This window comes from Nasonia vitripennis, assembly GCF_009193385.2.
Source record: "Nasonia vitripennis strain AsymCx chromosome 3 unlocalized genomic scaffold, Nvit_psr_1.1 chr3_random0010, whole genome shotgun sequence".
Taxonomy (NCBI): domain Eukaryota; kingdom Metazoa; phylum Arthropoda; class Insecta; order Hymenoptera; family Pteromalidae; genus Nasonia; species Nasonia vitripennis.
In genome coordinates, this window is record NW_022279630.1 from 779 (window position 1) to 72867 (window position 72089).

A 72089-nucleotide genomic window follows, 5' to 3' on the forward strand; every position below is an offset into this window, starting at 1 on the left:
AGCGATCTCGAGCTTTCGCGAAAAGTGCGTATTAAAAATTGATTATTTGGAGCTTGTAAATCAGTCAGCAGTGCTGCTTTTTCTTTGTTTATAAAAATCCAAGCCCAGTTTCTAGCGAAATGTCGATAGATCACTCGAGCAGCGATCTCTGAGCTTTCGCGAATGAGTGCGTATTAAAAATTGATTATTTGGAGCTTGTAAATCAGTCAGCAGTGCTGCTTTTTCTTTGTTTATAAAAATCCAAGCCCAGTTTCTAGCGAAATGTCGATAGATCACTCGAGCAGCGATCTCTGAGCTTTCGCGAATGAGTGCGTATTAAAAATTGATTATTTGGAGCTTGTAAATCAGTCAGCAGTGCTGCTTTTTCTTTGTTTATAAAAATCCAAGCCCAGTTTCAAGTGAAAGTCGATAGATCGCTTAAGCAGCGCGTTCGTAGCTTTCGCGGAAAAGTGCGTATTAAAAATTGATTATTTGGAGCTTGTAAATCAGTCAGCAGTGCTGCTTTTTCTTTGTTTATAAAAATCCAAGCCCAGTTTCAAGTGAAACGTCGATAGATCGCTTAAGCAGCGCGTTCGTAGCTTTCGCGGAAAAGTGCGTATTAAAAATTGATTATTTGGAGCTTGTAAATCAGTCAGCAGTGCTGCTTTTTCTTTGTTTATAAAAATCCAAGCCCAGTTTCTAGCGAAATGTCGATAGATCACTCGAGCAGCGATCTCTGAGCTTTCGCGAATGAGTGCGTATTAAAAATTGATTATTTGGAGCTTGTAAATCAGTCAGCAGTGCTGCTTTTTCTTTGTTTATAAAAATCCAAGCCCAGTTTCTAGCGAAATGTCGATAGATCACTCGAGCAGCGATCTCTGAGCTTTCGCGGAAAAGTGCGTATTAAAAATTGATTATTTGGAGCTTGTAAATCAGTCAGCAGTGCTGCTTTTTCTTTGTTTATAAAAATCCAAGCCCAGTTTCTAGCGAAATGTCGATAGATCACTCGAGCAGCGATCTCTGAGCTTTCGCGAATGAGTGCGTATTAAAAATTGATTATTTGGAGCTTGTAAATCAGTCAGCAGTGCTGCTTTTTCTTTGTTTATAAAAATCCAAGCCCAGTTTCTAGCGAAATGTCGATAGATCACTCGAGCAGCGATCTCTGAGCTTTCGCGAATGAGTGCGTATTAAAAATTGATTATTTGGAGCTTGTAAATCAGTCAGCAGTGCTGCTTTTTCTTTGTTTATAAAAATCCAAGCCCAGTTTCTAGCGAAATGTCGATAGATCGCTTAAGCAGCGCGTTCGTAGCTTTCGCGGAAAAGTGCGTATTAAAAATTGGTTATTTGGAGCTTGTAAATCAGTCAGAAGTGCTGCTTTTTCTTTCTTTATAAAAATCCAAGCCCAGTTTCAAGTGAAACGTCGATAGATCGCTTAAGCAGCGCGTTCGTAGCTTTCGCGGAAAAGTGCGTATTAAAAATTGATTATTTGGAGCTTGTAAATCAGTCAGCAGTGCTGCTTTTTCTTTGTTTATAAAAATCCAAGCACAGTTTCTAGCAAAATGTCGATAGATCACTCGAGCAGCGATCTCTGAGCTTTCGCGAATGAGTGCGTATTAAAAATGATTATTTGGAGCTTGTAAATCAGTCAGCAGTGCTGCTTTTTCTTTGTTTATAAAAATCCAAGCCCAGTTTCTAGCGAAATGTCGATAGATCGCTTAAGCAGCGCGTTCGTAGCTTTCGCGGAAAAGTGCGTATTAAAAATTGATTATTTGGAGCTTGTAAATCAGTCAGCAGTGCTGCTTTTTCTTTGTTTATAAAAATCCAAGCCCAGTTTCTAGCGAAATGTCGATAGATCACTCGAGCAGCGATCTCTGAGCTTTCGCGAATGAGTGCGTATTAAAAATTGATTATTTGGAGCTTGTAAATCAGTCAGCAGTGCTGCTTTTTCTTTGTTTATAAAAATCCAAGCCCAGTTTCTAGCGAAATGTCGATAGATCGCTTAAGCAGCGCGTTCGTAGCTTTCGCGGAAAAGTGCGTATTAAAAATTGATTATTTGGAGCTTGTAAATCAGTCAGCAGTGCTGCTTTTTCTTTGTTTATAAAAATCCAAGCCCAGTTTCTAGCGAAATGTCGATAGATCACTCGAGCAGCGATCTCTGAGCTTTCGCGGAAAAGTGCGTATTAAAAATTGATTATTTGGAGCTTGTAAATCAGTCAGCAGTGCTGCTTTTTCTTTGTTTATAAAAATCCAAGCCCAGTTTCTAGCGAAATGTCGATAGATCACTCGAGCAGCGATCTCTGAGCTTTCGCGAATGAGTGCGTATTAAAAATTGATTATTTGGAGCTTGTAAATCAGTCAGCAGTGCTGCTTTTTCTTTGTTTATAAAAATCCAAGCACAGTTTCTAGCGAAATGTCGATAGATCACTCGAGCAGCGATCTCTGAGCTTTCGCGAATGAGTGCGTATTAAAAATTGATTATTTGGAGCTTGTAAATCAGTCAGCAGTGCTGCTTTTTCTTTGTTTATAAAAATCCAAGCCCAGTTTCTAGCGAAATGTCGATAGATCGCTTAAGCAGCGCGTTCGTAGCTTTCGCGGAAAAGTGCGTATTAAAAATTGGTTATTTGGAGCTTGTAAATCAGTCAGAAGTGCTGCTTTTTCTTTCTTTATAAAAATCCAAGCCCAGTTTCAAGTGAAACGTCGATAGATCGCTTAAGCAGCGCGTTCGTAGCTTTCGCGGAAAAGTGCGTATTAAAAATTGATTATTTGGAGCTTGTAAATCAGTCAGCAGTGCTGCTTTTTCTTTGTTTATAAAAATCCAAGCACAGTTTCTAGCAAAATGTCGATAGATCACTCGAGCAGCGATCTCTGAGCTTTCGCGAATGAGTGCGTATTAAAAATTGATTATTTGGAGCTTGTAAATCAGTCAGCAGTGCTGCTTTTCCTTTGTTTATAAAAATCCTAGCCCAGTTTCTAGCGAAATGTCGATAGATCGCTTAAGCAGCGCGTTCGTAGCTTTCGCGGAAAAGTGCGTATTAAAAATTGGTTATTTGGAGCTTGTAAATCAGTCAGAAGTGCTGCTTTTTCTTTCTTTATAAAAATCCAAGCCCAGTTTCAAGTGAAACGTCGATAGATCGCTTAAGCAGCGCGTTCGTAGCTTTCGCGGAAAAGTGCGTATTAAAAATTGATTATTTGGAGCTTGTAAATCAGTCAGCAGTGCTGCTTTTTCTTTGTTTATAAAAATCCAAGCCCAGTTTCTAGCGAAATGTCGATAGATCACTCGAGCAGCAATCTCTGAGCTTTCCCGAATGAGTGCGTATTAAAAATTGATTATTTGGAGCTTGTAAATCAGTCAGCAGTGCTGCTTTTTCTTTGTTTATAAAAATCCAAGCACAGTTTCTAGCGAAATGTCGATAGATCACTCGAGCAGCGATCTTGGAGCTTTCGCGAATGAGTGCGTATTAAAAATTGATTATTTGGAGCTTGTAAATCAGTCAGCAGTGCTGCTTTTTCTTTGTTTATAAAAATCCAAGCCCAGTTTTTAGCGAAATGTCGATAGATCTCTTAAGCAGCGATCTCTGAGCTTTCGCGAATGAGTGCGTATTAAAAATTGATTTGAATCAGTCAGCAGCTGTGCTTTTCCTTCATTGATAAAAATTCGAGCCTAGTTTCTAGCGAAGCGTCCGTAGATCGCTGGAGTACCGCTCTAGGAGCTTTTGCGTGGCAGCTCGCTTAAAAGTATTTTTTTTTTAAAGCTCAAGAATCAACAGGAGCAGCGCTACCCCTGGCTAATTAAAGCTCAAGTCGTGTTTGTTGCAGAGCCGTTTCAATGAAAATCCGAGCCTAGTTTACAGCGAAACGTCGGTAGATCGCTGCAGCAGCGCTGTCGGAGCTTTCGCGAGGCAGTTCGTGGTAAAATTTTCTTTAAAGAGATTAAGAATCGGCAGGAGCACTGCTACCCTTCGCTCATTGAAGCCTGAGCACTGTTGCTCGCAAAACGTCGGTAAATCGCTGAAGCAGTCGTTTTGGAGCTTTCATGAAAAAGTTGTTTCGTGAAAAAACTGATTTTTCAGAGTTCGAAAAATCGGTTATAATCGACGGACTGTTTCTTACTAAAAAGGTAATCTACTTTATTGTTTTTTCCTATAATAATTACAGATTTTACAACTGATAGCGAGGTTTAGCAATATACACTACGCAGAATAAGCGAAACAACGAACAGTAGGCATTCATAGCCGGTAGTGGTATAAAAATCCATGAATAACTGAAATAAGACTTCCGCTGTGCTTTAGCGTCCACATAGTGCAAAATAATTAACAAGGGTTGGTACATAATTGGCAGCTTTCGGCAGTTACTGAAAATAAATTATCGCAAACTTATTATTTTAAATTGATAGTTTTTTAAAATTGAATTCTTATTTATTCTACTTGAATTAGCGATTTCTGTATTTCATGAGTTGCTGAAATTGTCCACCGTCTGCTTGTATGCACAGATGAAATCTTCTGCGCAGTTGCTCTCTTGCTCTTCTTAATTCGCCAGCACGAATCGCAGCGCATGCATTTCGCAAGCGTTGCTTCATATCATCAGATGTAGTAGCTGGCTGAAAGGTAATGTTAGGAAAAAAACAAGCTATTATGAAATCAAATAAGATTATAGCCAATAATTGTGAGAATATAGAGAATTTTTTAATTTCTTTACCTGTGTGTAGCAGATTCTCTTAATATTACCGAAAAAGTAATAATCCATGATGGTTAAATCAGGTGATCGTGGCGGAAATCTTACGTGTGGTGAATTTAAGCCAATCCACCTTTCAGGAAATCGTTCCTCTAAGTATTCAGTGACTACGGCAGCATTGTGCGCTGGGGCTCCATCCATTTGCCACCACATCTGATTTTGAGGAATCGGATTGTCATGTAAGCGACCATTAATGAGCCTCAATAGTCTGCGATATCTCCTTGCAGTCAAATTTTCATTATAAAATATCGGACCTATAATCCGATCTCCGACAATCCCGATCCATACGTTGAACTTCCACCTTAATAAATATGTGAAAAATTGTAAAATGGAAGTCTGATTGACGTTTGCCTTTAACGTGAACTTACTCACCTATGCTGCCTGTCATTTTCTATAAACCAATGCGGGTTTTGCTCGGACCACATCCTTGTAACTTGCTTATTAATTGGCCCGTTATTGGTGAATGTGGATTCATCGCTGAAGCAAACTCGTCTAAAGAAAAGTGGATTTCTCGCCAACTGTCGCAGACCCCATTCGCAGTATGCCTGGCGTCTTTCGTGGTCACGTTGGAAAACTTTTTGCACCTTCGTGGGCTTGTACGGGCGTCTGGTGACTCTTACAATTCTTCGTACAGATTCTTTCGATACATCTAAATATAAAAATTGAATTAAATATAAAAATAAATCCAAACAATACTGATTGCTCACTAACACTCGCTTAGAAGGAGCAGAAAGGGTAAAAAGTAAGCGCATATTATATAGAAAATGCGGATTACGTACTGAATTGTCGTGCTAAGGCCCTTAAACTTAAACGAGGATTGTCCGTTAGAGCCTGATTAATACGATCACTCAAGTTTTGATCACCCCGCACAGGCTGTACGCGTCGACGTTGCTCCACCTTGATCACGCCATGCTGACGCACTCTTTCAAGAAGTCTATCATAACCCAATTTTTTTTTACTAGGGCAATATTTTTTAGCTATTTCCTTAATAAGAATTATTAACCTACCTGTAGTACGAAGTTCGAGATGGTTGAGGCTGAACATGTGGATATTGTTCCAAGAACATCCGGCTAGCATTCAAAACGTTATTATTTCGCGCACAGAGGCACCGGAACATCGCCGTGTGAATCTGATCACGATTCATAATTAATCACGTTTTCAGCTCTCTTTCTTACACAAGTTACATCAATTAGTATTACTATTTACACTATTTACATAAATTTAAACAATTCACATTTGCGAAAATGATAGCACATTAACAAGATACGCGTTGCAAAAACGTCAAATCAGGGAGCACATGACTATATATTTATCTAGAAACCAAATAAACAAAAAGAAACAAAAAGTCCGACATATTCGAACGTCCATAGATCTTCAATAAAATTGTACATACTGTTCCTTTTTTATATTTTAGATTAATTAGCCCATTTCACGTGCTACTCTGCGGCGAAGACGTCAAATGTGCTAGTGTTCACGGCGAAGTTGTGAATATTGCTAATTGCCAAAGATAATTTTGGGAGCAAGTCTTTCTTGCTGACGTTGCCCGTCGAAAACGTGATTTTGGAACAATAGGACCGGTAATCCAGGAGCCTCGACCAAAGCGCTCACCGCCGTCTTTAGTAGCTCTTCTCGCAGCTCCCAGGAAAAATTTCCTCCAAGCTCTCAATCTCGAGTCAAACGTGAAGGGCAAGCTTGCAAGCTCTATGAGAAAGCTTACCTTGAAAGAGACTTCTTCAGAGAAGAGCGAAGGTGTTGCGAGTACCGCTAAGTTTCTGGCAGCGGCTGCAAGCTCTGGTTCATCTGCAGACAGGAAGAACTTGTCACTAAGCGATCCGACGTCCGTGTAGCACGAAAGTTGGCATATGCCCTGTTGGTGCAGCAGGTAAACAATCTTGCACTCAGTGGCAAAGGTGCTTTAGACTCCGACATGCTAATAGCGACACTTATGACAGATTTTCAAGCTCTGAAGAATCGATTTTTAACAAGAATTTTCTTGCGAAAGCTCCGAGACAACTGCTTCAGCGATCTACTGACATTTCACAAGATACTGTGCTCGAGCTTTCATAAACGAGGGGTAAGCGCCGCTTCAGCTAATTCGTGAGCTGCCTTGCGAAAGCATCAAGAGCGCTTCTCTAGCGATCTACCAACGATTCGCAAGAATCTGTGCTCGGGCTTTATTGAACAAGGCGTAGCACCGCTTTTGTCGATTTGCGAGCTCTAAAGGAACAATTTTTAAAAAAGATGCCTTGCAAAAGCTCCTAGAGCGGTGCTCCAGCGAACTGCGGACGCTTCGCTAGAAACTGGGCTCGGATGTTTATTCACGAGCTCTAAATAATCGATTTTTGATGCGCACACTCTCGCGAGTGCTCCGAGAGCGCTGCTCCAGCGATCTACTAACGTTTCGCTATAAACTGGGCTCGCATTTTTATTAACAAAGCAAAAGCACCGTACCTAACCGTTTTGCAGACTCTAAAAAATCAAGTTTTGATGCGCACATTTTCGCGAAAGCTCCGAGAGCGCTGGTCCAGCAATCTACGGACGCTTCGCTAGAAACCAGAGTCGGATGTTTAATAACAAAGGGAAAGGACCGCTCCTGACCGCTTTACAAACTCTGAGAAAACAATTTTTATTGCGCACACTTTCGCGAAAGCTCCGATAGCGCTGCTCCAGCAATCTACCGTCGCTTCGCTAGAAACTGGACTCGGTTGTTTGATAACAAAGAGAAAGCGCCGGTCCCGACCGCTTTACAAACTCTGAGAAAAAAATGTTGATTCGCACACTTTTGCGAAAGCTCCGAGAGCGTTGCTCCAGCGATCTACTAACGTTTCGCTATAAAGTGGGCTCGCATTATCAACAAAACAAAATCAACGCACCTAACCGCTTTACAGACTCTAAAAAATCAAGTTCTGATGCGCACACTTTCGTGAAAACATTTTATTTATAAATCATTGTGACGTTTTACTTCATGAAACAAAAAAGGGGATGCAAAACCGAATAATTGATATTCAGAAAATCACCATTGAAGCACCAAGAAGTAGAGAAGTGCCTCGTGCGCCGGTTTCCCTGCAAAAGTTTAATTTATTTTATTCAAAATCATACTTTATAATAATCAAATAGAATTATACAATCAAAAATATATCTTTGCCTCATAAATAGTATTTAGTTTTCTTGAATATTTTGTAAATCCGAATCTCGTCTAAAGTCAATTGGCTCGCACCTTTCTTAAGGTATTTAACCTTCGCGTTCACCGCGTCAAACTTCTCCCGGTAACGGTTGTAACTGTCGATTACTTGGTGAACTGAAAATTTAAAAAATATTATTGCAAAATGCATGAATTATTGCCCGCTGGAGCTTTGCATAAAAAGCGAGCCCTCTGACTCCGCATTAGCGGTCGTGCAAGGGTGTCGGAAAATGTGAACAAGCTAGGTTAGGAAAATAATTCAGAGAGCAAAAGAGAGCGAATTATTAGCATTATTGAGCGTATGTTTTCGTGTACGTAAAACAAACTTTAAATTATAAAAGGGCGCATCCGCGGCAAATAAATTTCATTCTACTTACAGGTGATAGTTTTTCCCAACGTCCTAGATAACTCCTCCGAGGTTTGGACGAACACATAAATTTTGTCGCCGGTATTCATGTGCCCTGCGGCCTGCTCGTCGGTAATCATCTGGTTAATTGTGTCGATCAGCAACAGCATTGGAATTTCTTGATTTTCACTTGCTGACTCCATTTTTATCTCCGTATCTCACTGCTTGCAATGTCGCGTTGAAAGTGGCGTTTTTTTCGATGCATATGAAAGTTTCATATGTTACCATGACGACACTTTTAGCAATCGACATACTCGAACGTTACTGTCAAATGTTATAAGCTACATTCCACTCTAGAAACAGAAGTGCAATTAATCTACTGTAAGCATATTTATTGAATTTAATAATGCTTACTTCGCTCAGTTACGCAACTTTGATTGCAGTATTTGTGTTCCTGCGCCGCAGTTCAACAGTGGAAAAAACATTAGAACGGCCGCGTTTAAGACCGATAGGCTGCGGTTTAAAATACGTATCCTATTTGTTTATAGGACAAGCCGGGAACAAAGATACAAGTAAGAGTTTCCTCCAAGTGCTGGATCTTAAGTCAATCGCAGCAGGGCAAACTTGCAAGCTCGTTAAGAAGGTTTACGCCAAAACGCAGAGTCTCTGAAAAAAGCGGCAGCGCCGCGAATATCGCCAAGTTCTGGGCCAAGACTGCAAGCTTCGGTTTACCCAAAGATAGAAAAAACTTCTCAATAAGCGACCGGACACCCGTGCAACACGACAGTTGGCTCGAGAGTAATTGTCCGACCTCTCGCCAGGGCTATCAAGACACGTGCCGACGGTCCTATCAGACGCAGCGTTTGCTCAGCAGATTTTCTAGGCATGTTGGCCGTCGCGCAGTGGAAAGAAAAGTATCTTTAGGATGAGAAGCGACTTACGACACATGCCCTGCCAATGCAGCAGCTAGACAATCTCCACTCAGCGGAAAAGGTGCTTCAGACGTCAGAAATACTAGTAGCCGGCGAGTTCTTCTGCTTCTCATATAAATCCCCTCAAGCATAAACAATGCGCCAAAGACTTTGCGATGACCACACTCCAACAACGGCTTCCGGCCTCGTAAGCAGTCCCCAGGATAATCTAAGCGCCGCGTCATCTGCTCATCTCAAAAAATAGTCAGATATCGATAAGACAGGAATAGCGCCACTTCTAGCGAATTTTCAAACTCTCAAAAATCGATTTTTACGCGAATATTCTCGCAAAAGCTCCGAAACAGCAGCTCCAGCGATCGACTGACATTACGCGTGAAACTGTTCTCGAATTTTAATGAACAACGAGTAGCGCCGCTTCTAACCGATTAACAAGTTCTAAAATATTAAATATAAATGCGCACACTCTCACGAGAGCTCTGAGAGCACTGCTCCAGCGATATACGGACTTTTTGCAACAAACTAGGAATGGATTTATATAAACGAAAGGGAAACACTGCTCCTGATGATTGTTGAGCACTCAAAAATCGATTCGTGACGCATACACTTTAGCGAAAACTCCGCGAGCGCTGCTCCAGTAATCTACAGAAGTTTCGCTATAAAATGGGCACCGATTTCATTAACATAGGAAAAGCAACGCTTTTGATCGCTTAGCGAACTCTAAAAAGATCATTTTCGATGCGCACACTTTCGCAAAAGCTCCAAGAGAGAAGATCCAGCAATCTACGGACGTTTCACGAGAAGCTGTGCTCCGATTTACATGAACAACGGGTTGCGCCGCTGCTGACCGATTTACAAGTTCTGAAAAATGAATTTTCAATGTGCACACTTTCGCGAAAGCTCCGAAATCGCTGCTCGAGTGATCTATCGACATTTTGCTAGAAACTGTGCTTGGATTTTTATAAACAAAGAAAAAGCAGCACTGCTGACTGATTTACAAGCTCCAAATAATCAATTTTTAATACGCACTCATTCGCGAAAGCTCAGAGATCGCTGCTCGAGTGATCTATCGACATTTCGCTAGAAACTGGGCTTGGATTTTTATAAACAAAGAAAAGCAGCACTGCTGACTGATTTACAAGCTCCAAATAATCAATTTTTAATACGCACTCATTCGCGAAAGCTCAGAGATCGCTGCTCGAGTGATCTATCGACATTTTGCTAGAAACTGTGCTTGGATTTTTATAAACAAAGAAAAAGCAGCACTCCTGACCAAATTACAAGTTCTGAACAATGAATTTTCAATGCGCACTTTTCCGCGAAAGCTACGAACGCGCTGCTTAAGCGATCTATCGACGTTTCGCTAAAAACTGTGCTTGGATTTTTATAAACAAAGAAAAAGCAGCACTGCTGACTGATTTACAAGCTCCAAATAATCAATTTTTAATACGCACTCATTCGCGAAAGCTCAGAGATCGCTGCTCGAGTGATCTATCGACATTTCGCTAGAAACTGGGCTTGGATTTTTATAAACAAAGAAAAAGCAGAACTGCTGATTGATTTACAAGCTCCAAATAATCAATTTTTAATACGCACTCATTCGCGAAAGCTCAGAGATCGCTGCTCGAGTGATCTATCGACATTTTGCTAGAAACTGTGCTTGGATTTTTATAAACAAAGAAAAAGCAGCACTGCTGACTGATTTACAAGCTCCAAATAATCAATTTTTAATACGCACTCATTCGCGAAAGCTCAGAGATCGCTGCTCGAGTGATCTATCGACATTTCGCTAGAAACTGGGCTTGGATTTTTATAAACAAAGAAAAAGCAGCACTGCTGACTGATTTACAAGCTCCAAATAATCAATTTTTAATACGCACTCATTCGCGAAAGCTCATAGATCGCTGCTTAAACGATCTATCGACATTTCGCTAGAAACTGGGGTTGGATTTTTATTAAAGGAAAAGCACCGCTCCTGGCAGATTTACAAGCTCTAAATAATCAATTTTTGGTACGCATATTTATGCGAAAGCTCCGACATCGCTGTTCCAGCGCTCCACCGACGTTTCGCTAGAGAATGTGCTCGGATTTTTACTAACAAAAAGAAAGCACCGTTCCTGACCGCTTTACAAACTCTAAAAAATAAATTTTTGATTCGAACACTTTTACAAAAGCTCCAAGAGGGAAGCTCCAGCGATCTACCGACTTTTTGCAAGAAGCTGTGCTCAGCTATCCATGAACTAGGGGTTGCGCCGCTGCAGACCGATTCACAAGCTCAGAAAAGACAATTTTCATGCGAGCGTTCTTGCGAAAGCACCGAGTGCGCTTCTCTAGCGATCTATCAAAGATTCGCGAGACACTGTGCTCGAGCTTTGATGAACTAGGGGTAGCGCTGCTGCTGCCTATTCTCGAGCTCAGAAAAGACAATTCGCATGCGAGCTCTCTTGCGAAAGCTCCAAGAGCGCTTCTTTAGCGATCTACAAACGATTCGCGAGAAACTGTGCTCGAGCTTTGATGAACCAGGGGCTGCGCTTCTCTAGCGATCTATCAACGGTTTGTTAAAAACTGGGCTCGAGTTTTGATGAGCAAAAGGTAGCGGCGCTTCTCACGGATTTTTGAGATACAGTTTCACGCGCTTGCTTTTAATTTCTAAATCTTACTGATTGCAGTCTTTCTGCTTTTCATTAAGTGTAGATGTGTGCTGTGGAAAGCGATACTCATCAAGACTTGCTTAAGATTCGCTATGTAAAGGGAGACTTATCTGTAGCTTGTTTGGGGATTCGCTGTTAGATAAAAATGTGTTTAGTTGAAGATCTTTTGCGCAATAGCTCGGCGAGAACCTAGTTGTGGTTTGTTTATTCATTAAAAAATAAGGTAACACTTCACAAGGGTGTCTCTTTACGAGTTTTCGTAGCTTTCGAATAGTACAGTGTACGATATGAGTGTGCAAAGTAGGTGATTCCCGCGCAAGTGGAGTGGCGATAAAAGAGCAAGTCTGAGTAGTGTATACTTACGTAACGCATAAATATCGTATACAATTTTCTTTACTTATAAAAAATACAAGAATAATATCAATTTTATTTATATTTAATAGTTGAATCACATACATTTCTAAGAATCATCAGATAGAATTACATTTGCAGCAGTACCAATCGTGGTCACTGAAATACAATGCGTTTTTAGGTACTTCTATGTTTACACATGAGTAATGAAACCATAATAAGCAACTATCACATTGAATACAGTTGGTATGAACAGATTTAGAGCATTTGATACACGTGAATTTTTGTTTCGTTTTTTTATCCTGTACTCTTTGTTGCAGTTGTTCAAAAGCAGATTTTTTCATAAAATTTTGTAAAATGCAAATGTCTACGTCTTCGTCTAAAAATGAATCAGGTAAATGAGCATTATCTATGTCAGTAATTTCCAATACACACTCGCTAAGTGTCAAATTACGGATTTTCTCTTTTGAAAATTGCATCCAATTTAACATAGTCTTGGACTGATCTACAACATTCATGCACCTGTACTTTTCTTTTGAAATTTCGCTGTCTTCTCCAAAATAGACTAGTTTGTTCTATAATATTAAAATCAATATTCAAGTATAACGTTTATGTTTTTCAATTTATTGTTAGTAGTATAGATTTTAACTTCATACTCGCGTGTGCAACTGATAGTAATTATAAAAGAGTATTAAACTTGAATTAGGATTACAAAATACCTTTATAATTTTGTATCCTTTGCATTTTTCGGGAATAGGCAAGTATTTGTCATTCTTCATTGCTTGATAGTGATTTTTCAGAATGCTTTTAACTATGGATAAGCCATTTTTAGGAGATTCAGATTGCCAAGCTTCTTCAATTATTTCATTCATCAAATCAGATCCGAAATGTGGAGTATCAACTGTCATGTTAATAATGACGTGATAGAGCTTTAATTTATTAGAAATTTCTGTTTCTTGTTCATCCAATAAAATTTTAGGATTTTTTTCCACCTTGCATAAACTTTAGAAAAATATAGGTTAGTTAATTATGCGCAGTTATGAAATTTAATATAAAGCGCTTTTGAGTCAAAGAAAACGCTCATAAGATCAAAGTTGTATGTAAGGATGTTCTATGGTTAGACGAAAGTTAATTAAGAGAATAAACTGAAACTTTGAAGATGAATTCCTCTAGTGTATACAAAACGATTCTGGGTTCCTGATAATTGCTACCAAACATATTTCTACAATATTTGAGTTCAATGTTAAAAGGCTATACTTGGGCATAAATTTAAATCGAAAACGCAATTATTAGAGGGATAATTACATACATACATCTGTAGCACTTTCAAGTAGTAATTATAACCGTCATTTAATATACGCTTTTGGTCTAATAATTAGATATGTTAAAATCGAAATACTCACTGCATGTGCAGCCGAATACACTCTTTACGAGAGATAAAAAAATCTTTCAACTGTTGGACCTCTTCAGAAGAAGGACGATAAGAAAAAACTTCGGAGAAAATCGTCCTTAAAAACGTCGACGACAGAAAGTCTGGAATATCTTTTTCTCTCGATAAAACATCTATCAGTTTTCTATATTTACAAGGATTATCAGCAAACTTAAACAAAACTGTCTTCGGCATCTAGTGGACTACTATTTTAACCAATCGATTATAGAAAGCTCAATTTTTCTCTTCAATTTCAAACCGTTTTAATAGGTAGAACAAATCAATGGTATCGCGTGAAATTCGGTAATGATTTTCATTTGTTATCAAAGACATTCTGATTCGATTAAGTCAGTAAAAAAATTAATAAGGTATGTGTATTTATGTGTGCTTTGTGTGCTTAAAATACTTCACTTTTATGTAATTTAAATAAAGACCATAAAAAATTGTTTAAGTCTGCTTTTATATTTAACTGGCCAATTCTTTAAAGATATAAAACAGTAGAAGTAAGTTCATAGTCGCGAGATTCTTTATAAAAGAGTATTTTTTAAGAGAATATAATGGCACATCAAGGGGGGCAAGCGGGAGCGAGTGACGAAGCTAAACAAACAAATTTTAAATCCAGCTACCCCATAAGCCGAAATTCCGTATAAGAAAGTCTCCTTTTAAAAAATACGATAGCATATCGAAGGGAACGAGTGAGATCGAGACCAAACTTCAAAATGAATGTTCTTAAAACTAACTACCTCACGCTCTGAGATTCTTTATTAGACTTTTTTAATCTCTATTTCAAAAATACGATAGCGAATAGAAGAAGGCAAGCGAGAGCGAGAATCAAAGCTCCAAAACCAAAGTCAGCTTACTTAAAGAACATTCACGCAGTTGCTCAGAAATAGCAAAGCACGCAGTCTTTTTGTTTTTTACTAAAGAATAAAGCTGAGCAACGAAAAGAGACTTATCTCGCGTGTGCTATGGCGAGCGATAATCTTTTCTTTGTTAAGTCTTCTCTTGAGCCTCTCAGACGATTCATCATGGGAAAAAAGAAGAATTACTACAAGAACTTGCATGCGCTAGATCTAAAATCGCAAAACTGGCGGTATTTCTGTATTCTGCTAGATAATAGAGGTGAGCTTCGAAGAGAGACTTATCTTAAGCGTCTCCGGCAATTTGGCATAAGAAAAAATGTCAGTTTACTCAAAAAACTTTCACGCCCTTACTACAGAATCCTAGAGCTTGCAGTCTTTCTGTTTTTCATTACAAAATAGGCGTATGCTGTGGAGAGAGACTCTTCTGGCGAATTATACCTTCGGCCTCTGGCACGCTGTCTCCAAAAAATACGAGCCAGTATGTCTACGAAGAAGAGAAAAATCCCTGGACTGAGCCTTTTCGAGCTTTAATAAAGAAGTGCTCACGATTAACGGACTTTTTCGAGGCCGCAAATGACGCCTTCGACCTCTGACGCGCTGCTTTCAAAAGCATAAGCCAGTTTATCAATCAAAAAGCTAAAAACCCCTGAAGAGGGCTATACATCAATGACTTTTGATCGTTAAACTGGCTTGTACTTTTGAAACCGGCTCGACAGAAACTGAAGGCCCAATTTGCAGCGTCGAAAAAGTGGATTGATAGTAAGCAGTTTGTCACCAAAGCTCGGAGAAGCTCGCTACAGAGATTTTTCTCTTCTCCATTAACAAGCTGGCTTGTATTAAGGACTACGCGCCAGAGGCCGATGGCGCGATTGGCAAAGCCAAAAAGCTCGGTTCGCTTTTTACATTTAAAAAAATTCGTACATTATTTTATGTACACAAGTAACTGAAAATCGACTTTTAAAAACTCCTATTATCTATTATCTATCTATTAAACATAACAAAGGGTTCAGGTGTATCATTTATAGCACTTACTTTTCAGATAAGGTTCCGAGACCATCGTGCAGCTAAATTTCCAAAAACTGCAAGAAACGTTTGTGTCATAATGCACAAGCGCTACAAGCGATTGAGAGCGCTGCTTAAGTGATCTATCGATATTTCGCTAGAAACTGGGCTTGGATTTTTATATTATCGCAAAAGCTCCGAGACAGCAGCTCCAGCGATCGACTGACATTACGCGAGAAACTGTTCTCGAATTTTAATGAACAACGAGTAGCGCAGCTTCTGACCGATTAACAAGTTCTAAAATATTAAATATGCGCACACTCTCGCGAGAACTCTGAGAGCACTGCTTCAGCGATATACGGACTTTTTGCAACAAACTAGGAATGGATTTATATAAACGAAAGGGAGACACTGCTCCTGCTGATTGTCGAGCACTCAAAAATCGATTCGTGATGCATACTCTCTAGCGAAAACTCCGCGAGCGCTGCTCCAGTAATCTACAGAAGTTTCGCTATAAAATGGGCGCCGATTTCATTAACATAGGAAAAGCAACGCTTTTGATCGCTTAGCGAACTCTAAAAAAATCATTTTCGATGCGCACACTTTCGCAAAAGCTCCAAGAGAGAAGATCCAGCAATCTACGGACGTTTCACGAGAAGCTGTGCTCCGATTTACATGAACAACGGGTTGCGCCGCTGCTGACCGATTTACAAGTTCTGAAAAATGAATTTTCAATGTGCACACTTTCGCGAAAGCTCCGAAATCGCTGCTCGAGTGATCTATCGACATTTCGCTAGAAACTGGGCTTGGATTTTTATAAACAAAGAAAAGCAGCACTGCTGACTGATTTACAAGCTCCAAATAATCAATTTTTAATACGCACTCATTCGCGAAAGCTCAGAGATCGCTGCTCGAGTGATCTATCGACATTTCGCTAGAAACTGTGCTTGGATTTTTATAAACAAAGAAAAAGCAGCACTCCTGACCAAATTACAAGTTCTGAAAAATGAATTTTCAATGTGCACACTTTCGCGAAAGCTCCGAAATCGCTGCTCGAGTGATCTATCGACATCGCTAGAAACTGGGCTTGGATTTTTATAAACAAAGAAAAAGCAGCGCTGCTGACTGATTTACAAGCTCCAAATAATCAATTTTTAATGCGCACTCATTCGCGAAAGCTCAGAGATCGCTGCTCGAGTGATTTATCGATATTCCGCTAGAAACTGTGCTTGGATTTTTATAAACAAAGAAAAGCAGCACTCCTGACCAAATAACAAGTTCTGAACAACTATTCTCGGATTTTAATAAAATACGGGTAGTGCTACTTTTGGCAGGTTTTAGAGCTACAAAAAATTAATTTTATAATTTTATGGATGAAGAATTAAATTCAAATTGTATAGGTCTTACCTGGCTGACCTCTACATTCATTATAAAACATTCATTCTTTATTACAAATTTTATTTTCATTATAAATCACTTACAGGATCAAGTTAAATGAAAAGTTCATCGATTTATGACTGACAGTGTTATAGCTATGCCAATTACGCATGAATTTTTTGCTCAAGTGTGAGTGTGCGTTTGTCTTTGTCGTATTGCAAGTCTGCTAGAGGAGACCTGCTTTGCAGGTGTTAGCTGACGAACTAGAAATTTGCTTTTATAGCAGTTTAACATGAGGTGCGTCTCCCCGTACCGATTTTCTTACGTCCGGGTGTAGCCAACTGATCATCTCGAACATCATTATCGTTTCCTATAATGATGCTTGTAGAAAACTTCTGCAGCATTTAGTTGCGATGGCTAGCTGTGGCTTGAGCAGACGTTTGCATCTTCGCGTTAAACTATTGAACAGCAACCTTTGGTTACGGTATCTGCGAAGTCGCTGAGTTCAACCTTGTTGGCCACTTCGGTACTGGGCTATGTAACGGATCTTGCGTATTCATCTTCTGTATTGACGACTGCATGTTAATTAAGAGGTTGAGATGAAGGAGTAAATCATACACAAACGGGTGTCTTTGAACACTCGTTGCAATTCGTTTGATACTTAAAAAATATTGAAAATTTAAAATGAAACAACTCACTTCGTCAAAAACAAGCTGATTAGAAGGTAGAGAGCAAATTCACTGAGTAGGAGTAGTATGGGATCGCGCCGATGGAAAAGGATTCGCAGCAGGATGTAGGAGAGGTTGGCAAGTTGACCAGCAGCCCGAATAAACTTCTTACACGATCTGTCACGTAAAGAATTTGTATGGATTATACTTTTTATTTGCACAATGAGCACGCGTTTAAATTGTCCTAATTGCCGTTCAAACTGGCCGCTTACTAGATTATGGTTCTGAAAATTGTAACTTATATCTAAAAATTAACAATCAAGTAATTTTTTTTCTAAAGCACTAATGAAAATAATGCTTTAAAATTCTTTTACAATACAAACTTAGCATACACACTCAATTATTCGGCAGATTTTGCTCTCAAACCCAGAGAATTGTTGATGACGTTTAAAAAGGAACGTTCGAGTCAGGCCAAGGACGCCTGACATTCAAGATCTCAAACTAACTCGATACCTCTCCAAAATTCAGAGCACTATGATTTTTTTAAATTCTGAGACTGGGCTTGGATTTTTATTGAAAAGGAAAAGCACCGCTGCTGACAGATTTACGAGCTCCGAAAAATCAAATTTCAATGAGCACTCTTTCGCGAAAGCTCCGAGATCGCTTCTTTAGCGATCTACCGACGTTTCGCGAAAAACTGTGCTCGGATTTCGGAGTCGAGCGTTGTGACAGGGACACCTCTAGCAGACGAACTAACCTTGAGTCATAACAATAACAAACCGGTGTAGTACCGTCTTGCTTCGGTCCGCCCTGTTCCGCGTTCCGCTGTGGTCGCCATGTCTAGCTCTCGCGAACTAATTCACATCTTACAAAATTTATTTCGTTAATTATTAAAAAATAAAATCTACATCTAACGATAATGTTTTTTGGTGGTTTTAAGCATTATTGGCCACGGCCTATGCGATGGAAGGGTAAAAAACATCCTGCCATACTTTTTTTTGCACTTATTATTTTTAGCCTCTGACAATTTTTTTACTGATAAATCCTATCGAACGGAGCAAACGACAGAAGCTAGAGCTAAGTTTACTCTAACTTTTCACTAAAAAAGATTTGTTTGCACCCCCGCTAATTTTGCTAAAATCACCAATTTAAGTATCTGTACGCTTGATCGTAGACATACTGTATATATATATATATATATATATATATATATATATATATATATATATATATATATATATATATATATATATATATATATATATATATATATATATATTGAGCCCTATTGTAAATAATGACGTCATTAAATGACGTTATTGAAAGACGTCATTTGACGTTATTAAATGACGTTATTTTTTGTCAGGAATTGGAACAAAAATTAACGTCATTTTATGACATCATTATTTTAAACAGGGTGTCCTTTTTTAGATACTTAACCTCTGAAATATTTTGAAATTGATAAAATGAGTGCCTATATAGGTGCTACCATCCGGATGATAGTGCAGAAAATGGGGACTAATGCCCAAGAAATATTGTTTTTTAATAATTTGTTGCATTGTAAAAATATTAAAAATTATTTATTTCTTGGGCATTAGCCCCCATTTTTCGCACTATCATCTGGATGGTAGCACCTATATAGGCACTCATTTTATCAATTTCAAAATATTTCAGAGTTTAAGTATCTAAAAAAGTACATCCTGTTTAAAATAATGATGTCATAAAATGACGTTAATTTTTGTTCCAATTCCTGACAAAAAATAACGTCAAATGACGTCTTTCAATGACGTCTTTCAATGACGTCATTTAATGACGTCATCATTTACAATAGGGAGTCCTACAAAAAAAATCACGTGATAACCACGTAAAAATTACGGGGAAATCACGAAAAATTTACGAGAAAATCGTGTGAAAATCACGTGAAATTTTCAACTAATTTCCCACGTGGTTATTACTTGATATTCACGTGACTATTTCGTGATTTAAAATAAAATTTATGATTATTAAAACCTTAAAACAATATTTATAAATTAATAAATGGATAGTTATCAATAAATAAGGATCAGAATGAAAAAGAAAAAATGTTTTCTGATCAAAATTTGAACCCAGAACCTTGGAGTGGAAAACCATTACTTTACCGTCTGAACTATATGTTCTATCACGAAAACAACACTTAAGGGGATACAAAAGTTAATTAAAAATTCGAATTTTGCGCTTAGAAATAATAGATGTAAAAGCAATTAATATACTTATAACAATTAATGAATATTACAATTAATGTACTACACAACAATTGGGGTGCGTAGTTGCATGGTTGGGGCAACACTTGACATACAAATACGAACTATACTAAAATCTTGAAATGAAAGATCAACAATCTGTGTGTGTATATATATATATATATATATATTAGGGTAGTCCTTAAATTTTACTTTTAATTTTATTTTTTGTCTTTAAATTTGAAGTAAAAGAAAATATATCGAATTTGATGTAAGTCTGAGAGTCGACTGGCGCAAAGTGCCGCGAACATCATTCTATGTATTCAATTCAATTTTTACTGGCAACCAAGTTTTATTTACTAAAATTCGATACATGTTTTTGATGTATTTATTCACGATGCCGCTGTTAGTTTTGTTATAAAACATAACTTTAAAGCAGTAGAGGCCAAATATCAATAAAAAACACTTAAAAAAACAAGTTTTTGCTCCTAGCGCTATTAGCTTATCTTTTATGATAAAAGCAACAGCACCATCGTATTCTACGTGAAAAATTACATTGTAAAGATGTCTTACATGTTTGAAATTGACGTTTGACTGTTCTTGAATTCTAAAGCAATAAATACGTAGGAGCCAAAAATTATGTTCATTGAAAAGTGGCAAGGTTTAATCACTATGTCGGCGGGACTTGGGGGCATATTTCTGAGTATTTAACGATATTTCATTGATTCAAGAGTCTAGAGCAGGGTTTCAACCTTTTTAGGAAATAAGAATCACCTTAGTGATCTTCCCCATTGAAAAATCTCATGTGAGATCTCACGTGAGATTTTTCAATAGGGATTTTATAAATTTTAGTCATTTTAAACAACTTAGAATAAAAATAATAAAATAAAATAATAAAAACTTATAAATTTTTCTGAAAAATCTACATGGATATCTGTCTGAAATATCTACATGGAATTTATACTAATCCATATAAATTCATATGGATTATCTACATGGATAAATCATGTGGATATTCAGCTCCATAATTGTAATAGGGTCATGAGGATAGTACATATATTACTGGTAGGTAGAAAACCGCAATTTGCATCAATTACATACGAGTACGATCAACATTTATGGCATTTTTTAATAATAATAATCTAATAATCAGAATGAGGACACAAATGTGTTGAATTACGACGAAATAGAACAATATTTAGCTACACGATACGTTTGTCCTCCTGAAGCAATGTATAGATTATTAGAATTCAAATTATATGATCAATCACATGTTGTTTATCGATTAGCGGTCCATTTAGAAAATGAACAATTTGTATTTTTTAAGAAAGGACCGGAAACTGAACTAATAGATCGTAATGTAAATCTCTAAAAAAAATAACTTTTAAAAAAGTAAAAAGTTAGGCAAGTTTAATATATTTCGCAACAAAATTACAGATTGAAAAGTACTAAGATCAATCAAACAAAGTCAAGTTTATTATATTTAATCGTGATGAAGCAAGGAACAACTCTCAAGATAATTACTACGTAACTTGCCATGCCCGTTTAATTTTGTTTATTGGTGAACAACTAAAATTTCCTTTTATGTATTAGAACGTCATACAAACACCATAAGTACAATGAAACGGGCATGGTAAGTTACGTAGTAATTATCTTGAGAGTTGTTCCTTGCTTCATCACGATTAAATATAATAAACTTGACTTTGTTTGATTGATCTTAGTACTTTTCAATCTGTAATTTTGTTGCGAAATATATTAAACTTGCCTAACTTTTTACTTTTTTAAAAGTTATTTTTTTTAGAGATAAAACCTTCCTTAAAAGGTTACAGGTACGCAAGTATAAAGTGGTTTTTATTTACTATTAATTTTTAATTTGATGATGATATATTCATTCAAATGATTATTTATATAAGTGTCAAGCTATGGTAAAACAATATATGAAATCAAATAGTTCAATGGCAATTACGTATTTCGAATAAATTTATCAAATTATTCTTTAATACAATTTATAATTTCATTGTTTTCCTAACGTCATTGTTAATTTACTGGCGGTATTTTACACTACTATGAAGATACTTGATAAACCCGTCGGTTGATAGTTCCTAATGTGAATTGTTTGATTTGATAAAAATTAATAACATTGTCAAATAAACTTATAACGTCTTTTAAATTTAGTGAAACACAACATCATTAATAATAAAGCAGATATTAAACAATTAAAAATTATCATTGAAAAATTATTTTTTTTATCTCACCGTAAAATTATTAAGTGACGGGTTTATTAAGTTTATAGTAGTGAAGAATACCACCAGTAAATTAACAATGACGTTAGGAAAACAATGAAATTATAAATCGTATTAAGGAATAATTTGATAAATTTATTCGAAATACGTAATTGTCATTTAACTATTTGATTTCATATATTTTTTTACCATAGTTTGTCACTTATATAAATAATTATTTAAATTAATTATATCATCATCAAATTAAAAATTAATTGTAAATAAAAACCAGTTTATACTTGCCTATCTTTTACCTTTTGAGAAACGTTTTATTTTAAAGATAATTAAGACTTCTCTATCTATATCTGCTGAATTCCGACTGAAATATTGACTACTCTGCGGCTCGATCAGCTCAGCTGGGCTTGCACTAAATGATTATCATCCTGGAATACGAATATTTTGGAACTAAAGACGGTTTTCTGTCAGTGTCGGCTACTGAGAATGGCCTTTAAAAATTTCATGTAACTGCATAGCATATGCATATTCGACCCTTGCAGCGATAAAGAAACGGCTGCAAGCCGTAAGATGAGAAAAAACTCGAGCACTCGCGCTCCGAGCAAAGTGTTAACTCGCATTAGCTGATCAATTAACGTAACCTGATAAGACATTGCGCGGCCATTTTTTCATTCAAAATTATTACCGTTGGGTGTACAGCAATCGCTTCTTTACGTCTATAATACAACAGATGAGTCAGCAGGACATATGATTTAAATTCTTTTATATTTGTAATATCTATCAAGTAGCCTTTGTAATAATTCAAGAGTCGTATGTATATCTATAGCTATGACTGACTAAAAGAAAAAGAAGAGCATTAGAGAGGGGAAAAATTAATTTTTTTCGCAAAGTTAATTGTCAAACTTAATTATTTTACAAACGAGCAATTTTCTTAACAAAATAATATGGTAATTAGAAATATCTTATAAAAATCTTTGAAATTTGTCACGGGGCAACTGGGTTTTAGCGCGACAGCCTCGAAGATGATGTCGCGTCAACGAGGGGGATTACTCACTCTTTTATCTCCGCACGGCTATCCCTCGATGATGCTGAAGTCGGCGACGGACGTTAGCCGTCGGTGCAATGCCGACTCCGTACTATGTAGCCGGGTTGCCTCGGTGTACAACTGCGCGGCGTGCGAAGCCCGCGCTTTCTTCGCGTATAGAGTCTCTGGCCAGGCGCGCATTCTGTAGCCGCGCCGCGATGTAACCGGGTTTACTCTACCGGGTCCGTCGGAAGGACGCAATAGGTTTACGGAAGAAACAGAGATGCGTTCGTGTTCAAAAGTAAGATGTCTATATTCGACTCGGTGGCAGCGAGCCTCGGCCTCGGCGCCTGCAACCGATTCGGTGATCTATAAATCGCGCAGTAGCTAATGTTACGGACTTACAGTTTCGACGCGCGCGTTGGTTGCTCGGTCGCCACGTATCCGTCGGCTGCCGACGGAGGAAAGTCCTGGGTGTCCGGGAGGCGTCCCTCCTGGCTGATGCAGTGACGTGCAGGGGTACCCCGGGTGCTCAAGGTAATGGTGGCTCGGGTGTGCTCCTCCAGCGGATGGGCGCTGGTCGTCGATGCTCTCTCACGTCTCGTAGATACGGATAATCGTGGGTGGTATACCGGAAAAGTGTCGCACGTCTGGACTGTACTAGCGCTTTTGCCTATCTCTCCCGCTCGCTGATTCCGCGCGCGCTTCCCGAGTACCGCCGAACTGGCAACGTCGCCCTCACGCATGAAATGGTCGCGCAACACGGCGAGCGCGCGAAATACGAATTGGCGTTCGCTCGTCAAACCCCCCTTCTAGACGCTGCGCAGCCCTGTGAAGCAGCTCTGCGACATCGTCGCGCGCCTGACTTGATGAAGCTTTAAATGGGGTAATGACAAGTTAGGAAGGATCGTTGATGAAAGACAAACACGGTGATTGTAGAAAACCAAGGTAGTCTACTTTCCCTCCAACTAACTCCGTCCGTCTTCTACATCCTTCTACTTCTTCTTGTGGTCTCGGGGTGTCGAGGCCTGAATCTTCTTATAGAGCTTCCAGTCCGGGTAGTGGTTGGACCGCCTCACTCCCGGGTACCCGCACACGATGCAGTGTGGTTCCTCGGCTCTCTTTTGGCGCAGATACTCCGCGCTGCTGCACCTTCTGCCAAGCGACCTCCTCCTCGTGGCGCGCAGGTGCGTGCCGTGCTTGCGCCCTGCTTTTCCAGGCGCGCCTCTTCTTCGAGAGACCCAAGTCAGCGCCTCGGGGTCTGCCTGCCGTCCGGCTCCCTCGAGGTACGCGTCGAACCGCGTGAAGAGGTCTACCTCGGGCTCTTCTGCGGCCGCCTCTTCGGCCTGGACCTCGGCCCCTTCTTTGGCCACTTGCTCGGCCTCTTGATGGGCGCGGCTCGCCACCTCAGAGAGCGTCATCAGCTCTGAGAAGGCTCGCAGCACACTCTCCGACTGTACTGCTGGCCACTGCTGGTATGCCCGTCGCAGCGACGAGGCGACGCATACGCACCGCCCCGGTCTCGTAGCGAGGCTCTTCTTCAGGCTTCTCCCGGGCTGGTTCCATCTTCGGCTGTACGGGTGAGAGGAGGAAAGAGAAGGATGATGATTATGACGATGAAAGCTAGTTACCGAAATTGTACGCTCATGCTCGCACGATGCGATTCATCGCACGCGTCTTTCGGGGTGATGTTCCCGCCTTATCACTAACTTTCACCTCAGTTGAGCCCCTCGGTCGGCCGGGCTTGCGTTTTACCATTCGCTGTTCTTCCGGCGGCTCGCTTGCCGTTACAATCTTTCGCGGTCTACCTCGCGGACGGCGGGGAGGTTCCCCCGCCGCTCCTACTGGGTTTTTCGTTGTTCTGCCGCCGCACGTGCCCGTTGGCGCAGTCACACGCTTTCTCGGTTGTTTCTCGCGCTCATCCTCGCCCCCCGTCCCTACATCCGACGGCTCGAGGTCAGGCTCGTTTCTGCACGTTGCAGGCGGGTCGCGCGTCGCTTCTGTTTCGCTATCATCCCTCGGTGGTCGGGCTTGGTTGTCGTTTGCTTCGTCGTCTACTTCGTGGCTTGCCTCGTCTTCTGCCGTATCGTAGAAGATTTTCATCTCCTCTGCCGGCACCAGCTTCTCGATTTTTCCGTCTTTGCCGGTTAGCTCGAATTTATTCGAGCCGACCTATGCGGTGATGGTGTACGGGCCTACATACGGCAAGGCTAGTTTTGCCGCTATTCCGCCGGCGGCTGACGACAGTACGTGCCTTCTCTTGGCGACAATATCGTCGACCTTGAAGGTCGCCGCTCGGCGACGAGCATCGAAATATGAAGCGTGGCGATCTTGCGCTTCGCCAGACAGGGCTTTTTCTCGCTCATGTAAAGGTAGCTTGGCGAGGCGGGCTTGCCAATCACCCACGGCTCCCTGCCGCGCCGCTTCTTGGTCTTCTTTTGCTCTGAGCGACGCTGGCATTGCTGGTTGTCTGCCGAAATTCATCATTGCAGGCGAGGCACCCGTAGCCTCGTGTACCGCGGTATTAAACGAGAATGCGATTTCGCTGATATGCTCATCCCATGCTCTATGATTTTCTTCTGTGAACGCAGCGATCTCCCTCTTGATCGTTCGGTTTACCCGCTCAACCGGGTTAGCTTGCGGGTGGTACGGCGGCGAGTACGAATGGTGAATGCCCTGAGCCGCCATGTCTTGATACGCTCTTGGCCAGAAATACTTCTCCGTCAATCTTTTGTATGTTTTCTCGCGGCCGAAGTATCCAGCCGTCGGTTGATCGTGGCATTCTTGCAGCACTTGCAGTCGTTTTTTCGCTGGGACGACGAGCTTCCAGTCATCGTCGTCGTTGTCTCCCATGGCGCCCGTGGTGTTAGGATCCGGCCTGTACTTGTACATCCGCCCCCTCCCACAATTTTCCACTCCGAAAAATGTTCTGGATTTTCCTTGACTGCTTTGAAATGGCCATTATACCAGCAGTCTTGGGGTTGCGGATCCTGACTCACTGATGCTATCTCTGGCTCTGTCTCCTCATACATCCGAGACAGAGCATCTGGCACATGGTGGTCGGCGCCTTTTCGGTGCTCGATCGTATATTTATGCCCTTGCAGCTTGAGCGCCCAGCGAATCAATCTGCCTGTTGGATTACGTAGATTGCATAACCATCTCAGACTGCTGTGGTCTGTTATTACTTTAAATTCGTAGCCTTCTATGTACTGGCGGAACTTGCGTACCGCAAACAGCACAGCTAGGCACTCTCGCTCGCTGACTGTATAGTTTCTCTCAGCGAGCGTGAGCACTCGGCTAGCGAATTCAAGAACTCGATCCTGTCCGTTTATATTTTGTGTCAATACAACACCGAATCCCGTATCACTCGCATCGATTTGTATCACGAATTGCTGGTCGAAATCTGGACAGTGCAGTACTGGTGCCGAGGCAACGAGAGTTTTTATCGCCTCGAACGCTGACTGCTGGTCTTCTCCCCATACGAACGGCTGATCTTTTCTTGTTAGCCGAGTCAGTGGCTCGGCCAACGCTGCATAACCCTCTAGAAATTGCCTATACCACGATGCCATGCCGTGGAAACGCCTCAGTTGTTTTAGATTCTTCGGCTGTGGAAAATTAACTATCGGAGCGATCTTCTCTGGATCTGGCCTGAAGCCGTCTCTGTTTACAAGGACGCCGAGGTATTTCACCTCTTCTTTGCAGAACACGCGCTTCTCTCTGTTGACCGTCAACCCTGCTTCCTTGATTCTTTTTAACACGCGCTCGAGGACTTTAACATGATCCTCGAACGTTTCTGTTGCGACAATTACGTCGTCTAAATAAGAAAAGGCGTGTTGCTGCAGCTCTGGCGTAATTATTTTGTCCATCAGCCTTTGAAACGTGGCTCCTGCTTCTGATAAACCGAAAGGTAGGCGCTTGAACTGGAAAAGCCCCATCCCAGGCACCGTGAAAGCTGTATACTGCTTGCTCTCTTCGCTCACCGGTATCTGGTGGTACGCGCTACTTAAATGTGGATAAGTGTCGTTCCGTGTGATCGCGTTGACTTTCCTAAAGTCGACACAAAAGCGATATTTTCCAATCGCTCTCCACACCATCACCACTGGTCTCGCAAAAGCACTGTTCGATGGTTCCATTATACCTACCGCGAGCATGGCTTTCACCTGCTCGTGCATTTCCTCCTCTATTTTCTTGGAGACCGAAAAATATTTTTGCTTTATTGGACTTGTAGTATGCACCTCAATGTGATGTTCTATGCACGTCGTGCATCCTATTTCTCCTGTCTCTGGACCAATAATTTTGTCGAGGAGCGCTCGCAGCGCTTCTCTCTGCTGCTCTTCTACGTCTGCTAGGCCCATGGAGGCTAGAGTTAGCGCGTCTCCTTCCATCGTCGCCAACTCGACGTTGACATACTTTTTACTCTCCTTGAAATGCAGCTTTGATGTCGTAGGATCTAACACTGCCTTGAATGTTAGCATAAAGTTGACACCGACAATGCAGTCCGTCGGAAGATCCGGTATTATTGCCACACGGACTTCCTTCTCGACATTGCCGACTCTGAAGGGCAGCCAGACGTAGCCTACGATCTTCGTGTAGCTACCGTCTACTAGTTTGGCGCGGCCGTGACTCGTCATGAGTTGCCGTCCCAGCGCACTCGCTAGCTGCAGTCCGATCGGACCCATGCATACACGAGACGTGCGGTTGTCGTATAAGGTGCGGAATCGAAAACTTCCGACCCTTGCCTTCATCCACCAGCGTTTCTCCTCGAGATTGTCTTCGTTGCCTGGGAGGTTATTTTCCTCTCCAGCTTGACTCTCCAGAATCGAGTCGATTACGTCGTCCGCATCTTGCTCGCTTTTGACAGGCTCTCTGTGCTCTTACATTGGCCTGCCTCATCTCCCTCGTCAGCTGTTTCTGCTGACAGTGATGAGAGCGCGGCGGGCTCCTGCATGCTCTCGCCCGCCTTCCGCGCTTTATTCTTATTTTTCGGATTCGGCGTTATTATCGCGCCGTGTTGTTCCTGCTTCTCAGGCGAGCTTTCGCTCGCCGTGCGCGGTTCTTCCGCGCACGCTTCTCCGAGGCGTGCATTCCTCTTTTCTGCTCTTGAAGCTTGTGCTGCAAAGACTGATCTCTTCTCTACCCTGGTGACTCTAGAGCTCGCGCTCCTACTCACCGCCTTTTCGGTCTTCTTTGAGTTTCGCGAGCGTGTGTCGACCGTCCTCCCGCGCTCGCTTCCTCTTTTCCCTCCGGACAATCTCGCTTAAAGTGTCCGGGTTTGTTGCAGTTATAACACAGCGCCTCGCTCCTCAGCTTATTGCCCTGGTGTTTGTTATGATGCGTGCTGTGTCTCTTCTGCTCATTCTTGTTGCTGCGCTCGCTTTCTAATCTTATTTTCTTTTCGAATTTTCCCAGCCTTTCGTCCAACATTCTGCTGAACATTTCTGCCAATTGCGTGTTCCCGTCGCTTGACTGTGCAACCTCGACTGCTGCAACTTTCGGCGGTGCTGTGGCTGGTTTACGTTTCGTCGGTGAGACATACGCTAGTGATGTGAGCAACGTCTGCTCTGGTGGCGGTGGCGTGCGGTACTCTTGACTGCTCGCCAATACAGTTTCGGCTTCTTCTGCTTTCTCTCGAAAGTTATCCCAGACATAGCTGCCGTTCGAAATTCTTCCCAGCACCTCCAGTTATCTTTGTTGTTTTCATACCACAACACCCATGAACACGTGTGGCAGTGATTCCATTTTCTCGGCTTCTGACATCTGTGCTAGCCTCATGTTCGACTCTAGGCGCTCTAAAATCTGTCGATTCTATCCGTCATGCTTCCAGAAAATCGCAAGTCCCACTTGCGGACTATAGTCACGATATCTCTCACGAACGTTCTCGTCGTGCCTCGTTTTGGTGCGGGCGAGTGTCTTTCTGACGCTTCACACCATTCTCTTCACCTGTTTCTGGGAGTTGCGCCTCTCGCGACTGTTGCCGGGGTTGACATCTCAAAATTTGTCGCGCCGCTGAACGTGACTCTTGGCGGCGGTTGTCTCGACTCGCGCGCCGTCCGTCCTGGTGCTGGAAGCACGCGCTTCCGTGCGCTCTTGCTTGAGCTGGCTCACCTTCTCTTGCAGACTTTTAACTGTTCGCTGCATTTTTTCCAGGTAATGTACCATGCCTGGCGGCATCGTGTACTCTTGTCCGTCCACCCTCGCGATGCAGTCTTTAAACTCGTCCTTATCCGCTCCGGCTTCTTCGTGTACATTTTCTGGTATGGTGACGTTCACTTCGACGGCGTTGTCTAACGTTCTCTGTAGTCGCTCTTGGGTTCCTGGATCCGAGATCAGCTCGTCTAGTGCGTGCGGATTAATGCCGATTCTTTTCTCTTATGTACAAGTAGTCTCCAAGAATGATCTGCTGCTCTCCGCTCGCTCTTGTTTCACTGCCGCGGCTCCTAGTTCGCCCGTCGGCTCGAAGTCCGATGGGTCATATTCGCCCATCAGCCATTTGTGCAGTCGCACCCACTGGTCTTCTGCATTGCCGTTCTGCCTTAGTCGTAGGCTCGACAATGTTTGCCGCAGTTCACCCCTGGTGAGGTTCAGTACCCAGTTTCCAACATCGTCTTCCATGCCGTTCAACATTATCTGGGTTTCTTCTGATTTTTTTCTCTTCGCACGCTTTAGCAACAAGTATTGCTCGCTAGAGTCGACTTCGCAATTCCTAACTATGCGTTACGCTCGCTTACGCCGTTGTGTGTCCTCAGTCGGTGCGACAAGTAGCAGGCGGTGAGAAAAAAAAGGAAAACAAAAAGATGACATAAATCCCGCTTATCTTGTCGCTCGCTAAATTCATAACCAAAGAAAAAACAATAAATTGATGTTGTGGTCGTCGACCCCGTGTCGAGCCACTCGATAATCTGACCGGTGACACTGCCACTCCTGTTGCTATTTTACAGGAATTCTTACAATTTTTCTTATGCTGTAAACACGCCTAACTAACACACGCTCTCGACTCCCCACTTTGTGTGTGAGTACGGTCGCCCCCCGCGATCGGCGGCCAACATTTAAATTTCTAACCTGCTCGCCGTCCCGCACGGCGAGCCATCGCCTGTTTATAGCAGGCGTATTTACTTATGGCGCGCGCAACTTCCAACCATTGCGCGCCTCTCTGAAGCCCTGTTTATGCCGGCGCGGCAAGCTCGACTCGAGTATCGAGCACCTCTGCGCGTCGTGTACGCTGTTGCTACGCGCCGCGACGAATTCGGCTCGACCGAATATCTATCCGAATGTTTATCCGCGTACCTGACTTTCCTTGTCTTTACGTACGCTTATGCGTGCTTCGTGCCCCTCTGACCTCTACACGTAATGACGCCAGTTTGTCACGGGGCAACCGGGCTTTAGCGCGACAGCCGCGAAGATGCTGTCGCGTCAACCAGGAGGATTACTCTTTTATCTCCGCACGGCTATCCCTCGATGATGCTGAAATCGGCGACGGACTTGCAGCACTTTGACAGCAAATTCACAGTATAATAGGTAGTGGCGCGCTCCCGACGGAACATTGTATAAAACGTATACTTGCCATCGGGGCGCTACCGCGCCACCGGGCCCCTTGATTAATAATAAACGAATAAATTATCTTCTATTTTAGATATATATGGTCAACATGTAAATAGTGCGCTTTAATTTATAAATAATAATAAACAAATAAAATATCTCCTATTTTATATATATATATATATATATATATATAAAAACGAGGTCTTCCACATGTGCATATGTTATTTACATTAGATCCCAAAGATAAACTCACAAATCCAGATAAAATTGACAAACATATTAGTGCAGAAATTCCTGACGATGATGTCGAACTGAGAGATTTAGTGATAAAACATATGTTACATGGCCCACATACAGACAACTCTTTGTCTTATGATTCAGAAACAGAAAATTGCTCTAAAAAATTTCCAAAACATTTCTGTGACGCGACTCAATTTGAAAATAACGGTTTTTCTAGATATCGTAGACGTAACAATAGAAATGTTGATAATTCTATGGTAGTAGCCTATAATCCGACTCTTTTAAAAAAATACCATTGTCACATAAATACAGAATATTGTAATTTAATCATGAGTATCAAATACTTATAGAAATATGTACACAAAGGTCATGATAGAGCTTTAATTAGGATACAAAAAAAAAAAAAAGATTTAAACCCTTTGGTATATGATCAAATTACAAATCATGTAGACTGTAGATACTTAAGCCCTATGGAAGCTGCATGGAGAATACTTGAATTACATAGAACTGGAAATTCACATACGGTAGTACCCTTAGCTCTTCATATGCCAGGCCAAGAACCAATAAAATTTGATGAAAACAATATAGATTTAAGTGCATTAAACTGTGAAACGACACTTACAGCGTGGTTCAAACTGAATAAAACAGATGATTATGCCAGAAAATTTGTATACGCTGATATACCACAACACAACAGATTAGTAGAAAATGATAAAGAAATGTTCAATATATTTTACGAAGCATATCATATTATGTTACCAATACAATTACGTAAATTTTTTGCTTAGTTTTTAATTGCTCATAAATTATCACTTGCAAAACAAATTTGGGAAAAATATACTCTTCATTTTTGCGAAGACTTTAATGATAATGCTGAAAATAAAGCATTAACATTTATAAACGATATTTTGATTTCTGAAAATTATAGTTGCTCCGATTTTGGTTGGCCAGAACCTCAACTTGACCAAAATTTTTTCCAGACTGAACATGAATCAAACATTACCAAATACATAGAAGTTTTCAATTCTTTGCACAAAAAATTAAACAAAGATCAAATTTACATTTTTAATTATGTAACAAAATCATGCAGGGATACAATGATATTCATTGATGGACCTGGAGGGACAGGAAAAACATTTTTTTACAATACTTTTATTTATTATTTTTTAAGCAAAAAAAAAACAAATATTATCAATGGCTTGGACAGGCATAGCATCAATTCTGTTACTTTGCGGGATTACCAGTCATAAAACTTTTAAACTTCCGCTAAATTTAGTAAACGTTAAAACATTTTTTAAACATTCATATGATAAAAAAAAATAAGAGAATGCGATGCCATTATTTGGGATAAAGCATCCATGATTCCCAAAAATGCTTTAGAAATCGTTGACAATACTTTACGGGACATTACAAAAATTATTAATGAAACAATTAAATCCTCTTTTCTATGGGAGAATTTCAAGTTGTTGAAATTAAAGATAAATATGATATCGGAAAATATTAATTTTTTATATTTTCTTTTAAATATTGGTGATGGACATATTAACAGTTTTAAGATTCCAGATAAATGGAAAACTAATAACATATGCAACCAAATTTACGGTTCAGTTATATCTGTGAATGATGATCTTTCAAACAGAGTCATTTTATTTACAGAATAAATGAAAAAATATTGAAAAAAATTAATGGCAAGGAAGTTATATATTATAGTATCGATTACGCTAGACATAGGAAATTCCCAGGTTGCCCGGTACATAAATTGACTTTAAAAAAAAGTACAATAGTCATGCTTATTCGAAATAATAGTATAAATGAAGGTCTTTGCAATTGTACCAGATTGAAAATAATTAAACTGTTCAAACATAATATCAAAGCTGAGATTATTACAGGTGATAAAAAGGGAACTACTGCTTTCATTCCAAGAATTATTTTAGACAAAGGTGTATATACATCTTTGCCTTTCGTATTATTTCGTCGACAATTTCCTCTAATTTTGGCTTTTGCCATAACTATAAATAAATCGCAAGGACAAAGTTTTGACACAGTTGGTATTTATATTCATAAGCTATTCTTTTCTCACAGTCAGTTGTATGTTGCCCTTTCTAGATGTAAAAATAAAAATCAATTGTTTATTCAAAATGAAACGGATGATACCCAACTTATCAAAAATATTGTTTGGGCAGAAGAATTTAAATAAGTACAAATGTGTTTTTTCCGATGATGATAAACAGTTTAGTAATTGTCATTTCATAGAAATTTTTTTTAGTATACTTAACTTCTTTATAGATTTGAACACAATGTTATAAGTATGAAAAATATAAGTATGAAAATGCATGCAAACTTGTTCAAAATTATATTTGTGAACGTCTTTAGATTCATTATTCTTATGCATATTGTGGATATTCTCTTACTTTTTATTTAAGATTGATTAACAAAATTTAACAGACGAAGTTTTCATTCAACAAAAAATGGAATCAGATCCTCTTCAAATTCAAGAAGACTCACATAGGATTCAATACATTTGTAGAATTTGTGATTCGAGATTTAATTTCAAGAAAAATTATTTAAGGCACATAAGGGAGCATGCAGCCATTGAAACCTTTCTTTGTCAGAAATACGGAATATTATTCAAAAGACATAATCACCTTATTCGTCACTTACTTTTACATGAAAAAAAAAAAAAAAATACAAATATGTACTTATTGTAACAAAAGATTTTATAGAGCTGACAATTTAAGAAGACATATGAAATTACAAAAGTAAAATTGTGCTGTAATCGTGTTATTACTATATTTATATTGCTGCATTTATTTTTTTCTAGAAAAATTCTAAAGTAGTATGCTCATATAGGTCCATAGAAAAGCAATATATATGAAACATTAATTAAATAAATTTGATACTAAAAAACAATTTTACTCTAATAATAAGTCTAATGAACATTGAAGAAATACAGAAAACATAATAAATGTGAAAATATAAATGTAAAAAGACTTATATAAAGAGTAATAAATATTATTAATGATATTTAAGAAAAGAATGTTCATGGCAGTACCCCTTGGGTGGTGTGGAAATCTGTCAGTACTTTCTGAATTGCATATTTAGTAAATTAATAGATAATAATTAATCATAGCATATTAGATCCAAATGGGGCATTAGCAAACAAAGCAAAAAAGGGTAAAATATATATCATGGGCCGCCCAAATAAAGAGAAGTTATAATCAATGCAACCATAGTGAGAGGGAGGCCCAGATGAGGGAGAGCCAGAAACAGTAAAATTACGTAAAAATCGTTCATTATTAACCCAATTGATAAAGTTGGGTTAAACCCAATAAAGTTGGGTTAAAAATAACGTGAAAAAACGCAATAACCCAAAATAAGGGAAAGCCCAATAACCCAAATTGAGGGGGAGCTAATTTCTGAAACGGCGACGGCGGCGACGGCGAAGATTTTTTATTAACATAGAGAAAAATAATGTTGATGCAAATGTACCAAATACATAAGGAGGTGATAAACATCAGCGTTTATAAAAATTGGAAAATTGTTATGGACTCAGAGATTAATAGTTCAATGAAAAATAATACATGGAAAGTTTTTGAAAGACCAAAAGACAAAAATGTCATTGATGTGAAATGGGTCTATGAAAGGAAAAATAATAATGTATATAAAGCGAGACTAGTTGTAAGAGGATTTCAACAAAAAAATACATTGAAAATGTTTATTCGCCAGTAGGTAAAATGCAAGCTTTAAAAATTTTATTGTCTTACAGTTGTAAAAACAATTTATTCATAGAAAAAATGGATGTCGATACAGCATTCTTAAATGGTAGTGTAAAAACAGAAGTATACATTAATGAACCAAAAGGTTATGAAACAGGGGATGTTTGCGAATTGCAAAAAGCATTGTAAGGACTTACAAGGAGGCATTGGGCAGTCCGGGTCTTGGATTTTGATAAAATTTGGTGGAATGGCTTATTTTATAGTAAAAATAGGGTAGATAAAGCCTTTTAGGCCAATGCGTCTTCTATCGAAAGTTACAGCTATATAAAGTTTCAAATTTTGAGTATATTCAACAATAAATCTAATACAATGTCACTTTTTCATTAATATGCTTTGTCACACCCTTATACCTACCACTACTCACTTTTTTGTAACCAAATACATAAATGTAAATGTTTAAAAAACATGAAAATTAGTTAATAACAATCTAAAATTCAGAAAAAGCAATAAAGTAATGTTTAAATAATAGCCCCAATTATTAATTAACAGCGCCAACAAGGGAATCCGCCGGGAAATCAAATTTTCCTGATTTCGACCAACAATTTTCCAAGTCCTTGATTTCCGAAAATTTCATGTGTGCCAACCTGTGCGAAAGTGTGTCATAGTGTCCCAAAGTGTGCCAAGGTATACCAAAGTGTAACAAATTTCCGAATTTGAACACTTTGGAACATTATGGCACACTTTGGCACAAAATCCATTTCTACTAGGGTAAATCTAAAAATCAGATTAAAAAGAGTGTACAAAATAGCTTACTTATCCTCCCCTACATAGGATAGAATTATATTTCATCAGTGTTTTTGTAAAAATGGCTGTTCTTTTTTACTCGCAACAAGATTAATTAAAAAGAAGCCCTCGAAAAAGAAAATAAACTAACATATAAACAATAACAGAACGTTAATGAATCATGGTATAATTGATAAATGATAAGCACGCATAGAACAAATTTATGTTATGGTTATTTACTTTCAGATAACTATATAAATTAGAGGGGTAAAAAAGGTGAGTTTAGTCATTCAATAAGATTCAATAATTATATGAGTATATATGTATAAGGTGACGAGATCTAAAGATATTACATTTTTTTTGCGTACTCTAATGTGGACCTGTTGGAATTGATGTTGTACTGCAGCATTGTTTAATTCTAGAAGTAAATACCTATGATAAATAAATTATTGCCAGTAGAGCAAATGTTAAGTCAATTATGATTATTATATCATGTATAAGAAGTCTATGCAAGTCTATAAATCCTGATTTTAACAAATATCTTTGGATGTTCGTATTTTTAATCGCAAAAGGTTGTTGTCCATATTTCAATTAAATTAGTAGAATTTTCAGAGCATATTATTTACGAATTTCTTAACCTACAGAGAAAGGAAATTACCTAGAAAAAAGGTTGTTCCATCGAGACCCGAGGAGAAGAGTTTCGCCGTCAAAACGGTGTCGAGCGAACTCCGCAAGGTCGACGTAGAACCCGTGGCGCCATCTTCCGTGCTCGAGTTGAGCAAGCGACGTCGCGACTTGCTGCCCTCGCTGACAGCGCTGCCGGCCTCGAGTAGCGCGCGGTCGGATGAGTGCCGAGTCAGTTCTCGATAAGACGCCAAGCAGTTGACCGCTCGTGCTGTCTTTAGCTAGCGACGAATCGAACGACTTTTCACTTTGCGATCTCGCTCATCCGTACGTCCGCCGAGTGTTGTGGTGCTGGTGCTTCCGCTAATCTCTCTTTCTCTCTCTCTCTCTCTCTCTCTCTCTCTCTGTCTCTCTCTGTCTCTCTCTGGATCCCTCGTCCTCTCTTAGTTTCTCTCATTTTCTCTCTTTTTCTCACTATCACTGCTTGCACGCCGCGTTTGGCTCGCGACCGGTTCCGCGAACGTGGTTGCGCGCGCGTCGAAACGTGCAAGTCGGTAGAATTGCGCTACCGACCAAGCGAAGATTCTCTCTGAGAATCGTACAAGTTCACGACACACACACACACACACACACACACACACACACACACACACAGTCCACACTTCTTCTATTCCGCAGGTTTTAACATTTTCGAGAGGGGTTTTATGACGGACGGCTTTCCCCTCTCATTCTGAGCGTATTAAAAAACACGTTTTCGCTCAACCGAATTCTCTTATTTCTCTCCCACACCTCTCTCCTCTGCGAATTTCGAAAACAAGAACAAGCGGGAATCCACGCCTAAGGGGCTTCCCGCGCGACAATTCAAAGGTAATTATTATTTTGTGAGAAAATATCTAAAGAAGGTAAGCGAATATGAGAAATCGTGGCTTTTTTTATTTTGAATCGGATTTCTGTGTTTCTTTCCGAGGACAACTCAGGCGCAATTGCGATCGCAAAATACGGAAATTTTACGAAAAATTCGAAGCACACCGAAGTGCAATATTATTACATTAATGAGAATTATGAAAATGGCATAATTGATATTTTAAAAATAGAATCTCAGTATAATTATCTCACTATAATAGCAGACATGCTAACAAAAAGCTTAGACAAAACTAAATTCTTGAACAATAGAAAAGCGTTATAAATGTAAGAAGGTGTGTTGAAAGGCTAGTACTTTTATATGGTAAAAGTATTTAATCAGAGTAGTATGAAATCATAAAGATTTGTATATGTACTGTTGGAATCAGAAAAGAGAATTTGCTTATTTATTGTAAAAGTACAAGCCTAGCAACAAATATAACGTATTGTAATACGACGCGCAACGACTGGTAAGCGCGCTACAAACACACACATTTACGTCTCCCCTTATGTTATGTATGACTCCGAGCTGATCAGACGCAACGCCAACCTGTGGTTATTGCCGCTTCAAAATATATTATTATTTGAACCTCACAGATATTATTTATTTAAACTACCACTTCAACAGAAAGAGTGGAGAAGGATATACAGTGGTAAAAATAAGAAAGCGAAATAAGGGAATCAAGGTAGGCGAAAGATGTAAGAGAACTAATAAAACCTCAGGCAGAGATTCCAGAATTTTTGAAAAGAAAAGGGAACACAGGGAAAAAAGGGCTGGCTATGATAGCAAGATTCAGATTGGGCAATGAAGCAACAAGATACAGGTATAGGATAAAAGAGGAAGAGAGAATATGCAGGTTATGTGGAGAAGAAGAAGAGACGCTTGAACGCATATTCCTGAGGTGCAATAGACCAGGTAACAAAGAGAACAATTGGAAAAATATTTTGAACGGGAAAGGCCCGTTGAATGTAAGTGAACAGAAAGGATTTGCGTTGCAAAACGGTATGAATTGGCTATTTAATCCACCTGATGCTCCACACATGGGGGGAGCGTGGGAACGACTAGTTAGATCTGTAAAAACCGCGTTGTATGCGATTTTGAACGATCAAGCACCGAGCTTCGAGGTTTGACATACATTGTTAACGGAGATCGAACCTTCGGTAAATTCACGTCCGTTAACGCACGTGTCGGTAGATCCGCGCGATAATGAAGCTATAACTCGAAACCACTTTCTTATCGGGTGTTCGTACGGCGTGACAGACTTAGGAAAATATGACGCTATGGCTGTATATTTGAAAAAGCAGTGGCGTATATCACAGCAGTTCGCCGATGCGTTTTGGAAATGGTGGCTTCGTAAATATTTGCCTTCTCTGATGCCACGAGAAAAGTGGTTGGAACACAAAGTTCCGTTGACAGTCGGGGATATCGTCATTATTGTTGATTTGTAAGCACCGCGTAATAATTGGAAAAGGGGGATTGTTGAAGAAGTTCACAAGGGCGCTGACGGCGTAATTCGCGTCGAAAAAGTTAGAACGAATAGCGGCCAATATGTCAGATCGGCGCATGAATTAATTAAATTGTTAAGCGTTAAAGAAACTCAAGGTTAAATAGATCTTGGAAAAGTTAAGAGATGAAACAACATTTTTTGGCTTTCTCGGACCTTTGTCTTACCTGATTAGGCAAGGCCAAGGAGGAGTAAAGAAAAAAAGAATAAGAATACAGAAAAAATGTATATACACAGAAAAAAGCAGCAGACCACTCACACACACACACACACACACACACACACACACGCGCACACGCACACTACCAGTCACACACAGACACACACACAAACAGTCGGAAAAAAGAAGTTACAGAAAAAGAGGTACCCGCATATATAAGAAGAATTATGTCTGACTACCTGAAAGACAGACTTTGTATGACACAGAGAGCGGCACGAAAACCCATCAAGTAATCGGAGGGGTCCCACAAGGGTCAGTGCTCGGCCCACTATTATGAAACATCATGTATGATGGCGTACTTAGGCTAGAGCTACCCGAAGGTGAAACAGTTGTAGGGTTTGCTGATGACATTGCAGTAGTGGTAGTAGCAAAGCTAAAGGAAGAGGTGCCGGAAATCGCTAACGAGGCAGTAAGTATAATCCACGATTGGCTAAAGCAGACTGGACTTGAGCTTGCTAGCCATAAAACGGAGGCTATTCTCATATCCAGTAGAAAGAAAATAGAGACAATAACGCTGTCAGTGGACGGACATGAAATAGATTCTCAGCCTACCATTAAGTACCTGGGAATCACCATAGACGCCAAACTAACGTTTAAGCAACATCTTGAAAGGGCAAACAATAAGGCAGCAAAAGTAGGTGCTGCACTATCGCGACTAATGCCAAATGTAGGTGGGCCAACGCACGGCCGTAGGTTACTCCTAGCCAGTGTAACTACATCAATTATGTTATACGGTGTCATAATGAGGGCAAACGCTATGTTAGTGGAGTCCTATGCACGAAAGCTGTCAGTGTGCGCTATTTCAAGTATGCCGCCTATTGACCTCCTAGCAACAGAACGAAAGAATATATACGAAGAAAACCGGCGTAGTGACAATACTCGAAAGGATGTTTGGAATTCCGCTAAGGAACAAACCCAAGCAGAGTGGCAAAGACGATGGGACTTTGGTGGAAATGGGCGATGGACGCCGCCTCATACCATGTATTGTTGACTGGACCAATTGACGACACGGGGAAGTGAATTACTACCTTACGCAGTTTTTGAGCGGACATGGGTGGTTTCGAGCCTAGCTACACCGCTTTAAGATAATCCAAATTGCCCAGTATGTTTGGAAGCAAACGAAGATGCGGAACATGTCTTCTGCAACTGTTCGTGATACGAAATGGAACGAGAGGGGCTTGAGCAGTACCTAGAAGCTAGGGTAACCCCTGAGTCAATGATGACAGCTATGCTAGCGTCGAAAGATGGCTGGTGCATAGTAAACAACTACGTAAGGACTATTATCAAAAAGGTTAGAAATGACAAAGAGAATAGAAGGGAAGGACATGGCAAAACAGCTGAGTAAAACTGTCGCTAGACAAAGGCCACTAGGTAATAGATACAAAACGCTCCTTGGACTGATGCAGAGGAACGTAGGCACAGAGTTGAGCTCTCACTTTTCTACCCGATGCAGATAAACGTAGGAGCTAGGGTTGAGCACCTCTAAGTGCTCCTTAGACCGATGCTGAGGAACGTAGGTAACTGAGTTGAGCCCAGACTCCCTCACCCGATGCAGAGGAACGTAGGTATCGGGGTTGAGTCTGTCCAGAGGATGACCGGTCGATGCTGCTCAAAGTAGACGATCGGACGATGCGGCAGGAAGCAGACGGCTAGACGATGCAGATGGAAGAAGACGGCACACTGGGAGAAAAGTGGAAGAGCAGCGCCACTAACCTAGTGTCTAGTGATACGTCCGGTACACGGGTGATACGCGAGCCTATACGGGTGATACGTGCGCCTATTTTGGGCGAGTCACACGCCCAAACAGAGAGGACTGTTCAACCACAACACTGGTGAAGCAGAGCGCCCGCGTACTGCATAGCATAGCCAGCATATCCGGAGACGCGGCGCGCTGCGCGACACGTTTTAGGTCGACAGCGCCCCTACTTTTCTCCCAGTGCAGGACGATGCAGAATGAAGAAGATGAGTTTGATCCTGAACCCCTAATCACCTTGGTGGATAGGGGATGTCGGGAAATGTCAAACTTCAAAGGAGAAGCCGAAAAAGTCTAGTTAACAGGCCCCACGAAAGTATTGTTCAAAGATAGTACGTGTAGGGATCCGGTGTCAGAGGGCCACTTGTGCAGAGCTTGCTCTGCCTACGCCGCATAAAAAAAAACACATACACACACGCGCGCGCGCGCAAACACACGAAGCGTGGAAGAGCACACATACGAAAACACATACACATAACCTAGAAACACCCAAACACAGACATGCACACATCATGATTTAATGTAAAAAGAGAAAAGATATAAAAAGTGTTAATTATTGTAAACACTAATATTTAAAAGTGAAACAATAAAGTTATTATTATTAGTTATTTATCTTTGGCGAGAACATTGACGTGATTTCGTTATGTATTAAAATTTTATAGTTTTCAACGTCAATTTGTCATTGTCGATTTGACATTTGTTTGAAAAAGAGGTCAAAAAAATGTATGCTGCGAAATACGTAAACCAATTAATTAGTGCAGAAATACCTGATGTAAATGCAAATGAAATAGATTATTGCTTCCTCCTAGAGGAAGCTTTGTAATAGTAAAATTTTGAGTTACGTCAAAGCTTCTATAAAATACTTTTTGGTGTGTTAGAAGTTCCAATCAAGTGTTTTCAGAAAATGTCCGTATGGATGTGTGTATGTGTGTGTTTTCTTCTCTCGGTGAAAGAGGTATTAGGGAAAATCTTAAAAAGACCATAGCATGACCTTGTTTATGGCGTCGTTGAAACAGCACCATCCCCAATGTCAGCCGTGTGTCAGATTCACACCGTCTAAACCCATCCCTCTTACGGCCAGGTGAAAAAAAGACCCAGCCGTAAAAAGAAACGCTCTCTTTGTCTTTATCGACCCTCCGTAAAGGTGCCTAGCTCTATTTTCTATGCCCCTGGACTCCGCAAAACCACCGTCAAGCAATGCTTCGCGGCGGGGCGAAAGGTTTTCGCCCACTTCTGGTTGATGTGGTCGTCATCACTATAGTCGTCCTTTATTTTCTGCGTCGCACACACACACACGTACATACTTAGCCTCTTCGTCCTTTCTGACTTTCTTGAGAATGTCTGCTGCATAGTTGCTGACTGCGCACCATCCATCCTCTGAAGTCAGCATGGCCGTGATAATCGACTCAGGAGTTACTCTGGTCTAAAGATAACTCTCATGTTCTTCTCGCTCCTGCTGATATCGTGAGCACTCGCAAAAGACGTGCTCGACATTCTTTTTTGCATCTGAACATATTGGGCAGTACGGACGGTCGTCTTGTTTGAACCGATGCAGGTACACCTGGAAACATCCATGCCCGGTAAAAAACTGCGTGAGGTAGTAGTTAACTTCCCTATGTCTTCCTTTAATCCAGTCTTCTATTCTTGGTATAAGGTAATGAGTCCATCGCCTCTTGCCACTAGCGTCCCATCTTGTTTGCCATTCAGTCATCATCTTTTTTCTTGCAACATCCCAGATCCCTTTCTGGCTTTTTTTATTCGCTCGTCTTCTGCCTTCGAATACGTCCTTTCTTTCCAACGCTAATGGGTCAATAGGTGGCATGCCTGCTTTAATACAGCAGCATCGTCCGATACCGCACGGTAAGCGGACGCCACTCTTAGTGCACTTTGCCTATACGCGGTAGTCAACTTTCGTGCATACCATTTCACCCGCATCGCATCTGTCTATACTAGGGCTCCGTATAGCATAATCGATGTGGTTACACTAGCTAAGAGTAACCTACGCTTCTAAGTTGGCCCTCCTACACTTAGCATCAATCGTGATAGAGCAGCGTTAACTTTTTCTGCTTTATCACTGACTTATTCCAGATGCTGTTTTAAACTTAGTCTTGCTTTGATGGTGATGCCCAAGTATTTGATAGTTAGTTGAGAAACGATCTCATGTCCATCCAACGTCAGTGTGATTTCCTCCATCTTCTTCCTACTAAAAAAGAGAATTCCTTTCGTTTTTTGACTGCCTAATTCCAGACCCGTCTCTGTTAGGCATTCGTGTATTATACGGGTTGACTCTTCAGCTATGTATGTCACCTTTTTTTTATGTTTCGCTACTACTACTACTGCTATGTCGTCAGCGAATCCCACGACTGTTGCTCCTTCAGGTAATTGTAGCTTTAGTACCCCGTCGTACATGATGTTTTAAGTCGGTGGGCCAAGTACTGACCTTTGGGGGACGCCTCCTGTAACTTTATAGGTCTTGGTACCATCCTCAGTGTCATATAAGATTCTGCCCTTTAAGTAGTCGGTCATTATCCTTCTTATATATAAGGGCACATATTTCACTCCATCTGGCCGAATTGAATGCATTTTTGACATCTAATGTAACTATAGCGCAATACTTCTTTTTCCTTCCCTTCTATCTTTTTCCCTCTATCGCTGTTTGTGCAGTGTCAATCACTAAACTAACTGCATCCACGCCCGTTGTTCTCGTCTTTTATTCCAGTGTCACTTTTGCAATCTCCTTGTTCCCCCAGTATACTGGTGGTCGTCTACTGTATGCCACTCTTCGAGGCATAGCAGCGTTACATGCTTGGTGATGTTTACCGTCACCTGCTCCGCCTTGCTGTTCGCTGTTCCATACAGTTGCATTTCTTCTAGTGCTAACAGGAACATCTCCTTATCATAATCCTTTATTTTCCAACTAACTCTATTAGTCGTTGTACTCGCGCTGGGTCCCTGTTTTGATATTCCTACCTCCATTATTATAGCCTGCTGATCATTATGTGTGTAGTGCTTACTTACTGTCCATGAAGCGACTAAGCCAATAAGGCTGCTACTAACAAACGTCAGGTCGACAATAGATTTTGCGTCTCCTCTTCTCAATGTGTATGTGCATCCTTGGTTAACTAGGACCAAATTTAGCAGAGCAATTGCTTCTAGGAGTATTCGACCTTTGTGGTTAGTCCTTATGCTGATCCACTCCACGTCCCACGCATTGAAGTCGCCTGCAATCAGTACCGGCTTTCTCCCAACTGCGTTTTGTATGAAGTACAAAAATATTAATTAAATATTATTATTCATATGTTGTATACGTAGCTAAATGATTTAATTAATATTTTTGAGAAATGTCTTTCATTAGGTCTGAGGAGGCATGTTTAAGGTACATTTTAAGCCCAGGTAGAGTAAAAAAGACGGTCCAGATCTTTCACAAAGCCATGGAAAGTGACTAAAAACACTTATTCATATAGTAAAATGTAATGAATTTTGGTCACTGATTTTGTATGGTATATATATCATATTTCTTAGTAGAAATAGTGCATAGTGTAAATATTTACAGTCGATATTTTTTGTGTTTTAATTTACGTAAAAAGAAAAAAATTTTATCGGACGAATATTTTGTTGTTTTTTGTAGGATTTAACCCAGGCTGGACCCCTTAAGCTCTCGCTGCGGAGTTAGACGATATCTTTGCTCGCGTTGGCCGGTGCTTTGGACTGCTCAGACGACGATATTCCAGTCGGTGTGCCTGGAGTCTGTTGCTTTTAAAAATACGGAGTCAAGTATGTTTCGCTCGTGCTGAGTAGATGTGGATCGTGTGGCTGGACGAGGCTGAAGTTGTTGTATCGCGATCACGAGTAATTCTAGAATGCTCGGGACGACTAAACCAATTATCGAGCAGTGTGAGACTGAACGCGTTGCTTCGCGCGCACGGTCACGCCGATGACACCGATGCCTAATCTTCCTTTCGTATTTTGGAAAGTCGCGTGCGCGCGGCAACAATGCTTGTTAGGGGTGTGCAAGTACTCAAAAAGTCGGGTTACTCGATTGAAAAACTCGACTCTACGAGCTCGAGTACCGGGTCGAGTCAAGTTACTCGAATATTTTGAACTACTCGAATTTTTCGGGTTACTCAAATCTTTTGAGTTTCTCGCACTACTCGAGATTATTTTTTAACCATATATTTACCATAACACTCGAAATTTTATAATTATATTTACGTATGGCTTTAAGACAGCCTCAGTAAAGCAGAAAGCAATAAAAGTGAGAGCTCATAAAGCTTATACAAGCGAATTGCTTTTCATTCGTATATAAACTAAGCAAAAACCTTATAGGTTAAGCTGGTAGTGGTCAAGCCATATAGAAGTTGCGAAAAACGCACTGCTCTTACTGTTCTCGTAACTGCAGTTGTGAATCCCAGTTAGAAAAGCGCGCTACATTTATGCTCGTCCGCGGGACGGCATATTTTCAGGGTTATACTGTAAAAAATTTTGTCGTAATATTACTAACCCGGTAGTAAATTAATCCATCCTACGCCCAGCACTGTAAATTTACAACAGTACAAGTAAATTTAAAACGGTATATAGTAATTTTATTATTTTGCGCGCTGTAATTTTACAACGGCGGTAGTATATTCGCACTAAACGCGAGAATTTGACCTCTGTAAAATTACTACGCTAAGAGTAGTAAACTAATCCGACCTACACTGGGCGGAACAATTTTACTACAAGAATAGTAAAATTGCTAAATTTTTGTAAATTTACGTAGCTGAGAGTAGTAACATTGCTATACGTGGGGTTGGAACCTCATGTAATTTTACTACATTTTAGTGATTTTAAAAAATCATTTTTTATAACTCATGCACGATTTTCGCCTTTTTTTGACCTAAAATTAGGGACTAAAGTAGTCGTTTTCGACCAGATAGCAAAAAAATGCAGCTGCGGGCGTAATAGTATATAATGCAACGGGTACCGAAAGACATTTTTAAATTTTGGCCGAGAATCACATGCTTTGAGTTATTTGCTAACGTGAGTTAGAGGGTGCAATAGAGATAGAAAAAGGGGATAAGTCAGAGTGGCTGAAGAAATTACAAAGATTACCTCAGATCCCTTCGCCCCTGCGGCTCTTTCGCTCTTCTCAGTCTCTCCATGCGCCATTTAACATGGCGCTTACTCTCTCCTCTAAACTACGGCTTTGCGCGCGGCTTCTGCCACCTTGATCTTCGCCTCATTTGGCGTGTGTGTATGTGTGTAGTATGCGTGTGTGTGTGTGTGTGTACAGGTGCGCTGCCTGCTTGCGTAAATATGTGCAGGGCACACTGTCACTGTCACAACGAGAAAATGTATTTGGAATGCGGGGCAAGTTCCGTTGTTATTTTATGAACATGGTGATCATGAACAATGCTATTAAGTAAGTATTAAGTTTTTACTATTTTTATTAAAAATTCTAAAAAACTTTGAATCCTTTTATATCAGAAAAATGTCACTTTGGAAAAGCATTCTGTGCCAATGAAGTTGCCCGTGGTTTTTTTCTGATCAGTCATCTACAAATATTTTTAGATTATGTGACTAATTCTTAAGAAACAGTTTAAATCATTCTTTTTTAAATAATATAAACTAAAGAAAAATAATACAACGTTGTAACCACCTTATCCAGCTATTAGATTAAAATATTTATATTTTTATATTTTTTTCAAAAATTAATCTTCGTGCGAATCTAAACTTTGCTATTACGATTTTAACAGTTTTTAGTCTGTTTTATGAAAGTAGACTACTTCAAATAAGTCTTTTATTTCAAATATCCTCAATTTCATGCGAATCTGGTGGATCAGCATACCCACTGTCTTCATAACGTGTGTATCCGGAACATGGAGATCGTGATGGATGAATTTGGTGAGTACTAAAACAGGATTATAATGATTTAATATTATGATGTATAAGAAAACATAAGAAAGTTATAATTTTAAAATTAGTTAAAGAGGCCCTATTTCTATATCTGCGATCCTACCGACCTTGAAGTCGTTAGTGCAGTTAGTACTTATAACCTCTGACGCCATCTAGCGACAATCACTATAAAACTAGAAATTAGCAAGTCATATAAAATACTGTTAGCTTGATATAATTACTATATAGATAAACAAACAATGCGCGTTTTGTCATACTTGTACAATAAATTATGTGGTTTTAGTACGTTGTAACAACAACCTAATCACATGATTTAACTACATAGTAAACTATATAGTACCTTTCAACTTGATGCATTTGTATATAAACACCGCGACATTTTAGCTTCAAGCAAATTTTGAACTGAGAAGCTAAAAAAGACACACCTGTTCTCCGATCCTCCGCCACTAGGCGGGGAAGCAGTTTTTCGATTCCTCCGAATCATGTACTGGCGGCAGCTCCATAATTGTGAGTTTATTAAATACTGTTGTTTTTTATCGTAAAAAATTGTAAAATACTTTGCATTTTTATATTTGTCAAATAAATTTTAACTTTTTCAATTTTGCCTCATTTTAGAGAAAGCTTTGTAATTGCAAAATTTTTCGGACCCATGTCTGTTCAAAAACTGCGTAAGGTAGTAATTTATTTCCACGTGTCATCTTTTGGTCCAGTCAAGAATCCTTGGTATTAGGTAGTGCATCCCTCACCCCTTTTCACTGGAGTCCCATCGTCTTTGCCATTTGGGGAGGGTTTGTTCCTTCGGGGATTTCCAAACTTTCGTTTGATTATTATTAATATAAGAAGATCTCCTGACACTGTTCTGCGTATTTTACTCACGCTGTCTGACTCAGCTTGCTAAGGAGCTGCTTTCGTTTTTGGCAAAATGTCTGCATAGCTCTTTCCTTCTGCAGCCTTGATGATTAGAGCATCCAGTGTAGGGGGTCTTGCCCACTTCGATCCGTCCTTGCTGGTCTTATTCTGGTTTGTAACTCCACGCTGCCTTTTTATGTTGATTGTCCTCTTCTTTATTCCCTCCATTTCTATTCTGCGGAGTAGCTAAGGCTTCCTTTGTGGCACCCGCCTTTCTAGATTTTAGACTCAGAGTTAGCTGGGTTTCCCTCCCCTGCATTTCCGGGCGTTGGCATTGCTGTGAGTTATTGTGAATTCCTCACTTTCAGCAATTAAAATCATTTTATGGAAAACACAAACAAGTGAAGACAAACAAACAAATTTTAAATAAAAAGACAAATTAATATTAAATAGATAAATGCCCTTCCCCTTAGGACTTGAAAGAGATTAGGCGCCTCGATTTCGGAATCAAGACGACGATACAAGAAATATAATTAAATTAGGAAAACAATAGAATTTTATTGAATTAAATCGAATTTTAAGACACTCGTGAATTGAACTGTATCTGCGAATATCAAAATCACGATGTAAAATTTTCAAGCACGCAGGGCATTCATCACGTTCCGAATCCATCAGCAACAAAAAAATGCCTCGTCCAATATACACGTACACCAGCGCACACATCTACGCCACGGGGATTTATAGGGCCAACCGAACAGCATCAAAGGCAGTTTAGCTCGAGCTTCCGATCCGTGCGGTACCGCTTTATCATTTACCATCAATAAGATTAATAATTGCTTTTATAAGAGTTATCGTTTAAATACCAAAGTGTCTTACTGTTATATTGTCTGGATTGACAATTTCTTCTCAATCAATCAATATGATCGGGTAAAAATGGGGGTAATCCAAAACTTTTAAATTAAAAAGCGTTACAACATTTGTCCGCATATACGGTGACTTAATGTATACCCAATCTTGTATGATCATCCGTATTTACAACAAACGCGGCTGGAAATACACCGACAGTATGCAACGGAATTTTCGAAAGATTCTCAAGTATCCGAAGACTACAATTTTAACCTGTAAGCATTATTAAAAGCGCATCGATAATTACTGTGACAAGTTCCAACAGCGTGACGCATACAGTATACATTAGACGATAATTTATCGAAAGTCGGACATTTCTAATCATACTCAAGATTACAAATTCAAAGAGGTATTATTTTGCGTAATAATAGCCATTTATTATTACCTCTAACATATGTATTTCGCACACTTTTTGAAAGTTCTTTTAAAATTTTTTTCATCAACTTAAAAGACACCTTGCCGTTAAAGTAGTCCAGACCGTAATGATATTGGGTCAGCCAATCGTTCTCGTTTGGTATATCTTCACTTAGAAGATCAAGCACTATCGCCGAAGTCAGTATCCAATGACTACTGAAGTTCCCATCAACGGCCACTACGGCAACCTCTTTTGGCACATTCCGATCAATGATCACATCCATAAATGAGTAAAGCGTATATGACAGTGCTGGATTGCAAAAAATTAGAGGAAGATACTGACTTTGGAAGTCGCTTGCATGGTGTTTATATGCACAGTAGAGAGTAGCGACATCTGTGAAAAATAAACTGCTTTCAACTGCTAGAATCGATGATCACTTGACGCGAGGCATCAATTTCCAAAATATTATCATACTCTGCGTACAGAATGCAAATGACTGTTTTTGTTAGTGCATTGCTAAAACGTACTTCTAGTCTGACGCTACCGCGTCAGACTAGAAGTACTGCAGTTGTAATGTGCCATGTTCAAATTACATGAATATATGTATATATGACTGTATATGTTATGAATGAGTATGTATGTACGTGAACATGAGAATATATATGCATGTATTTGTATATGACTACATATGACGTCTGCGTGACTGTAACCATGCACTTACACAGACAATGTATTCACAATCGATCGAGACGAAGTAACTAGATTACAAAACATGCTGAGCGCTAAAAAACGGAACAAGTGCTCTGACCTCTGTGTCAGCACCCCTCGCGCGCGAACCACGACCGCAAAGTGTACGCGTCAATCCTTAGTGGGGCAAATGCTGATTGGACTACCGCGATCTTCTTCATCTAAATTTCATAACTGCTTGCATCGGCACCGAAGCTTTAAAAACCGCGGAGCCGATCCACGCAGGGCCTTTTTGCGTAGTGACATATTCCTTACGGTAGCGACTGATTCTGAGGTGAAGCGACGGCGTTTGTGGTGTTTGGAGCGTGCTAAATCCGTCCAACACCTTGGGAGCGTGCTAACTCCGTCCCTTGTCATAGCATACACTGGAAAGCCCTTTGAACTCAGATCCGTGCCACAGAGATAAGTACAAGCTAAGGACCGTCGAGTGGAACCTCTGGCGTTAGCAAAAGCAATTGACCAACATAAATATATTGCTACGTGAACACTAGTAGACTAATACGATGTTTAGAATTATCTTATGTGCGCAGTTTAATAATAATTGTAAGTTGCTAAGATTAATTATGAATACAGCTAACAAATTAGACTAAACATTCTAAGAAATAACCGTAAAACGTAGAATTTGCGAATCTAATAAAACAACATCTAAATTCAGTCAAACTCTGTTATCTGAACGTACGTGAAGTGCTCTGGGCCAATAAAAACATAACAATCAATACTATGGAAACCCTTGTACATAAATCGTAAATAATAATCAAACCTCAATTAGCATAAATAAATTCACATCAGCTACGCAGTCACGACGTGCAGCTAAGAGTTCGATACTTGTGGACACACCATCAGCGTCTATACACGAGGTGAGAGTAACGGAATCAACGCTGAGTCCGTAGGACACAAAAGTGTCACAATCAACTTGTATTTTACGACCGCAAGTAACAGCTGACACTCATACGTCCACCAAATGTAGTCGCGGACCGAATAGCGTCCGCGCAGAAATACGCGTCCACACAGACGAGTAGCGTGGGACATACTTAGATCTTGCAGTCCGCGTGTAACTCTAGTAACATAAGACTCTCGAGCCGAAGGCTAGTTTCTCTTAATTTAAGTAATTATTTGTATACTCGCGCAGCCCGTCCTTATATCAAGTACGGTAATTACAAAATGGCATTCCTTGTAGGGAACTAGCCATTGTTACTAGAGCAACAATTTCTAGAATTTCTTTGAGAATTCTTTAGAATATATATTTTTTAGAAGTTTAGACGTTTTTAGAGTATTAAAAATTTTTTAGAAATTTGTTTTTGAGTTTTCGAAGAATTTAGATTATTTAGAGGATATTTTGGAAAGTTAGAAGAAATTTTATGAAGAAGGAAAAATTTTTTTCAAAGAGTACTAAAATATCAGCACAATGTCGGTAGATTTAAACCAGACCAGAGAGGATATTCTCGCGATCGCGGACGCGAAAGCCAGATAAAGGCTCCGGACCAATTTCACCGTGTCCATCAAGCAGAACGAAACCGACAAATGCTGGACGTGTCTCGCAGCGTCCTGGAAGTGAACCAGACTCAGAGTATAGCCCGAGAGGTCATGCGCATTCCAAATACGACGGGACTAACATGCATCTCAAAGAGTTTCTGCAGGATGTGGATAACGGATTTACGTTACTTCCACGAGACCAGGAGCCACAGTTTCTAAGATCCGTAATATAAAAGTTAAGAGGCAAGGCTAGACAAATGTAAGAGGTAATACGTTCAACACATTAGAAGATCTCAAGAAACACCTAAAAAATAGCCTGACCCTTACCAAATCATACGGTTATTATCTAATAGAAATTCAATCAGCCAATATGCGGAAGGGAGTGAACGTCCGCCAGTTTTACGGACGTTTAAATGCGCTGATAAACTCAGCAGTTACAGCCGTAAAAGAAGGACTGACAGCAACACAAACAGCTGTGGACCAGAGACCGCACCTTGAGCTGCTAGCGCTGGAGTCGTTTGTCAACGGGCTGCCGGACGGCTGGAGGACAGAATTGGTGGACTCTGCTCCACAAACTTTACAATCGGCCTAATACACCGCCCTAAATTATGAGAAAGCCAGGATAAAAATGACCGGAGAATAGTGAACGACAATCTGGCGCCTCAAGTTTTTCAGTCTTTGCGTCACGGAATGCGAAGCTGTGCAAAACAAATTGTAAATTTTAAAAGTAGAATATTTATAATAAAATAAATAGAAAATTAGATTTATATAAAGTGTGAAGAGTGTTTTTAGTTTAAATAGATAGTTTATAAAAATCTAGTTAAGAATAAATACTACTTAAGAATAACAATAATATTAAATTTGAATTATTACAAAATATAGTAATAAGGAGAGAAAGTTTAAAATATAAAATTATAAATGGAAAGTTTTGTTGGAGTAGGATTTTTGTGGATCGTGAAAAACGATGGCACAACCAAAAAGGCACACTCGTATGTTTAACACTAGCTTTTATTGTGGAAAAAGATAAAGATGCGCGAGATCGAGATCAGGAACTGTTGCTCTGACGGTAGTCAGCACACAAATCAGATGGCCAATGCGAGCTCCGGGGAACTCCTAAGACTTTCATCTGAAATGTAGAGCTTAGTTTGCTTTTTATTTCGTCTAATTTCGTCTGATTGTTGCCTGCTTATATGATATCGTCTACATATACCAGTAACACCACCATCTGATTTTGCAGTCTCCATGTAAATAGGCATATTTCATTTATGTCCTTTTCCAATCCAAGTTCCAAGGCTACTTCTGAGAAACGCTTGTTTCATCACTTGGGACTTATTCTTAGACCATATAAAGATTTTTGAAGTTTGCATACTTTCTTTCTTTTGATTGTTGAATCGATTTCGATACCGTGTGGTATTTCCATAAATATGTCTTCTTCAAGTGTTCCATTTAGGAAGGCTGTCTTGACGTCCATTTAATATGCAGTTAAATCGAACTTATTAATGATTGTGAGTGTCCCTCTGACAATTGGCAACCTAGAAACTGGTGCGTAGGTTTCTCTGAGTTCATATTCTTTTCGATCTTTAAATCCTCTGATAACTAGTCTTTCTTTGTAGGTAGTTTGACCATCTTCAGATGTTTTCATTTTGAACACTTACTTAGAATCAATAGTATAAATCTTTTTGCCATTTTTATCTACGGATGGTCTATCTACTAGCGTCCAGACATTGTTATCTTCCATAGACTTCAACTCTTCTTTTATAGCTTCTGACAATTTATGTTTATCATCTGGTTCTATGGCTTTTTTATAGTTGATAGAATCTCTATTTGTTTGTGGTATATAGATGTGTCCAAGTTCATCTTTTTCTGAATGTCTATCGCTATTTTCTCCGGTTGGAGTAGGCGCTTGTACTTCGACTACTGCTTCTTTGAGATGAGTCTGATTTCTGGTTTGATTTTTTTTAACTTTCCGAGCGTTTTTTATTTACTTTTCTTTTCGGATTGATCTTTTTCTCTAAATTTGAATCCTCTTGTATATTTAGTTGTTTTATACTTCCAGTTGTTATTTCTAATATCTCTGATTTCTCTTTCAGGTTTGATTTATATACATTTTTATATGCTAATTTTTCATTAAATCTTACATGTCTTGATGTAATGAACCTCCGAGATTTTGGATGCCATAGAACTTAATCAGTTTGAGAGTATTCTACCATGATAGTACGGATTGCTCTGTCTGAAAAACTTGCTTTCTGTATGGGGCTTGCTTTCTGTAATTGACAAAATTGACACTAATACAAAATAATGGAATGACTTTGAAAATTTTTGAAAACTGAAAAAATTACAAAAATTTTAGAAAATATTGAAAATTTCTGGAAATATTGAAAATTTTTTCATTTTTGAACGCATGTCACTCTCTTTTCATTTATGGGGCTAAAAGTAGGGGTTTCCATTTCAAAAAATCAACTTGACCTTGAAATGCCCTTGAAGATCCTGTTTAACGACAGGGTCAAGATGACCATTCGTCAGCCGGGGAGAAAACTGAAAACTTTTGTGGGTAACATTTTCTCCTTGAATGCATTCGAGTTCAGCTAACCAGTTGTACTGTTATCGGCATGACCAATGACCTTGACCATTGAATTCAAGGTCAAGGCAAGGTCAGATTCAAACGTAAAATTTCCCGCTCTTTCCATTACTGGTGCCAAAAGTAGGGGTTTCTATTTGAAAAAATCGACTTGACCTTCAAATGACCTTGAAGGTCACGCTCAATGCCATTGTCAAGATCATCATCAGATAGCCAGGGAAAAATCCTAAAACTTTTATCCGAAACTTTTTTCGCTGGCATGCTTTGCCAACGAGATAATTGAGATTAAAGATTAAAATGACTCACCCTGTATATCACAATGTTTATGTCTTGCATCGGCATGAAAATAAAGTTAAAAAATATGGGCAATTATATGTTCTTGATAATGAATTAGCTACTATATAACAAAAACGCTATAGTAATAATCCTTATACAAAATTAGAATTGTTGAGTCATTTAGGTAGGTTATTGAAAAAAATTAACCCTTATGCTAAAGCTTATAAAATGATGCATGAATTAGAAAAAGAAGAGTAAGAACGTTGCACGAAAAACGGTTGCATGCCAAAGACGGTAACCAGGCCCATTAAACTAAACGATAAATTAGATAAAAATATATATAATAAAGCTTTTTGTAATGAATCTGCGATAATATTTAAATAAAATGGTTTATTTTCTGCAGAACGAGACACTATCATATATTCAAGAAATGACGTTCCTACTAGTGTTCCGCTAATAAGTAAACACACTGGCCCTATGACATCCACTTATTTATCTGAACGGAGGATACGGATAATTGCCCAATATGAAAATTAAATAGCAATAATAATATTTCAAATTTGCAATTTTATAATTACAGGCTTCAATACCACAATCTATATCTTAATTTGTGTAAAATTTCTCAACAGGCAATAATTGATGCATTTGTAAAGGTTGAAAGTTCAAGATTATATTATTTAAGAAAAAATTAAAATGTTTCAAGAAGCGATTTATACAAAGGTGAAATTGATTATTTACACAGGAAAAAGTAATAAAAAAAAAACAAAAATACAAATCCTAAAGAAAATTGTGTTAGTCTAAATAAAAATAAAACGATTGAAAATACTGAATACGAATATGATGAAATGTTTTACATCGTATTTCATATGTTATAAAGCGATTAGCTATCCACGATGAAGATGAGCAAGAAGTTTACTTTGAAAAAGAAAAGGAATCAGGAATACTAAACAAAAATATAGAAAATACGGCAACAGCATGTTTCAAATTGAATGCCAAAGCCGCCGTCTACCTGTCGCTCGCGTATACCTGCTGTTTGGCTTTTATTGTCCTAGCGCCGGCTCTGATCCTTTCTGCGCTGTAAAGAGAGAGATTGTTCCACGTATATAATTTATATGGTGGCCCTGAAAAGGGCCGATTGTTTTTTTGAAATATATATTATCGTAATTAGTGTTTCAGTTTGCTGTAGCCGTCTTTTTCGGGGCATGAAAAGGTGTTTCTGGAAAAGGATTTTTGATTCTGTGACGAGAAGAAGGAGGAAGATTTTTTAGACAGATTATGATAACCGCTTTTCTCTGGATACGAGAAAGTGTTGGTTGAGAATGACGACTGATTGTTCTGCTTTCTTGGCTCCTTGCTTCTCATGAGAGGCTGTCTCTCCTCCCACGTAGAACCTTTTTTCTGCTCTTTGCTCTGCTCCTATCCCATGGTCGAGTTGCTGTTTTGCCGGTCGCTTGACGAATAATTCGCATCGAAATGAACGCGTGCATATATAACTACTACTCGGTGCCGCAAAGCTTACTCTAAATTTCGGCTTTGGGGATCGTTGATGGGACTGAGGATTTTGCACGCATAAAAAGAGAAATTCTGGCACAATATTTATTTACTAAAAAACGCGTACGAGTCGAATGACTCAGCTCACAAGGTAATGAAATAATAAAATGACACACGAGCGCGCGCGCACACACACACACAAACATACTTACACAGCCGCACACACACACACGCACTCTAAATTTCTACGCTATAAATTACAAACAAGCGATACAGCTACTCTTGCGAGTGGCGCGTTGTTGGCGCAGTTGACGTATGGGCCCTCCTCGTAGTAAACCAGGCACCAACTCTTTCGGCGGAGTAGGCATCCGATGAAAGTTGTAAGGTACGCTGCGGTTGCGGCATGCTGTTGGTGGCGTACCTTGGACATTGTTGTCGTCACTGTCGTTGTCGTCGCCTGCTGATGATGGTGGAGGCGAGGCGATCTCGGCGAATCCATATCCAGGATGCACAGGCAGGGCTGTCCGTTGCACTTCCAGCAGCGATAGAGAAGGCACCTCCAGCACTGCTGCCACACGTCGTGCTCCGAACTGTTGGTGATGCACACTCTGCACCTCACGTTGATCGGCACAAACTGTACCGCTAGAGAAGCCTTTCGCCCGGCTTCTTGCTGTTTTTGCTGCAACAGCGCTGACATGTCCAGCATTCTCTGCTGGTAGCGCTGGAGCTGGCCGTTCAGCTTCTCCATTCCACGATTTTTAGCTTCGATACTTGCGAGAAGCGCATCGCGTTGGGCTGCTAATTTTTTCAATTCTGCCATGATGGTGGCCACGTGTGTGCTCTCTGTAGGGACTCACAAGGAAAGGTACCCAACCCGAACTCACCGATTTTGATGATTTTCATATATGTTGTAGAACATAAAAAAATAAGAGACACGTATTTTTTTTTATCGGCTAATTTTCACTTTTAAGGGGTAAAAACCTCCCCTAAAGTTAACCCCCAAAAAGCGTTTTTTTTTTAATATCTCGGCATAAAATTAATATTTTTCAATGAAACAAATTGGAGGTTATTTCTTACAAAAAGAGCAAGTATTTTATGGTGATTTGAAGAGTAAGAGTAGCATCCCCTATTTTTTAGGGGTTGAAAACATATATTTTTTGGCATAATTTTATAATAAAAATGTTTAAACCGACTAAAAAAAATTGGAAAAAATGTTTAAACATCCTTAATAACAAAATTTAGTTGACGTCTTTCGGTGTTTTCATAAATATTACCCCTAAGGGGGTAAACCACCCCTAACACAAAATAACTGTAAATATGTAATTCAATACACAATATTTCGTAGAAAGTTTGTATATAGAGGTTTCCAAGGTCGCTGATTACAAATCTGTTATCAGATTTTGAAAATTCAAAATGGCGGAACCAATAGGACGGAAATATCGAAAAAAAATTTTATATAATAAAAAAGTTTTAAACGACTAAAAAATTTGGAAAAAATTTGTAAACATCTATAATAAACAAATTAAGTTTTTCGGTTTTTTCATAGATACTTCCCCTTAGGGGGGTAAACCACCCCTAACACAAAATAACTATAAGTATACTTCAATCCATAATATTTTGTAGAAGGTTTGTATATAGAGGTTTTCGAGGTCGCTGATTACAAATCTGTTATCAGATTTTGAAAATTCAAAATGGCGGATCCAATATGGTGGACGGAAATATCGAAAAAAAATTTTAACTTTCAAAAAAACTTGTTTACAAATGTGTGATCTTTGTAGCCTGTACATGTGAACTAAAGAGCCTTAAACCCTAAACCCCTAAAGAACAAATAGGCTAAATGGTTGTGCTTTTTAACCAAACCACCTCAAATTCCTAAATTTGTAAACAAGAAAATTCTGTGTGTGAAGCAGTTTTATAATTTCCGTAGAAATTGTTATCAGAATGTTATTGAAATTCCTTTATTGTAAATTCAACTTATAATGTATTTTTGTTTATAATATTAGAGTATAATAATAATCTACAATCTTTTATCTTTTGCCATAGTGCATTTTTTGTATTGAGCATAAAATATATTATTTTACGATGTTTTTACAATAATGGTAGTCCTCATAAAAGTGTTTAAAGCACAATGCTTTTTTGCACCAACCACATCGTACAATTGCAATGTTTGTGCACCCTTCTATTTCACAATGTGTTGCACAAGACTTTCCAAAACTGAAATCTATAGGATTATCAAATTTATCTGGTTTTTCATTGACGTAACCGCTTTTATACCAGGAATATTTAAACAAATCTATATATCTCGGTGAAGACAGTTGGTTGTGAACCAATGATTGAAGTTTAATTATATTATTTCTCACGTGAAAATTCATATCATGATCCATTAACATTACATTATCAGAAAATGTTCGGACAAAGTTTTTCCAAATACGGAATCCATAGACATCAAGTGGTTGTATTTTTCCGGTGGCTCCAGTTGGAATTTTTTTATGTTAATAATTTTATTTTGTGGCATTGTTTCTTCTATAACTTTGTCACAATGACCACTCCAAGAATCAAGTAATAGTATTGAGTGATGGCCTACATAGGGATAAAATATTTTTTCCAACCAGATTTTGAAGTGATCTGCAATTAAACGACTTACTAATTAACTGATCAACGATATTACAATGTAAAAATTGTTATTAGTTCCCTTACTTGTTGTTAATTTTCCAGATTTGGATGCTTCCACGTACACGTTTTCTGGTCTAAATATGTTTTGTTCTACAATAGGGCCAAACTTGCCACTTGGTTCCTTTAAAACAAGAAATAGCGGTGACAACAGTTGTCCAGTAGCTGATATTAGTGGCTGTATAGTATAACTATGCGTTGTTGCTGAAATTGACTGTACCAGACATTGCACTTGCTTTTCTCCTTCTACTGCTAATGTTCTTCCAGAATGCATTTCTAGCTGAAATCCGCTCTGATCTGTATTATACAAATTTTCGAGTCTAATCCTTGGTATACACGATTTAACGTCATCGATAAATGCTTCAGCTTTAGCCGTAAGTTCTGCACTACTTTCTAGTGTTTTTCTTGTTATGAACTTATTTATTTTCCTAGAAACTATTCGGTGTGCTTGCTTAAATTTGAGTAACCAATGTTTAGAAGCTTTGAATCTAATATCATCAAAACCAATTTCTTTTTTAGCTTGTAAGTTCCATCGAATTATATCTTCATCATGGATAATTGAACCACTGTCGAGAGCTGCTTGAAAATTATCCAGGGTATACTGACAAATTTGTGCTACTTTTTCTCTATACGTGCCACCTTTATTAATTGAATGAGGCCAACGACGTAGCTGACTAATAGATGATACTTTTTTGAATCTGTTTTGCACTGTTTTGAGACTTAAATTTTGCTTCGTTTTGCTACTTCTCCAAAATTCTACAGCTCTTTTTTTGTATTCAAAATCTAGTTCTTCATTATCTGCTGTACATTGATTTATTGGTGCTATATCCGGATCAGGAAAATGATGTTGCACTTCATCTTCAATTATTTCCACATTATGGTCTTTATACTCTTCTTGAAAATCCAAAGAGTCATCAGTAATCATTTCTACATCGTTGAAATCATGTGTTGCATCTATTAAAATTTCTTTTATTTTTTCGGCCAACTCTGTTTCGTGATAATTCGTGACACTATCTGGTATGTTTAACGCTTGAAAGTATGCTAATAATAAGTTTAGAACGTTTAACGGATTAATTTTCATTTTTCAATCTAAAATGAAAACAAGCGGTAAAATTTATACAAGCTGTGTTTTTGCATGTAAGGCACGGCTGCTACATTTCTACCAGAATAAAACGAGTGAATGTAAATTAATTCTCGTTCCACTTTGTGATGTTCGGAACACTCTATTTTTGGTTTTATTCAACTTTTATTCACTTTGAAATTGAATAATGTAAATCTATATAAAATCACTAAAGAAAATTTTCTACAACTGTATGATACCACTGACAAACAAAAAGACGTACTATTCGTACTTTCCGGCATCGAACTAGAATACCCACAAAACTCACACACTGCCTAAAAAATAACACAGGCAGCTGAGGTAAACACTCGATGAAAACAATCTAAAAAACGAACATACTGATTCGCACATATTGTCAACAACTTTTATGAGTGAAAGACATTTATCTGTGGAATTATCATTGAATGTACGATAACATTCATTAAACTAATGAATGCATATAAAATTCCCTTTCAATAACAACGTGTTCTTTAATTGCAAATGAAGTTCGAGTATTAATATTCTTTTATGTATTTTTACCAATAACAAAAATTATCATAGTAATATAATAATAATAATAATAATAATAAGAATAAGCATAATTGCAATAGCAATAATAACAGTAATACTGATAATAGCAATGATAATGAAAAATAATAATAATAATTAGAATAATATTTATTATTAAATTTAGATTTTTTGATAAATTCATTAAATCGTATCAAATAGTATTATTATGGAATTCCAGACTGTAAATATTTTACTATAGATACAATAATCATTACTTCGAGAATTCATCTAAAAAACGTTTGGCTTACGAAATAATTGTAACAATGAAAAACTCCCAAGTTTGACAACATTGAATTTTATTACAAAACGCAAAAGAGTTTGATAAACTAATTTTATTAACCTATGTTTTTTCATTTGCAAAAAAGTGTGGACTTTTTGAATTTATAAAATTATATAATTATGCAATTTATGAAATACTTTATAATTTATGAAATTACTTTTGAAATTATGCTAATTTATAAAAGCAGAAAAATAAATAATCTTTGATTGAAACATAAAACGAGACGTTATTTGTTACATACAAAATGATAGAATAAAATATCGGTAATATGTCTATACTCGTGTCTACGGTAAAGCATAGGCCTTCGGCTTGTCTGGAGGTTAGGGGTTTGGAGTCGTTTGGTTAAAATGCACAACCATTTAGCCTATTTGTTCTTTAGGGGTTTAGGGTTTAAGGCTCTTTAGTTCATATGTACAGGCTACAAAGATCACACATTTGTAAACAAGTTTTTTTGAAAGTTAAAATTTTTTTTCGATATTTCCGTCCACCATATTGGATCCGCCATTTTGAATTTTCAAAATCTGATAACAGATTTGTAATCAGCGACCTCGAAAACCTCTATATACAAACCTTCTACAAAATATTATGGATTGAAGTATACTTATAGTTATTTTGTGTTAGGGGTGGTTTACCCCCCTAAGGGGAAGTATCTATGAAAAAACCGAAAAACTTAATTTGTTTATTATAGATGTTTACAAATTTTTTCCAAATTTTTTAGTCGTTTAAAACTTTTTTATTATATAAAATTTTTTTTCGATATTTCCGTCCGCCATATTGGATCCGCCATTTTGAATTTTCAAAATCTGATAACAGATTTGTAATCAGCGACCTCGAAAACCTCTATATACAAACTTTCTACGAAATATTATGTATTGAATTACATATTTACAGTTATTTTGTGTTAGGGGTGGTTTACCCCCTTAGGGGTAATATTTATGAAAACACCGAAAGACGTCAACTAAATTTTGTTATTAAGGATGTTTAAACATTTTTCCAATTTTTTTTAGTCGGTTTAAACATTTTTATTATAAAATTATGCCAAAAAATATATGTTTTCAACCCCTAAAAAATAGGGGATGCTACCCTTACTCTTCAAATCACCATGAAATACTTGCTCTTTTTGTAAGAAATAACCTCCAATTTGTTTCATTGAAAAATATTAATTTTAAGCCGAGATATTTAAAAAAAACGCTTTTTGGGGGTTAACTTTAGGGGAGGTTTTTACCCCTTAAAAGTGAAAATTAGCCGATAAAAAAAAATACGTGTCTCTTATTTTTTTATGTTCTACAACATATATGAAAATCATCAAAATCGGTGAGTTCGGGTTGGGTACCTTTCCTTGTCAGAGCATACTGATCGGTTCAAGCCGTGTCATAAACGTAAGCCGATGGCAAAAATATCTGCACGTAGGTAGAGGGGGACCGCACTGCTCCACTCTTTGCCTTTTAACGACGTTCGTTGTCTTAAGAATGAGAGACCGTTGGTAATGCTATACTCGGACTGGATTATTTGTATACACTTGAGCTCAGCGTCGTGGGCTTATCAGAAAGAATCGGAGACGGGTGAGAGCGAAAGAAAGGTTCTCAATGTTTCGCGAATCAGCTCCAGGAAGTATCGTGTGATCATGGACACGGGCTTTGTTTTATTATCGCCAACGGATTAGTTTTTAAAACTAAGCAGAGAACGAATCATCGGATCTCCGGTAGACACTCGAGAACAAGTGTAAACTGTTTGTACAGAGATTACAGGTGTCTGGTAAGAGAGATTAAAAAGGGTCTGCCGTAGAGTCATAAAAAACTGTTTGGTCCGTGTCACCGGTTCTAGCAGTGGCGACGGCCCATTCTCTGAGACGTCCGCTATCCGCCTAAGGTTTATGACTGCTACGTGCCTAGAGCGCAAACAGTGAGTACGGTATCGGATTTATTTCTTTCGATCACTGGTGGCAGCATGGATTTCTCAGCTATGGCTGTAATATGCGCTGTTTTAAAACAAATCCCCCTCTTTAACGGTTTTTCAGATCTGCGGTCTTTTTATTCGATGAAATCACTCCTAAGAAAGGCATGATATTTTCTTATCAGCCCTGAGCCGTCTACAAAACTCCTCCGTACGCCAGCGCAGTCATCAGTCTCTCGAAATGCGTGTCATTGAGAGAGCCAGCTTACCACGTGTCGCAGAAATGCCCTGTACTACGAACAAAGTTCGCGATGCGATCCTGCGCGTAGCCAACGCGCTCAAGAGTCGTCACCTACCTGTGCAGAGGAAGTGTACCCGCGAGTGGTACATGCGCGTTCATCGGATGTGCGGAGGAGAGGCTGTGACGCGAGCTGCGCTGCTTGCTAACGAATTGCGCGTACCGCTGGATCGCCAATTTTTATCAGAGATACTTTAAACATTCTAATGTTGTGATAAAAATCGTCGGCAGTTTCTTGGTGGAACGCGGTACACACGATGTGTACTGTCTGAGGCATATCATCGAGGAACATGGTAAGTGTTTACAGTGTTCCCTATAATCAGTTAAAAAAAAAAATAATAGTACTTTATTTTTGTTCTTCTTGTAGCTCGAATTACCCTGCAGGAGGACGCTGAGGAGAGCGACAGCGACGCAACGCTGTTTGTTGTGTCGTCACCTCCTTCACCACAGCGAGCCACTTCATCCGAGGAGGAGGAGTAGGAGGAGGAGCAGGAGGAGCAGGAACAGGAGGAGGATATACAAGCTCCTATGGAGGAGCCCATGGAGGATGATGCTGAGAGCGAGATAGAGGACAGCGATCACGGCGATGATTGGCCTGGCGTCTCCGCGCAAGCTGTCTACAGAGCGGGCGCTCCAGCACCGCTGAGAGGTAGCGAGCAAACGATGGAGGCTGCGATGATTCTGCTCCCGTTCCGCTATGAGCCAGCTCCCGAGTTTGGTCCTACGAGAGCCGAGGTTTTCGAGGGCTTTGCGACTCGGGATGAGACCGCTGAGGAAGTTGCGATGAATCCGTATGCACGCTTCAATCAATACAGCTCGTTCGACCGTCGTACTAATAAAAGTAAGAGAAATTTTTTTTAACTTTTAAATTTTCTTAAAAAATTATTATTACTAACTATAATAATTTTTTAAGTTATCAGACGTCGTCTGAACGAAGGCATGGAGCCCTGTCCGGATGCAGATCCAGAAAATGACGCGGCTATGATTTTTCAAGCTGCTGCGCTACGAATAGTGAATAACGGTCGTGCGCAGGAAGTACATTGGTTAAACAACTTGATGAAAAATCAGCAGACGAATTATTTTCTATGACTGCGTTCGAGATTACCGAATTGTTCAGCGACATCATTCAATGCTACAACGGTCGTGCGGAAGAATGAGGGCTCGCTTCTTTGCAGTCGACGACGATAATGTTAACAGCAGCAGCGAGGAAGAGGGCCCATCATCGCCTGTATTATCATCAGACTCTTCAACAGTGCTGAGCCCTACATTGTCGATGCTGCAGGAGGTCGGGTTCTACGATGCGGGTCACCCGATCATCGATGACAGCACAGCGAGCGGCATATCGCAGGTAGGCGGCGGCGGCGGCGGCGGTGACGGCGGCGATACCTCGAGCGAAGAGGCACCGTCGCCGAATAACAGTATTGTAAGCGGTTCTGCTGCAGCTTCTGATTCGGATCAGGGAGAGGAGGAGGAGGAGGAAGCTCGTGACAATGAGTGTTATCGTCGCTTCGAAATTATCGCGAATATGGTGCATCGCGTACGGAAGTTCCGTACAGACGCTCGCCGTCTGACGCTACGGATTAAAACACCGCCGCGTGGGACCAAGATGCTCAGCTGGGTTGAGTTAGCAATACGTGACATTTACGAGTATTTGCTAACTCTAATCAAAATCGGGAGCGATCGCGTCGGTGTTTCAATCTCTAGCGAATATTTCGCAAACGGGTCGGTCGGGCTCTCGTATCTTCTCGCGAGCGCGCTGACTGGCGATGATTTATGGTCTGTGGTGTCTGGACTCGTTCAGAGCAACGCAAATTTTCGAGTCGACGAGTGATTTACCGTTTGTTTGACCGTCGTAGAGATGCCTGTAGGTGCAGGTGGCTCTCGACGGAAAAACTTGACCGTCAACAGCGTTTCTCAACAAGTTCATCATTCAAATGAGCAATCGTGACAATCTCTGTCTGCCGAGAGCATTCGTTGTAGGCAAGGCGCAAATCGCGTTCCAGACGAACGATACATCGGCGCACAGTGGGAGAAAATGGACAAAATTCGAGCCACGCGTCATTTTTAATCGTAGAGCCATGATATTTTTTTAAACTCATTAAAAAAGCATCAAGTTTAAACTACAGGTGCAGAAATTATTGTATCACCTTCCCCTAAACCCATGCGACCCCTAGAAGCCACCCCTACCAAACCATAAGCAGTCTAACTCATCTATCCCAGGGAACAACGAGTTAAATCGCTTTATTTTTTCTTAAAATAATTAAGCCACACACCATAAGCCAGCTAATAACCTAAATACCTACCCCTAACCCGCTTAACCCCTAGAAACCACCCCTACCAAACCACAAGCAGGCTAACTGGCCTAACCCTGGGAACAGCGAGTTAAATCGCTTTATTTTTTCTCAAAATAATTAAGCCACACACCAGAAGCCAGCTAATCACCTAAATACCTACCCCTAACCTGATTAACCCCTAGAAACCACCCCTACCAAACCACAAGCAATAAAAAATGGTTTAAAAAAAAAATCTTTATTCATGTCGATTTTTCACATTGAAATCATTTAAGATTTAATGTTTAGAGCGAAGAAATCGTGTCCTCGAGACTTAAACTTCAGTGTCACAGTTTAAATTTTGAAAAAAGGTAAATCACATAAAATGGCGGCTAACACGGGAAAATCGTGAAAAATTTCCAGAAATTTTTACTTGAGAATGATAGACTTTAGAAAAAAATTTACTGAAGAAAAAGTTCTTAGATTAAATAAAAAAATACGTTGAAATTCTATCAGAATTTTTTGATGATTTCTCGAATTTATTATATTATAGTATAATTTAATATAATTAAATCTATTGATCATACGAGTGTTTGATGGTTAAATGTTTATTTTTGAATTTATTAGATTATAGTATAATACATACAAATATTGATCATACGATTTTTCGATGGCTAAATGGCAACCTTGTCGTGATAAAGGGGCTTAAATCTGTTTCAACGCAGATGACTAATAGCAGTTCATTCAACAATTACAGCTAACAAATAATGTGACTAATTTACTTGTAATAATGTCTTGAATTACGTGGGTATACGATTCTGCGTGTTTCCGGTCTGGACTGTGGAGTGGGTTTTTATTATTTTTTAATTTTTTATTATTTTATGGTGTGTGGCTTAATTATTTTGAGAAAACATTAAGCGATTTAACTCGCTGTTCCCAGGGTTAGGCTAGTTAGCCTGCTTTTGGTTTGGTAGGGGTGGTTTCTAGGGGTTAAGCGGGTTAGGGGTAGGTATTTAGGTGATTTGTTGGCTTCTGGCGTGTGGCTTAATTATTTTGAGAAAAAATAAAGCGATTTAACTCGCTGTTCCCAGGGATAGATGAGTTAGACTGCTTGTGGTTTGGTAGGGGTGGTTTCTAGGGGTAGGGGGGTTAGTGGTTAGGTGGTTAGCTGGCTTATGATGTGTGGCTTTATTATTTTAAGAAAAAATAAAGCGATTTAACTTGCTGTTCCCTGGGATAGATGAGTTAAACTGCTTGTGGTTTGGTAGGGGTGGCTTCTAGGAGTCGCATGGTTTTAGGGGAAGGTGATACAATAATTTCCGCACCTGTAGCTTAAACTTGATGCTTTTTTAAAGAGTTTAAAAAAAATCATGGCTCTACGATTAAAAATGATGCGTGGCTCGAATTTTGTCCATTTTCTCCCACTGTGCGGCGATGCGAGCCGAGTGGAACGTCATCCGCGACGGTCGTAGGCAAGCATGAGCGAGCTGTAAAATTGTGCCAGGATGCCGGTGTTCTCGTACCTCGCGAAGGTTGTGGTGTACAAGAGCTTCGTCAACTCCAGCATTATTTTACTGCTCGTGGTACAGCTTTAGTTGCTTACGAGAAAGACCCGATGGGCAGCGGTGAAGCACCATTTTTTGACGGACGCTGCGATGCCTGCACAACCGTAATATTTTTGCTCTATTCCGAGCTTCATTACGATGTGATCGTCAATATTTTTGGAGCTGCGAAGGCAAAATTTTTCTGTACTTTTTGCAATCGCGGCTACAGTAATATCGAGGATCACAACTGTAGGCAGCTGTGTTCGCGCTGATTCGTCTCGCCACCCTGTAGCGAGAACGAAGCTTTGTAAAAATGCGCATCGTGCAATCGCAGTTTTTTCGGCGATGTATGTTTTCGCAACCATTCGATTGCGGGATCATACAAAGCTAAGCACAAGCAATTGTGCGATGTGCTGCAGGTTTGTCTTACCTGCTGTAAAAGCGTGAACCGGCAGCGCGGTAAGCACGAGTGCGGCAAAAATTGGTGTCGACATTGCAAGTCGACACACGGTTATAATCAACACTGTTTTATACAACCGAAAAAAAATGATGCTTCAGCGAAAAAATATCTTTATGTTTTCTACGATCTGGAAACGATGCAAGAAGCATCATATCGAGGCGATGAAAGCATAAAGATGCACGTCCCGAATGTCTGCGTTGCAGAGCAAGTCTGCACGGAGTGCATAAGTTCTGACGACATTTCAGAATGGTGTCCCTCGTGCAGTGTACGCAAGCATGTATTTACCGAAGATCCCGTTGGTCAGCTGCTACAGCTTGTAGTACGCGACAGCGGACTTTGAAAATATAATATGCATCGCGCACAACGCACGAGGGTACGATGCGCAATTCGTTTTACGACGGCTTGTCGAACGTAAAATAAATTACGCGCCAAGCATCATACTGAATGGCCAGAAAATACTGTGCATCCGGTATGGACGCACAAAGTTCATCGATAGTATCAGCTATTTTCAATTGAAGTTGGCCGCGTTGCCTGCTACATTTGGTTTGGGTGAGACTACGAAAAAAGGCTGTTTTACGCACCTTTTTAACACCTCGGCTAACGCCGAATACCATGGCGCCATACCGGATGCGCACTATTATTCGCCCGACACTATGTCGTCGAGCGAGCGCGAGCAGTTCTTGCTGTGGCACAGCGAGATGCGTGCAGCGAACGCAGTATTCGATTTCAGCAAGGAAATCGTCGACTATTGTCGCATGCATGTGGCGATTCTGCGTCGCGCGTGCGTGGCTTTCAGAAAAATTTTTCTCATGGTCGGTGACACGGACCCGTTTGTAGTGGCTACTACAATCGCGTCCGCGTGCTCTCATCTCTATAGAAAAAATTTCTTTAAGCCACAGACTATTGGAATAGTCCCCAGGGGCGGGTATAGGCGCGCCGACAAGCACTCCCAAAAAGCCGTCGAGTGGCTGCTGCAGTGTGAGCGAGAGATCGGTCGCGCAATCGTGCATGCAGGCAGTGCGCGTGAATATCGGCTTCCCGAGGGATTTTTGGTCGACGGATTCTTACCATCTACCAATCTAGCAGAAAATCCCATTGTTTTTAAATACCAGGACTGCATATTCGCATGGCTGCCCTGAATGTTTCAAAAACAATCGCAGCAAGCCGAATGCCTGGGGTCGTACCTTCGACGCATTGCTCGAGAGTACACGCGCTAAAATCGCGCAGATCCAACAGCTCGGTTACGAGACGCGCGAAATTTGGGAGTGAGAGTTTGACAGAGTCAAGCGTGAAAATCCCGAAATCGCCAAGTACGTGTCGGAGCATCCCCTCATCAGCAAATTAACGCTTAATCCTCGTGACGCGTTCTCCCTGATAAGCTAGGGGAGCGTATTCTGTATACAGATATATGCTCGCTGTATCCTTACGTTTGTAAACGAGGCAGATTTCCGCTCGGTCATCCAAAGGTTTACGTCGACCAGGAATCTGATGAGCTGACAGGTGGCAATCTCAACAATTTTTCGGCCATAGATGGGCTGGTAAAATGTTTTACCGCTGAGAAAATTGTATCAGCCTCTTTTGCCGATAAAAATGCACGACAAGCTTCTCTTCGCACTGTGTCGTACATGCTGCGAAGAGATGCGGCACAGCGATTGTTGACACCCGGATGCGAGTCAGCGAGAGTTAAGCGGAACCTGGGTGGCGGATGAGCTGCGAAAAGCCATCGAACTCGGCCATACTATAACTGAAATATTCGTCATATCGCAGTATAGTATGACCGAGTACGATCCGCTCACAGGTGAAGGAGGACTTTTCGCTGGCTACATCGACACTTTCTTGCGATTAAAGCAGCAAGCATCGGGGTTTCCAGCTTGGTGCGTTGACATTGAATCGAAAGCGCATTACGTTCACGAGTATCGCGAAAATGAGGGAATATCGCTTGATCTGGAAAAAGTCGCGAAATACCCTGGCCTGCGCACTGTTGCGAAGGTCTGTCTGAACTCGTTCTGGGGTAAGTTCGGACAGCGCGATAATTTAAAACAGACGGTGATCGTCAAGGAGCGCGAAGACCTCCTTAAACTTCTAACGGCCGAGGATAAAGAGGTCTTGAGTCTCCTGCTGGTCAACGAGGAGGTGATGTACGCGATCTGGCAGTACATCGACGATACTGTGGAGTCTACTCCATATACGAACGTAGTTATAGCAGCCTACACGATAACTCTGGCCCGCTTGAAACTATGTTCGTATTTGGAGAGGTTCGGCAAGTGAACGCTGTACTGCGACACTGATTCGTGCATATTTGTGTGCAACGAAAACGCACAAGAATACAGGCCCCCGTTAGGCTCGTTGCTTGGCGATATGACCAACGAACTCGACGAAGGGACTTATATTACGAGCTTCCTCTCGGGTGGTCCGAAATTTTACGGCTACAGAACCGTGAATTCGAGAACTGGCGAGGTATCCGAAAAATGTAAAGTCAAGGGTATCTCGCTAAATTTCTCGAATTCTTTGAGAATTATTTTAAGCCTGATGAAGAAAATGAATGCATTAATCTTAAGTTTAATTCTATTAAAATATTGCCAGATCACACTGTCGTCACGCGAGAAGAGGTCAAATTATGTAGCATAGTTCTAAAAAAGCGTAGGTATGGTACTCCCGGGTTATCGCTCCCGTACGGTTACAAAAGTTAAGTATAGTATGTAAGTTGTTTGTGAATCCTTCTCTTTCCTTTACCCACTCATCATCGCACGCTTATAGGCGAGCCGTACATGCACGCGTATACGCGGCCCGCGTGAGTATACGCGTATACAAGGCTCGCGAGAGTACATGCGTATACGCGACCCGCGCCCGCCGCCGCGGTAGAGGAATAATATTAATAAAAAGCGCTTTTCGGGAAGAGAGCGCTTTAGTCGAAAAGATGGATACGCGTTGGAAGCATCATTTTATGGCGTGCATAGCAGGACCGACAGGAGCTAGAAAAAGCTGGTTTCTGAAAAAATTTCTCGAGCATCTGCCGGAGATGTGCGATGCTCGCTTCGACAGTGTTCTGCTCTACTATACTGAGTGGCAAGAGACGTACCGCAGTGAATTCAAAGTTGGCGGGAGTGCTGCTGTACCTATCGAGTTTCGAGAGGAACTTCCGTAGTGAAGCGATTACTCCGTGGATACGAGAAAGAAAAAATTACTGATTCTGATTCTCGACGACTTGATGCGAGAATCATCGAACGATATAGTTCTGGATTTGTTCTCGCGTTCGTCTCATCATTTGAATTTGTCGGTCTTTCTGGTGATGCAGAATATTTTTCACCAGGAAAAGTCTCAGCGCGACATAAGTTTAAATTCAAAATATCTTGTTATATTTAAAAATCCTCGCGACAGAGCTCAGATTCGGCATCTCGCGCGACAAATTTATCCGGAAGATCCGAGGTTTCTGCAGGAAGTTTACATAGACGCTACGCGCGGACCTCACTCGTATCTTTTTCTCGATCTAACTCAAGCGGCCATGGACGAGTATAGGGTTCGCACGTATATATTCCCAAGCGACGATATTCAGTACGCCTACGTGCCGAAATTCGGTAAAAAGCGAAAATACAAAATAGGTGTGCAGAGCTCTCGGCATAGACAGTAGGCGAGAAGCTTTGGCGCCAACAACATCAAAGAAGAAACAGGCTGGCTGTTGTATACCCGTGGCTGCGCTCGACATCAAGCATTTCAACAGAAAACGAGTAGCTGTACTGAACGCTCTTTGTCACACGGACGGCCAACAACGTACGGCTCTTTTACGCACAGCGGACAAGAGACTCGTGCGTTGCATATGCGAGTGCGCTTTGAATATCTTGCAAGGTGTGATCAAAATCAAAGACTCGCATAAACGACGACTCAAAAAGCACAAAATCGAGCTGAGAAAATTGACGATTTGCAATAATAAGAAATCTGTCAGCGATTGGCAGAAAAAGAAACGAGCGACGTAATAGAGGCCACATCGTCACCAATGACTGAAGAAATTATACTCGACAGCGTGCCCAAGAGTTACGCTTAAAAAACGCGCCTTCTCCTTAAACACTGGAAAACCGTTGCCGGCGATCGTCTCAAGTGGGATGCACTGGCAGAGTCAGTATAGACGGCCGGCCCATACAAGATTCCAATATTATAGAACTGATTAGCGACGTTGTCGCACGCAGGATAAAAACACTGGATCAGTCGGAAGTGCCCGTCGGCCGTTTACCTTTCGCCAAATTCATCAAGACAGTCGACACACCGATAAAGCTGATTGGAAACCCGGAAATAGTAAAAATTGGTAAAAATTTGACAGAGCCGAATAATACAGCGAAACGACGACTGCCTAGTAAAGAGAGCATCGACGCGTTGATGGAAATACACAACGCTAGCAGTAGCAGCGAATCACCGACATCGCCTGCTTTGACGAGAAATCGAGCAAAGAATAAGTGGCTACGTCTTGCAAACTTTTAAGCATGTTGTCGTCGTCGTCGTACGAGCAGCAATACTACGATGTCTCGCACGAGGCTGGTTACTCGGGTGCGCGCAATCTCGTGTGTGTAAATCGAAAAGGCAAATTATTTAGCGCGGCTGACACGCGGGAGAAAGAACGTATATACGAGTGGCTTAGTAATCAAGATGCCTATACTCTTCACAGACCCGTTAAGCGTAAATTTCCGCGATTAAGTTACAACGTGAGCAACATTGACGACGTATGGGAGTGCGATTTGCTTCAATTAACCACGATCAAAGAGCACAACAACGGATACTGTTACCTACTCGTAGTGGTGGATGTATTGAGTAAACACGCGTGGCTGGAGCCTCTACGCGATAAAACTACAGCCAACGTCACCGCAGCCTTCGGACGAATACTCAAACGCAGCAACGGTCGCGTCCCGATACTCTTACAATCCGACAGGGGTAAGGAGTTTATAGGCTCGAAGTTTCAGGAATTTTTGAAAAAACGTGACATCAAATTCCGTACAGCTTGAAACCCCGATATCAAAGCGGCTGTGGTGGAAAGACTAAACCGTACTATACGCGAACGAATGTGGCGATACTTTTTTCACAATATCACGCAAGGTTACATCGACGTGGTGCAGAAAATCATCGAGGCTTACAATCATACGCAACACAGCGGTACAAAGATGCGCCCCTGTGACGTGAGCATCTACAATGCTGCGATAGCGCGCGAAAATTTAGCGAAAAGAGCTCGTCTGCAATCGACTTACAAGAATCGCGAAAAGATTGTGTCAGGTGTAATCAATAAATACAAGCCCGGATCTTACGTACGCATTAGTCGCACGAAAAATACTTTCGAGAAGGGATATGAAAAAACTTTAACGAGGAAGTTTTCAAGATTAAGCGCATATCCAACAGACAGCAGTTACCAACGTTTATCCTTATCGGCTCTAGCAAAAAAAGCAAACAGCATACGGCAGGACAGAAGGAGAGAGTCACGAGAAAAACGAAGAAGAGGCCTAAAAAGAGAAGTACTCAGCAGCAGCATTAGCAGAGTTTGAGAAGTGTTACGGATATTTTTGGTCCTAGGCGTATTTAGTTTGGGGTAAAAATGCATTTTTACATTCTCACTTGACGGAATGTATGTCCAGCGAGCTGGATCTTTTCACGCTTCCAGCCACCCAAACGTCCATTGAAAGCAACAGCTGTCTGCATTATAAGCCTCTGTCGTCGCACCATTTGAATTTGTCGTGCCAGCAGGTAGCGAGCATTACTTTGATCTGGCTCACACTATGCTTCATGTTCAAGCTAAAATCGTACCCGCTGACGAGGCTACCGCAACGACCGAAGTCGGACCGATCAACAATTTCATGCATTCAAGGTTCAATCAGATTGACGTTTTTTTCAATCAGAAAATTGTTTCGCCGCCTAATAACGCCTATCCTTACGGAGCGTACATTGAGACGCTTCTCCACTACGCTCCGGCTGCTAAAGAGTCACATCTTACAGCGAGTCTGTGGTACGACGACACGAGCGGCGGTTTCGATTCGCCAGCGAATGCGGTGAGCACTGCCACAGCACCTATGATCGTGAACAAAGGGCTGGAAAATCGCAAATATTTTACACAGAATCGACGATACTTTGACATGATTGAACATCTAAATCACGACCTCTTTAATCAGGATAAAATGCTGATTAATGGCGTAGAAA

At 40.0% G+C, this 72089-nt stretch overlaps 5 protein-coding genes and 1 long non-coding RNA gene across 6 annotated transcripts in view; all 6 read right to left on the bottom strand.

Moving 5' to 3' along the window:
- Positions 1-4179: 4179 nt before the first annotated feature.
- Positions 4180-5393, bottom strand: LOC116416863. The gene is made up of 2 exons (XM_031927087.1): positions 5083-5393; positions 4180-5011 (listed from the first exon to the last, which is right to left on the bottom strand). Exons 1-2 carry the CDS (start codon positions 5133-5135, stop codon positions 4627-4629), a joined length of 438 nt encoding a protein of 145 aa, XP_031782947.1. The 5' UTR covers positions 5136-5393; the 3' UTR covers positions 4180-4626.
- A 2092-nt stretch (positions 5394-7485) lies between these two features.
- Positions 7486-9023, bottom strand: LOC116416861. The gene is made up of 2 exons (XM_031927084.1): positions 8269-9023; positions 7486-8008 (listed from the first exon to the last, which is right to left on the bottom strand). The coding sequence occupies exons 1-2, from the start codon at positions 8438-8440 to the stop codon at positions 7857-7859; spliced, it is 324 nt and encodes a 107-aa protein (XP_031782944.1). The 5' UTR covers positions 8441-9023; the 3' UTR covers positions 7486-7856.
- A 3169-nt stretch (positions 9024-12192) lies between these two features.
- Positions 12193-13977, bottom strand: LOC116416866. The gene is made up of 2 exons (XM_031927095.2): positions 12888-13977; positions 12193-12743 (listed from the first exon to the last, which is right to left on the bottom strand). The coding sequence occupies exons 1-2, from the start codon at positions 13074-13076 to the stop codon at positions 12288-12290; spliced, it is 645 nt and encodes a 214-aa protein (XP_031782955.1). The 5' UTR covers positions 13077-13977; the 3' UTR covers positions 12193-12287.
- A 2926-nt stretch (positions 13978-16903) lies between these two features.
- Positions 16904-18682, bottom strand: LOC116416867. Its single transcript, XR_004227186.1, has 2 exons — positions 17538-18682; positions 16904-17414 (listed from the first exon to the last, which is right to left on the bottom strand). It is a non-coding gene; the product is annotated as an uncharacterized LOC116416867 (long non-coding RNA).
- Positions 18683-25159: 6477 nt separating this feature from the next.
- On the bottom strand, positions 25160-28759 carry LOC103315702. Its single transcript, XM_008205906.1, has 5 exons — positions 28691-28759; positions 28245-28612; positions 27866-28149; positions 25955-27767; positions 25160-25865 (listed from the first exon to the last, which is right to left on the bottom strand). Exons 1-5 carry the CDS (start codon positions 28757-28759, stop codon positions 25160-25162), a joined length of 3240 nt encoding a protein of 1079 aa, XP_008204128.1.
- A 16905-nt stretch (positions 28760-45664) lies between these two features.
- Positions 45665-72089, bottom strand: part of LOC107981654 (coiled-coil domain-containing protein 170-like) — a 290914-nt gene continuing 264489 nt past the window's right edge. The window contains exon 8 of the mRNA XM_032601858.1: positions 45665-46157. Coding sequence (XP_032457749.1) covers positions 46052-46157 — 106 coding nt within the window. The 3' untranslated portion in view covers positions 45665-46051. The remainder of the gene's footprint in view (positions 46158-72089) is intronic.

Excerpts from the sequence above, each read along its gene's own strand:
- LOC116416863 (XM_031927087.1), bottom strand. The coding sequence starts at position 5,135 with ATGTGGTCCGAGCAAAACCCGCATTGGTTTATAGAAAATGACAGGCAG. Across the intron at positions 5,012-5,082 it reads GAAAATGACAGGCAGCATAG|GTGGAAGTTCAACGTATGGA; the intron begins GTGAGTAAGTTC and ends ATATTTATTAAG.
- LOC103315702 (XM_008205906.1), bottom strand. The coding sequence starts at position 28,759 with ATGAGGCTAGCACAGATGTCAGAAGCCGAGAAAATGGAATCACTGCCA. Across the intron at positions 28,150-28,244 it reads AACAAACCCGGACACTTTAA|GAGCGCGAGCTCTAGAGTCA; the intron begins GCGAGATTGTCC and ends GGCGGTGAGTAG. Across the intron at positions 27,768-27,865 it reads GGGAGATGAGGCAGGCCAAT|GCAACGAAGACAATCTCGAG; the intron begins GTAAGAGCACAG and ends ATAACCTCCCAG.
- LOC116416866 (XM_031927095.2), bottom strand. The coding sequence starts at position 13,076 with ATGACAGTTGATACTCCACATTTCGGATCTGATTTGATGAATGAAATA. Across the intron at positions 12,744-12,887 it reads AAGGATACAAAATTATAAAG|AACAAACTAGTCTATTTTGG; the intron begins GTATTTTGTAAT and ends TTAATATTATAG.
- LOC116416861 (XM_031927084.1), bottom strand. The coding sequence starts at position 8,440 with ATGGAGTCAGCAAGTGAAAATCAAGAAATTCCAATGCTGTTGCTGATC. Across the intron at positions 8,009-8,268 it reads GTTGGGAAAAACTATCACCT|TTCACCAAGTAATCGACAGT; the intron begins GTAAGTAGAATG and ends TTAAATTTTCAG.